General features: G+C 38.1%; 1 protein-coding gene across 7 annotated transcripts; it reads right to left on the minus strand.

Annotated features, from left to right (window-relative positions):
- Nucleotides 1-10228: 10228 nt before the first annotated feature.
- LOC123935873 (gamma-taxilin-like) lies at nucleotides 10229-51818 on the minus strand. 7 transcript variants are annotated; one of them, XM_045996715.1, is made up of 10 exons: nucleotides 51690-51818; nucleotides 51091-51221; nucleotides 36207-36298; nucleotides 23937-24107; nucleotides 22602-22796; nucleotides 19799-19918; nucleotides 18343-18417; nucleotides 15426-15518; nucleotides 13204-13299; nucleotides 10229-12249 (listed from the first exon to the last, which is right to left on the minus strand). In XM_045996715.1, the coding sequence occupies exons 3-10, from the start codon at nucleotides 36276-36278 to the stop codon at nucleotides 11947-11949; spliced, it is 1125 nt and encodes a 374-aa protein (XP_045852671.1). In that variant the 5' UTR covers nucleotides 36279-36298; nucleotides 51091-51221; nucleotides 51690-51818; the 3' UTR covers nucleotides 10229-11946. The 7 variants fall into 7 exon arrangements, 6 of the variants coding, with proteins under 6 accessions (XP_045852671.1, XP_045852666.1, XP_045852665.1 ...); XM_045996710.1 differs by lacking the exon at nucleotides 51091-51221 and adding an exon at nucleotides 40562-40865 and having other exon boundaries at nucleotides 22602-22781; nucleotides 51690-51812; XM_045996709.1 differs by lacking the exon at nucleotides 51091-51221 and adding an exon at nucleotides 40562-40865 and having other exon boundaries at nucleotides 51690-51812.
- Between the last annotated feature and the right edge of the window lie 20271 nt (nucleotides 51819-72089).

Genomic DNA, 72089 nt, shown 5'->3' on the forward strand with positions numbered 1-72089 from the left:
CATCTCAAAAGTTTTGGAACATTGCATTTTCATTTTTGTTAGTTTCCAAACTAATAAAATTGGTGCTCCCATCTAGGGTTCATAAGTATTTATAATCATTACATATTTGCTGGATTATTCCTTTTATGATTATGTAGTATTCTTAATTTTCTCTCATTATCGGCTTTGTGCTATAACCTATTTTGTTGGGTGCATTTGTGGCTCATTTACTTAAGCTTCTGCCTTCAGCTCAGGTCATGATCCCAGAGTCCTGAGATCAAGTCTAGCATCTGACTCCCGGCTCAGTGGGGAGTCTGCTTCTCCCTCTAACCTCTCAACCCCACCTGTGATCTCTCTCTCTCTCTCTCTGCTCTCTCTTTCAAATAAATAAGTTAAATCTTTTAAAAAATGTGTTTTGTTTTGAATTTTGTTTTAAATTTATTCTGTTTATATAGGTATTGCTACCCTGGAGTTCTTTTCACTTCCATTTGCATCGTAAATGTTTCTGCACCCCCTCACTTTCAATCTGCAGATGACGTTAGGTCTCAGATGAGTATCTTCAGAGCAGCATTATAGGTGGGTCTTGTTTCTTTATCCATTCTACCACTCTCTGTAAGTTGAGTGTAACGTGGGAACTAAAGGCAGAAGAAAAATTATTAAATTTCCTTACCACCTACAGCCCACTGGCATGTCCTTGAAACAGGCAGAGTGATACTCCTCTAGGGACTTAACTGCCTTCATGTTGACCCTTTGCTAAGGGCAAAAGACAATCCTACCAGACCACCTCCCTTCCTTGCCAGGATTCTCTAAGTCTACTTTAACATATAAAAATTGCTTTGAAAACTTTCCTTTATCTCTAACCCCTTGCCCAAGGTAGGTGTTGGCAATCATCCCTAGCATATGGCCCACCAATATATATCTGAAGGGTCTCATGACTCAGGTCTTATTAGGTGGTAATAAATGACTTTCTCCAACAATAGATAGCCCCCTCAAGGACCTGGAAACCTTGCCTCCAAAATTCCTTAGAGATTTATGTTATCCCTAGCTCCCTCCCACCTTGAAAGTATAAAATGGGCCCCTCCTCATGACCCCAGGGCAGCTCTTTCTGCCCATGGCTCCTGTCCCCGTGCTTTAATAGAATCACCTTTGTGCACCAAAGACAACTTGAGAATTCTTGGCCATTGGCTTCAAAACTTAATGTCTTAGACCAGTGGAACAGAGTGGAGAGCCCAGATATGGACCCTCAACTCTATGGTGAAATAATCTTCGACAAAACAGTAAAAAATATTCAATGGAAAAAAGACAGTCTCTTCAATAAATGGTGCTGGGAAAACTGGACAGCGATATGTAGAAGAATGAAACTCGACCCTTCTCTTACACCGTACACAAAGATAAACTCAAAATGGATAAAAGACCTCAACGTGAGACAGGAATCCATCAGAATCCTAGAGGAGAACATAGGCAGTAACCTCTTCGATATCAGCCACAGCAACTTCTTTCAAGATAAGTCTCCAAAGGCCAAGGAAACAAAAGCAAAAATGAACTTTTGGGACTTCATCAAGATCAAAAGCTTCTGCACAGCAAAGGAAACAGTCAATAAAACAAAAAGGCAACCCACGGAATGGGAGAAGATATTTGCAAATGACAGTACAGACAAAAGGTTGATATCCAGGATCTATAGAGAACTCCTAAGACTCAACACACACAAAACAGATAATCATATCAAAAAATGGGCAGAAGATATGAACAGACACTTCTCCAACGAAGACATACAAATGGCTATCAGGCACATGAAAAAATGTTCATCGTCACTAGCCATCAGGGAAATTCAAATTAAAACCACATTGAGATACCACCTGACACCAGTTAGAATGGCCAAAATTAGCAAGACAGGAAACAACGTGTGTTGGAGAGGATGTGGAGAAAGGGGAACCCTCTTCCACTGTTGGTGGGAATGCAAGTTAGTGCAGCCACTTTGGAGAACAGTGTGGAGATTCCTGAAGAAATTCAGAATAGAGCTTCCCTATGACCCTGCAATTGCACAGCTGGGTATTTACCCCAAAGATACAGATGTAGTGAAAAGAAGGGCCATCTGTACCCCAATTTTTATTGCAGCAATGGCTACAGTCGCCAAACTGTGGAAAGAACCAAGATGCCCTTCAACGGATGAATGGATAAGGAAGATGTGGTCCATATACACAATGGAGTATTATGCCTCCATCAGAAAGGATGAATACCCAACATTTGTAGCAACATGGACCGGACTGGAAGAGATTATGCTGAGTGAAATAAGTCAAGCAGAGAGAGTCAAGTATCATATGGTCTCACTTATTTGTGGAGCATAACAAAGAACATGGAGGACATGGGGAGATGGAGAGGAGAGGGAGTTGAGGGAAATTGGAAGGGGAGATGAATCATGAGAGACTATGGACTCTGAAAAACAACCAGAGGGTTTTGAAGGGGCGGGGAGGGGTGGGAGGTTGAGGAACCAGGTGGTGGGTCATAGGGAGGGCACGCACTGCATGGAGCACTGGGTGTGATGTCAAAACAATGAACACTGTTATGGTGCAAATAAACAAACAAAAAACTTAATGTCTTTCCCACATCAATTGAAGTGTTTAATTTATTTAGCTGCAAATTAATTATTGGTAGGTATGTACTTCCATTTTGTTACTTGCTTTATGGTTGTTTTTGTAGTTCTTTGTTTCTTTCTTCTCTACTTCTCTCATAGTTTGCAGGCTTTCTCTAATGATATACTTGGATTACTTTTCTTTCTTTTTTTCTTCTTTTTTTGGCATTCTATTATTGGTGCTTGATTTGTGGTTATCATTACACTTACATATAATATTTTGCCTATAGTGGTCTGTATTAAGTTGATGGCAACTTAAATTTGAACCCATTCTAAAATCCTTAAGTTTTACTCCTTTCTCCCAACAATTTAGGTGCATGAAGTCATACTTTACATTCTCTTATTGTGTGAATCCCTTGTGTACACTTGTGGATGTACTTAATTTTACAGCGTTTGTGCTTCCTACTTCCTTATTCCTACTTTTCTGCTCTTTCCTATCCACACAAAGAGTCCTTATTATATTTGTTGTAAAGCTGGGTGATGGTGATGGACTCCTTTAACTTTTATCTATCTCTCCTTCTATTCTGAATGATGACCATGCTGGATAAAGTATTCTTGGCTTCTGGGTTTTTTGCTTTCAGCATTTGAAGATATCATGTCACTCCTCCCTTTCTCACCTCTCTCTTTTTCCTTAAAATTTTTAAGTGTTCCAAGATTCATTATTTATCTATTGTATCTATGTATTATTACATATCTATCTATATATGTATTATGTATCTATGTATTATGTTTATGTACCACACCCAGATCTCCAGGAAATATGTGTCCTCCTTAATAACCACCTCCAGGCTCACCCATCCCCCAATCCTCTCACCTCTAAAACCCTCATTTTATTTCTCAGAATCCACAGTCTCTCATGGTCTGTTTCCCCCTCCAATTTTCCCCAATTCACTTTTCTTTTCCTTCTCCTAATGTCCTCCATCTCATTCCTTATATTCCACAAGTAAGTGAAACCACATGATAATTGGCTTTCTCTGCTTGATTTATTTCACCCAGCATAATCTCCCACAGTCCCGTCTGCATTGATACAAAAGTTGGGTATTCATCTATTCTGATGGCTGGGTAATATTCCATTGTATACTTGGACTACATCTTCTTTATCCATTCAAATATCCATTTGAGATGCTGAGGGCATCTCAGCTCTTTGGCGATTGTGGACATTGCTGCTATGTACATTGGGATACATATGACCTTTCTTTTCATTACACCTGTATATTGGGGATAAATACTGCATAGTGCAATCGCAAGACCATAGGATAGCTCTATTTTTAATTTTTTGACCTATCTCCATACTTTTTTCCAAACTGGCCACAGCAGCGTGCATTCCCAACAACAGTGTAAGAGGGTGTAAGAGGGTTCCCCTTTCTCTACATCGTCTCCAACATTTGTTGTTTCAGTACAGATGAAAGGCTGATATCCAAGATCTATAAAGAACTTCTCAAATTCAACACCCAAAAAACATAATCCTGTCAAAAAATGGGCAGAAGATATGAACAGACAGTTCTCCAAAGAAGACATACAAATGGTTAGCAGACACATGCAAAAATGTTCATCATCATTAGCCATCAGGGAAACTCAAATCATAACCACATTGAGCTAGCATCTTACACCAGTTAGAATGGAAATATGTCACTCCTTTTTTGGCCTACCATGCTACTGATGAAAAATTGGCTCAAAACCTTTAGAAGTTCTCCTTGAACATAAATCTTCTATCTTGTTGCCTTAAAGTTTTTCTTTTCTCGTTATCACTAATTGCCATCTTAATTACTATGTGTCTTGGTGTAACTGGCCTTGGGTTGATTTTGATGGGAGTTTTCTGTCCCTTCTGGATCTGGATGTTTGTTTTTCCTTCTTCAGGTTTGGGATGTTTTCAGCTATTATTTCTTCAAATAAATTTTCTTCTCACCTTTATCTTTCTTCTCCTCTGGGACTCTTAAAATGTGAATATTAGTACACTTAACATTGTGACTGAGTTCCTTAACATATTCTCATTTTATTTAAATATATAAATAGAAAATAAAGATTTTATTTATTTATTTGTTAGAGGGAGGGAGAGAGAGAGGGAGGGACGGGGGAGAGAGAGAGAGAGAGAGAGAGAGAGAGAGAGAAAGCATAGGCAGGGGAGCAGCAGGCAGAGGGAGAAACAGGCTCCCCACCGAGCAGGGAGCCCAGTGTGGGACTCGATACCAGGACCCTGGGATTATGACTTGAGCCATAAAGGCAGGCACTTAACTGACTGAGCCACCCAGGCATCCCTTTATTCTCATTTTTTAAAGCTGTCTTTTTTTTTTTTTTTTGTAATGTTGGGGGTGGGGAGGGAGAGTGAGAGAAGCGTACACCCGCTGAGCAGAACCCTGAGATCATGACGAGCCAAAACCAAGAGTCGACACTCAACTCAGTGAACCGCCCAGGCACCCCAAAGCCATTCTCAATTTTTATTATCCTGTTTTTCTTTCTCCTGTTCAGCTTCGTTGCTTTCCATTACTTGGCCTTGCAATTAGCTCACTGATTCATTCTTCCACTTCCTCTGGTGTGCTCTTTATTCCCTCTAGTGTATTTTTATTTTGTTATTGAGTTATTCACCCGAGATTTTTTTCTTTTTGATGTTTTCTGTCCCTTTGTTGAAGGTCTCACTGAGATCCAGGCCAGTTATCCAGTGATCTTGACCTTTACTTCAAATTTTCTGTCAAGCATATTACTTATGTGTCGAATATCTGTTTCCCTTAGCTCTCTTACTGTGATTTTTGCCTCATTCCTTCCTTTGGGATATATTCCTCTATATCTGCATTTTCCTGTCTGTGCATGTTTCTGTGGGCTAGGAAAGTCAACTTCACCTCCTGCTCTTTAAAATAGTTACCTTATGGAGATGAGGTTGTGTAGTGCCCTGCGAGTGATGTGCCCTGTTCACCAGAACCTGGGACTTCTGGGGTGTGTCCTATGTGTCTTGTGTTCCTCCTACTATTATGGTTGAGTTGTATCTGCCTTCTTTACTCCAGTCATTTGCAATGGCTCTCTTGGCTGTTGTGGGCAGGCTGTCGTCATGGTGTTGGTAGTGGGCCAGTCTGGGGCTGCCTTGGGCTTGAGCTAGGTCAGGCCAGGGTGTTCCCAGTGTTACAGTCACACTGAACTGTAAGGCACTCTCTCTGTGATGTCCCCTGACAAACTTCCCATGGGTGGTGGCATGTCCAGTGTGGTGGGGGCACAATGCCCCAGCCCACTGTTAGGATTGTGGTCTGACAGATGTGTGTAATTAATTATCTTTTTCTGAGGCAGGGGTTCACACCAGAGTGGTGCTGGCCCCTATAGGGGCTGTTGACATGATGCCACACTTGTGGCACATCTTTGGAGTAGGATTCTGGCCAAGGGAGCAAGTCTGCAGGAGAATGCAGGGCTGCAGTGCATGGTGTTAGCAAGGTGTGCACAGGAAACCTGTGGGAGGCAACCTATAGCTGCTTTGGGGAGAACTGCCCAGAGAAGGTTTGAGGGTACTGGTAGGCAGGAGAGTGTGGGGGCAGGGTGTGCTGTTAGCAAGCTAGGTGCTGACTGATTGTGCTGTGCATGATGTCTGAGTGTCCAGGGAAAGAGACTGAAATGATGCCCTCCAGCTCTTTTCTTCTTTTCTTCTTGGAGGAGTCCCCAAAAGATCCTTGTCCCTCCAGCGTATGCTCCGAGATTAGGAAATCAGTATATCGCATGTGCTTTTCAAAATGCTGCCTCTATGCCGTATCTTAGTTGTGCTGCTTGTTGGATTGGCTTTTTAATGTCAGGGGCACAGTTTCCTCACCTCCCCAGAGCTGAGCCCACTGATGTTTAAAGTTCCGGATGTTAAGCTGCGCTGGTTGTGGTTTTCAAAGCAAAACTTTATGGGTATTTGTCTCCACAGTTAGGATCCCCCATGTCTGGGGGTGTGGGAGCATGGTCCTCTTCCCTCTTCAATCCCAAGGTGTCCCTCCCACCCATGGAAGGTCCTGTGAGCCCTCTTCTGGGTTATTTACCTGATGTGGACGTTATTTGGTTGTAGCTGTGTGATGAGGTAGGGTTACGAATCCTCCTATTCCACCAACTTCCCAGAAGTCCTTCCTTTTGTCTTTGACTTTTGTGACTCTGTGTAACCCTATTTGGGCCTCATGCACCTGGATGTCCATTTCTCCCACCAGGCTCAGGAAGTTTGCAGTCATTACCACTTTAAATATACTGTCTGAGAAACAAACTGAGGGTTTTGGAGGGGAGGGGGTGGGAGGTTGGGTGAGCCTGGTGGTGGGTATTATGGAGGGCATTTATTGCAATGGAGCACTGGGTGTGGTGCATAAACAATGAATTCTGGAACATTGAAAATAAATTTTAAAAATTAATTAAAAAAATAAATATACTCTGTCTCGTTGTTTTTCTTCTTGAATTCTCATAAGGCAAATACTGTTTCTTTTCATTGTGTCCTACAAGTCCCACAGTGTTTTACTCTTTCTCATGTTTTCTTCTCTTTTTCACTCCCCTTCCTGGGGAGCATTTTAAATGTCTATTTTTCCAGGTCACTGACTCTTTCTTCTGCATGTGAGTCTGATTTTGGAAGTCTATTGAATCCTTCGGTTGGGCAATTGTATTTTTCAATGCCAGGATTTCTATTGGCTTTTTTGGTGGTTACTATTTCCTTCACAAAGTTTTCATTTTGTTCCTGCACTTTTTCCTGATTTCATTTAGTTGCCTTTTTCTTTTAGTTCTCTAACCTTCCTTAAGAGGATTTTTCTGAATTCTTTGAGAGTTCACTGATCTCCATTTCTTTAAGGTCAGTTATTATAGCTGTATTATTTTCCTTTGAAACGTACTGATACCATGTTTACTGATTTCTTGTGAAATTTGATTCCTTACCATTGGTATCTGTGCATTTGAATAATGTGGGTCCTTTTCCAGATGTTACGGGTTTGTGTTGCCAGCTATGGTTAGTCACATCAGCTCAGTTTGGGTTTCTGGATATGTCTGCTGGTGGGAGAAGTCTTTGGGCAGGTGGGGCCAACTCTCAGAGCGTATTTTTTGGGATAGACATGGGGACTGGAATGTGGTGTGTGTCCAATTGACAACAGTTGGATAGGACTAGAGGCTTGGTTCCATACACAAGTGAGGTTGTAGCACAGGCTGGATTCTGTGGTCATGCTTCTATGGCCAAGACTGGACAACATACCCAGTGGGACGATGCATTAGTTGCCCTGACATGGCAGGGCAGCTGGAGGGGACCCAGGTCCTGTACAGCTCTTTGTTAAGAGTCCAAATGAGGCCTAAGTATGCACTAAATTTCCTGGGAAGGAGAGGCCACCAGGTTTGCTCTGTATTTGGGGGAGACCACAGGCTGTGCTCTTTTTTCAAGTGCTACCGTGAAGATGCCTGTTGAAGGGGATACATAGCTTCCCATGCACTGTCATTAGGTTTCCTCGTGGGACAGACTGAATGAAGTCTGTATTCACCAATGAGTGACACTACAAATTAGCTTCCCTCCACAGGCACTGGGGGCGGGGGGGAAGCAGTTCTAAAACCAATAGATCTCTTCATTTATCGTCTTAACTCAAGCCAACTGGCATCCCAATTTCCCTGGCTGATGTGGGTCACTGACTTTGTTCTGCAAATTATCAGTTCTGTCAGCTTTGAGTTCAAGTGCCACTAGGCCACACAGCTCCCAGGAAGTGTCAGCAGCCCTGCAGCTCAGATGGGGCTGGAAAGCAGTCTCCACAGTGGGTGGGGTGGTGATTCATCAACCTTACTGCACAGGGCCAACCAGGCTTTATGGCTGGCAAAACTCATTTGGGGACCCATGTCACACAGACCTGCCCCTGCCCGGTCCCTGATCAGAGTACACTCCCACTTTGGCTCTGTGGATGAGCAAAGCCACCAGCTGGGAATATTACTTGGGCCACTGAAGGTATGCATTCAGTCTGCCAAGATCCCTGTGAGTCCCTACCCCTTTTCTATCGACTCAAGATTCCCAGTGGCTGGGCCCTGCAGATGCCCCTGCAGTCTCCATGGTGTGAGATCAAAGTAGTGGCTACAATAAAGTGATCCACAACATGGGCAGGAGGGAGAGAGAAGGGGCTGGTTGTCCACCCTGCGTCTTCTCTTCCCACTGGAGGAACCATAGGTTCAGGGAGACCTCTCCTCAAGGTGCTGCATTGGCCTGGGGGAGGGACAATGAGATCAGCATGTAGCCTTTCCTCTCTGGCTCTTCTAAAGCAGTCTGTCACAGTCCCTGTGGTGCAAGGAGGTTCCCAGCCTCACTTGCATATTCTAGCAATTCTGTCAGAAAGCATCTTGTCCATTGGTGGTTCCTGTTGAACCTGAGAAGACCTATGTTGCCATCCTGGCATGTCACTCACTCCGTTTGAGGAGGAGCGAAACTCCTGCACAGCATGTGCACTATTTTACATTCCCCTAAGTAATGCACAAGAGTTCCAATTTCTCCACATTCTCTCCTTATTTTTCCTACTGTTTACTAGTATTATTTGGTCTACCGAATATGAAGTGGTGTCTCATGATACTGGTTCACATGTCACTAAATGTTGAGCTTCATTTCATATGGTTGACTAATGATTACTGGGGTCTTAAAAAGGGGAATTCTATCCAAGTCCTTCTACCTAGTTTTTAATTGTCTTTTTTGTTGTTGTCTTTTTATCTCCTGAATAGTATACCCTGATCAGATATATGATCTATTTTATACATTATCTTTGCACTTATTAGATAACCTTTGACATAAAGTTTTAAAATCTGGTTGCTTCACAGTGTAGGGCCAGACTCCTGGCATTTTGCATGATGTTACTCTCAACTTTATTTTTTAACTTGTACCTTAGCATGGTACTCAAATATTAGTTTTCTCCCAGGTTATTCAACTAAAAAAGACTTACTCGCTTGTACATGATTAGATCAACTGCACTTTGTATAGTTAACAGTTAAACAAAAAGACAAAAAACATTCTATATGCAACTGTCCCTTGGTAAGGCCTGCTAGGACCAGAGAAATTCATGGGTACACCACAGACATTATTTACCATCCCCTACTTTATGTGGGTGAGGGGGAGTCCTTACAGTGCTCTGATGGAATAAAATTGTTTTTTACCAACTTCAGAAGGTAATCTCCACCAGTCTTTGTTTATTTAACTGTGCAATAATTAACTAGCTGTGTTATAAGACCTGAAAAACCAGGTATTTAGAACAATTATCTTTGAGCTTAAATGTCACAAGTGAAGTTACAATCAGTATAAAGAATACACAGACACTGTTAAATTAGTCATCACATATTTATTCAACCTTAACAGAGTAGATAAAATAAGATTCACATTAGCAAAAAATCTCTACAAAATGTTTTTGAAAAGCAAAATATGGCTGTTTCATCAATTCTCTATCTTCATGAAAGATATTAGCGAAAAAATAGAGCAGTTTCTTTAGTACTGCATCCTTTTTGGGGGGTATTTTCAGTTACAGTTTGAAAGAGGTAGATGTTTCTGTTAACACCTGAGAGATAAACCGTGATAACCAGGTGTGGAAAAGACAGTTAATATATAATTTTAAAAATACTGGTCTCACAACCACAAAATGTATTTTCTACACACATGAAAATGAAATGGCCTATTTTTGTACAGCCATGTTTCTACACCTTGGAGTCCACTGACACTACTGATTTTGCAACTCGAGAGGGTTCCACAAAATGGTACAACAAACATAATTTAACTGATTCCAACATTTAAACTATTCCTGGGCCAGCTACAAGGTTTTTAAACAGGCTGACAAAGGCCAGTTAATGAATATTTAAGACTTGCTCAACTCAAGAGTTGTAGTATGAAAGCAGCCCTAGTCACTACAGAGATGGTTTGACAACTCCTATTCCAGAATATAATACATACTGCACATACTACAAAGCTACTTGGAAGGGAATCCTTGTCATAAGCTACCTTTTTTTCTTGCTAACCAGAGAAAGAAATTCTGAGAGGAAACCAAATGCTTCCCAAACAGAATCCAGATCTTGTCAATGTCTTCTATTATTTTACACAATATCTAACATAAACCTACTAAACACAAAATGATAGAGCACATGCTCTGATCCACATTGCTTTTGGCCCAAGATTTAACCTCCACACAAAACAAGTACCACCAAGAAGTGCAGGAGGCACTTAACTACCTTGGTAAGATGATAAGACCTTACATGCATCAGGGTTCTGGTGTGATATGATCATTAGTATTATTTTTAAGGTAAATTATATTTGTGACACATAACCTTCATTTCCCCTCAAAGTAGTGGGTCTTTGGACCCTGATGGAGGGGCTTTTAAAAAGTTGTGGGAGGGTGGTGTTTGGTTTTACCTCATCCTGGAAGACTAACAGTGTCAAATGTCATGTGAATTTCTTTTCTCTCCCTCTCTATTCCTTAATGATCATGGTCAGTGGTGAACATTTACAAGTACCTCACTTCCAGCCTGTTTTACCTATTAGGTAATTTTCACTTTTCAACCCATTTGAGGTCATAAATATGACAGGAACACATACATAAGACTAGCTTTTGAACACTGAAATAAAAAAGTAAGGAGAAAAATTACAAATTCCAGAAATTTTGCCATGGTAAACTCAGGGAACTAGATACTTTTTTTCCCCCTTTCAACATGTGTTCTAAGCTGAAACCAAAGCAGTAGAACTATCTTTAGTGACTCAAGCATGAAACCTGTTCGTCCAATCACTTGCTTATGCTATTTTCTTTACAAATGACATCTTCATATACATATTGTACCACAATCTTGCATTCATCTCAATTTGCAAGTGACCAAAATATTATTAAATAACCAAATCTATATTAAATTTGCTTTGCTTAGGTCTTATCCCACACTTGAGCCTTTTTTTCAGATGGCATTTAAATGAGCTACTAGACAAAACTAATCTTTTTTCCTTCCTTCCTTCGTTCCTCCCTTCCTTCCTTCTTGTATCAGTGGGCTATAGAGTTTAAATCAGTATTAGTTTTCAAATTGGGAAACCATTCTTGGAACAACTTTCAATTATGGTACTCACACAAGGGGCAGGATTAAGGCAAATGAATACAGAAAGTGAAAGGATTAGGCAATGAACACATGTATTCCAGGGAAGGGGAAGGTAAGGCAGGTGTGCAATACAGCTGTGGAACGTGTATACATTACAATGCAAAACTGCTTAGCAGCCTCCTGTATAACACAGTCCAATAGTTCTTGAAACATACAGATATAATAGAAAAAGTTAAGAGCATTCACCACAAAGCCAACAGTAGCTAACACTGAAAAGTTATACACAAAATACCGCTCAATACAGTGATCACACTTCATGTTAGTGAACTGAATCAAAGAGATCATGTAGAGAGGGTTTTGGAGCTGTGTTTTGTTTCATTTACTCCCTCAAGCTCAGCACCCAGGTAGACTCCTGGAGCTTTACTAGAGGAACTCTTCAACTCATCCTGAGAAACAAGAGCAGTGCAGGACCGTATCAGAGGTGCAGCTAAATCTACATTCACTGCATTTACATTGACCTGCTCTTTCAGGACTTCCACCTGCTCACTGAGCTCATTTCTTTCCATTTGGAGAGCTCTACACAGCTTCTCCAACCGTTCCAGTTTTATCTGAAAGGCCTTGTACTCTTTATCACGGACAGCTTTCTGAGATGGGGGAAAAAAAAAACAATTCATGCAACCATTCTGCATGTAAATAGAAACTTTATTATTGCATACAAAAGAAAACTAAATTAAGAAATCTGGGCTATACTGTAAACTAACTTTGGTGATCTGTTGAACCTCCCTCTGTTTTGATATTTAAAATACTTAAAATTATTCTGTGGCAATGCAAAAGGGTAAGTACACTTTTTTCATTCTTCTTTGGAGTAATCAAAACCCACTTCTTGATTTCAAGTATCTATATCAGCTTAAGTATTAACAACATTCAGGATTTTAATTTATAATGCTTACTTCTTCAATTTTTCTTCCTTTCCACCATTTTTTAACCCTAATATTTTCTCTCATGAGATGTTATAAGTTTATCCTATCCAATTTATGAAAGTCAGAAATTTACTTATTTTAAGTGGAATATACTTCAGCTTGCTTTACAGCAAACCTTACAAAAAGAACTTTGCTGCCTTTGGAAATAAGTAAGTCAAGATGCAAAATCAACTGGGTTAAAAGATTGTGCTTTGTCCACAGGAAATCTGAATAAGGTTGTCTTCCTGAAAAAGCTAGGATTCTCAAGTTGTGGACTTCTGAACCAGCAATAGGAACATATGCTGGATGCTTGTTAGAAATACAAAATTTTAGGATACACGTCCGATCTAATGAATCCCATAAGCTATTGGCGGGGAGGGGGTGGTACATCCAGTTTAACAAGTGCTAAGTCTGTATAAGTTAGGTTTGCTGTAGAGGAAAGCAAAATCTAGTTACTTTATAGGTATCTATAACACAACCCTGAGCTAAGAGGTTGGGGAAAGAATTTTGAACTTTCACTTAAGACAACCTAACTTACTGAAGGCAAGAGACCATATACGGAAACCTCTAGAAGTTCCAGCCTGACTTACTACTGAAATAAGTGAGTGTTCACTGTTCATTCAGGCAAAGACTTCTCACCTCTTCAGCCATTTGTAGAAGTACTTTATTATTATTTTCCCATTTGGTACGCCATATTACCATTTCTTTTTCCAGTTTTTTAATTTTCTTTGTCATCTGTGAATCAACACAATTGCAAATTTAAATTCTATGTGCATTCCTTGAACCACCTCTAAAGTATTTACATTGTTCTTCCCCTCCCACATCAGTGCACTTGCTTCATTCAGCTGATAGCTGTGCATGTCTTGCTGAAAGTAGCAATGCTTGATTATAGCAGAACTAATATAGCAGAAGCCCTTACCGTGGCAGCAGCAGGAACCAAGACAGGAGGAGTTTCATATTACCAGAACAACAACAAACTTGACTTCAATTTCAGAGGAAGCAGCACATGGGAACTTCAGATGCCACCATACTCTGAACTCTTTCAGTTAAAACTGGAGTGCCATTTATTCCAGCTAGAGGGAGCGAAAGATAGGACCAGCTTCTCCCTAAACTGTATCAAAAAGTGTCCCTGATCTCAAGTTTTCTGTAGTGATAGTACACTAACCTATTCATCAGATTCTTGGAAAGACAGATATTCTGAGTCTACAAAGAGTTTAAGAATCTAAAACCCTATCAGTATCAGAAGTAAAAGTCAGATAATTCAGGCAAGTGATAAGGAAAATGATACTGAAATTATTATATCCTTAGCTTTAACCATCTTCACAATTCACAAGACTATTCTATTTCAAGATTGTATTAAAGATAAAGTGGAGGTAAAATAAGAGAGTTTCTCAAATTAATGTTACAGGACCTGAATTCTCCAAAATTCAAAATTAGGTTCAACTTTGCCCATCAATTATCCATCTTTCCAATATTGCTTTATTATTGGTCTGCACATCAGCTCTATTCCAGGAGAGATACTGTATCAAGCACTGTTAAAGGAAACTAGGATAAGGCAGAGCCAATGCCCTGGGCCATAGGTAATTACTCAGAAAAGTCCCACGAGGCAGAGTAGGACAAGGGCTGTGGGAGGGGCTCCTCTAAGATCTCAGTTCAGTGCTGCCAACAGGGATCTTTACAGGCACTAGCAACTAGCACAGAGGAATGCAATGTGTTCCAATCCAGCAAGTCTGCCAGAATAGCAGCAAACTAAGGAGTCCCTGTCCTAAGCTGCTCTGCATCAATGAGCTGGAGTCCAGCTAACACTTTCTTCCTGCAGAGTTTCCCTCCCATTGGAGCACTTCCCTGAAAGGACTGACAGGTATAACCAATCTTCTGCTTGCTGAATCCAACACAATACTAGGTGTTAAAATATCTGAAATACTCTACTTAACATGGCTAAGCAGTGATTGAGGTACAGTAGATACTTTTGTAATTCCCATTCTTAACAATGAAGGAACAGAGAAGTTTAAAACAACTTGTCCAAGGTCTACCATAAGTGATGACCAAAATTATTAATCCAAGAAATCTGACTAATGAGCATGTACCCCCCACCACCTAGTAACAGTCATGCCTGATATGTATTGGATGGCTACAAAATGCCAGCCTTACTGTTACATATCCTCTCTTGACCACCATTTCTTTTTAAATCCCAATTTGAAAGGGGGACATGCCAAGTTAAATCATTTGCCCCACGGAAGTTCCACAATGCAAATAACAGAACTTAGTTCCAAAGTCCACACTCCAAACCAAGGTGGCTATTCATTTATTTTGGAGGAGGAAGAGATAGGTAACTATACCCTAAAATTGCCACTTAGCCCCCATTTTGAACTGGAATGACCACAACCAATTTTCTACACTGAATTTTAACAACATTTGTAAGCTTCATAAAGACGTCTGCCCCTGTATATTATATGAAATAAAGATCACATTTAAGAGTAAAAATATACTCAGCTTACCTAGATTCTCAGATATAATCTATTTTAACCAAAATATACCATAACTTCTCTTGAGCTTGATTTTTATTTACTTAAAGCTTTACTGAGGAACCTGGTGGAGATCATCTGAAGTGTTTTTTAAGAACATAATCTACTTTTAATAAGTTGCCTTTAAAAAAAGAATTATTATTAGTGATGTTAGAATTTTGACAGCATCAAGATCATGAGCAACATGGGGTAATTTCAGGACAAATGCCAGATAAAGATCAGAAAAGATGACGTTAAGATCATATCAGTTCAATATAAACTCATCCAAATACTAATTACGCTTAAAATGACCTCATATAAATTTAGTGGTACTTTCTACTAAAATCATGTAAATACCTTTTCCATTTCCTGCCTGAAGGTTGTAAAGAGTTCATTGCTTTTTGCCATGGTAGTCTGGAATTCTTCAAACTTATCCATATAAAGAGAAAGCTACAGAAAAAAAGTATCAAATATTCTGAGTTCCAGATAAGCACTTCAGAATCCCAAAGACTTGCAAAAGAACATAATATGGTGAAACATTAGTTACTTGTTGTAAGTGCTACAATGAAGAAGAAATGCTCTTAAACTTTGGAAATGATGTTGACTTAACCTAACTATAATGTTTGAAATGTTCAACCCTTTAGTAGCTGTATTATGTCAATTATAATGAAAACTAAAAATTTCCTGTAACTATAAATTCCCTATAACTACAATGCTTTATGCACTAACCCACCATACACACATCTGAAAAACTTCTTGGAAAAAAAATCTTTCTTTTATATTAGTAGCCTGCATAGTTCTTCGCTTGATGCCAAGATTAAATTTTTCCTTAATGTAGGCAGGAAAACAAAACAAGCTGAAGAATAGTCTGGTTGGAGGACAAACAATTTAGTGAGAGAATAGTTGAGAAAAAGAAAAGTTAAATTAAGGTAGAGATGTCCATTTTTCTTTTAATGCCCACTGTCAAGAAATTTTTAAATTATAGCTGGGAAGATAAGGCTAACTGAGCAACCCAAAGAGAATGCAGCATGCTGCGTCACTTTTTTTTTCCCTTTAGAAAAGGAGTTGCAGCAAAGGGGAGGAACATGCATTTTAGTGGCTTGAACATAAAGCTTACAGAGGGGAGTGTTGAGCTAGGCCTCAGGATGGGCTGAATAGTTTTATGTAGACCAGGGGGGAACCCTTTGGAGACTATCTCCAAATATGAACATAATTAATTTAATGTAAATGTTACATAATTATTATATATGTTACATGTTATACATAACTATATGATTATATTATGTTCAGGATGAGGAAAGAGGACCAGAGAAATATAGTTTTTTGCCCAAGAAAAGTTTAGAAAAAAATAAAACACAACCAGAGGCCTGGAAATAATACAAGTGGTATCTTTTCATTTTCATCAGTGCTTAATGAGAACTAATAAACAAAACCACATTAACATGGTGGGGAAGGGACAGGGTGTGATATGATGGAACTGGTCTACCCAGATATCATACGGAATGAGTCATATGGGAAACAGCAACTTAAAAGCAAGTTCTGTCACACATGGGAAGGAGAAACAGACTAAAAGGACTGTTACCAGTAACAGGGTAGACAAGATGACTGTAAGATAACCAAATCACTCCCATAGAAAGAGGAAGGTAAGGAGGGCCAGACTGAATAGAAACAGGAGCAAAGTGGAAAATACCATGGAGGCCTTATGTGCAGTCTGTAGAGGGACCCACAGTGACAGGGTTTCGGAGTGTGCTGGCCTGCAGTCAGAGCACTGGTGTTGCTCAGGGAAGCAAAGGGAGCAGTTTAGATACTTGGAGATTAGAAGTTATGGCAGTCTGGGCATGGTCTGCATGTACTGAAAATGGAACACCCAGATAGACTGTCCCATCTGAAAGCTCAATGCTGGCCACACTGGGTAGTTAGGAAGTGGCAACTACCATCATACCTGGACTTACATGCCAGCATTATGGTCAACACACACCATTGTGACTCTATTCTCAACAAATGCTGGAAACTGACATGTGAGACTGAGACTTGGAAAGAACAGCCATATTTAGGGACTTGGACACAAGGAGGTGACAGCAAAGGATACAAAGTAATGACCAGATAACATGTTGACCCATGGTGACACACATGTACAGACAATAGAAGTTGCAATGAGAACAGCCCAATGGAATCAGAGCTGCCTGGAAGCTTGGTCAAAGGCCCTTTGCTGACTGATACTGAATTAACTGTCAATAGTTTAAAGAACATCTTTATTGAAGATTAAAGAACATCTTCCAAAGCTCTATAAACATGTACATCTTCTCCACATCAATCCTCTTTCCCTTTTATATGGACTTCTGAGTGTGCAGGGCTAAAAGCAAAGGTTTAAAGTTTCTAGAAACATGCTAAGCAGAGTCATAACTTATGCTTCATAACAGGAAAAGACTTCTCATATCTGTTTCCTCTTCAATTTTCACAGTAAGTGAGGCTACTAGTTTCATCACTAATATCACATTAAAAACTGTTCCCAAAGTGATAAAAAGCATTCACAAAAAGGCTGCTCATCAGTGTCTGTGCCAGTCTTAATACAGGAGTATATTTTAGAATGAAGAGAGTCCTTATGTTAAATGCCATTTAATAAAGTTTTAAAATATGTGATAATTTTTCAACAAACCATAATTTGGTTAACTAAAAAAATAGGTTATATGGATATATACCTAATTGTTACTGTCTATAAACAGTAGGTAGATATTAGTAAACTTTTAGAGATGGAAGCATGATCTCTCCTGGATCTTTTCCTGAAGTGAGGATGCCACATCTGCTTCCTTTATCGCACACTAAGCAACACTTAAGAAGGTTGAACTGTAAGCAATCTCAATTCCTGCTTTAAAAAGTACACACACATACACACACTCACCTGCAAGTGAATTTGATGAGCATATGCAGGTTTTTAAAACTACACATACAACAAGATATGTATTTTCTGCCTGTTTTATTTTCCTCATAGAACAAAATTCAAAAGTCCCTGGAGAAAATAATCTAGGACAGTAGAAAAAGGACACTGAAAACAGGTTCACCAGCTATTCGTATCGGCTTGGGATTAAGGGATTCCTTGAGACACAGGACTCACAATGCTAATTTAAGAAAAGCTCTAGTCAACTTATGATGACTTAGTTACCGTAAATGAAGAAGAACGTTCCAAGAGATCAAGAGGTCTATTTTTCAGTTTTAGCTGGCATTGGCTGGGAACAACAAGACTCACAAATTCTACTATCCTGTGTTGACAAGTTACCTGCTGTTTTAATTGTACTTCTTGCTGTTTCATTTCTTCATATTTGTGCCTCGATTCTGTTGCTTCTTTTAATAACTAGAAAACAGAAACATTCTGGCAAAATAGTAACAGCAGTTATACATGTGGCTAAAATGTCAAATGACTGGATACTTAGGTTTCCTGTTCCCTCTCATTATTTTAGCAAGAATCATAGGCCAAGAATCCTATTATAGCAATTGCCATGTTATTTCTATCTTTGGTCTGCACCACTTGTTAATACTGTGAAATGTGGGAAATATCTTTAAACCGCCTAAGGAGAAAAAGTACTTTGGAAGCACAATAAGGTTTATAAAACTCAGAGTTAAATAATCATGCTTAGGTGAACAAATCAGGCATTTACATTTAGAAGCCTAAAACAGTGCTGCACAAAACACAAAATCTTGTGTAAAGCAAAGCACAAAACACAAAATCTTGATGTTATCTAAGTGGTTTAGAAACCCTTTTACTCCATGAGAAAGGCAAAATGAGGCAGGCAGAAAGGTACACAGAGCAAAATAGTGAAAAAAGACATCAGATTTCTGATTATATTTTTAAAGGCAGGAAAGAGGAGCATCTAGTTTTGTACCTGGGTTTTTATGAAAATTATATAGTAAAGTTGTATGGTAGACAGTTGTGAAATTCAGTCTTTGAATTTCTGAAGTAATATGTCACATATACTACAAATAAGTCTTAAAGGTTTGTAATCCAACCAGAAAGTAAGTACACATGTAATGTATGTATGTGCATCTTTAGATACACATATATATATATACATGCGTGAGCATGCACGTGCGCGCACACGCACCCACACACGCTTTATATTCCAGGTTGGAAATGGTAACAGTTCCTTCAGTTGTACACCAGGTATCACTGCTGCATTGTATTGAAGGTGTCCATACTTTGAAAAATCCATCTCTCTAAACTCAGATTTACTATGGGGTTGTCCACATCCTGAGAAGACTCAGGAACTGAGCATTCCATCTTATAATTACTTCCGCAACTGCGTTACTTGAATGAAATGTGAAATGCTAGATCAAATAGTCTACAGTTCATTTAAACTAAACTAAACATATATAGTTTGATTTGCATATGTTAAACATGAGATTTCACTATGTTCACAATTACTGACACACAAAATAATATGATTACATCCTTGGGGGAAAAATGCTGCATGATTAAAAACCAAGATAACTTTCTACACATGAACAAACTCACCATCTACAGGTATTTCCACTAACTTGGTCTAATATTTCCAAGTCTATTTTTGTAAGAAAATTTCATCGGAAATGAAAAGCAGAATGGATTCCAACGTTTCTCAATCTTTACAGTCAAAAATCAAATTGCATCCCCAGGTCTATATAAAATATTGAATGAAGTTACGTATCTTAAATTATTTGTTTACAATTGTGCAGTAATGTTTTTAGGAAACAGTACTTACAAATTCTTTCTCCCTTTGGTGTTTTTCATCAGCTTCCTCTATGAGCTGTGTTGTTTGCTGAAGCCTGGCATCCACAAGCTGTTGCTGCAGTTCCTTATGTTTGAACACTTTATCAATATGCTACAGAAAATAAAGAATTTATTCCGTCACTCAATAAAAAAATGTATACATTGGTGAGGGAATACAACACAAGTTAACAATAATTCCCTTTCCTGTTCTTCCTGCTCATACTACCATAAGTAATAACACTGGATCTTTCTACCCTTGTATTTGCAGAAGCAACTATTGCCAACTTGCAAACCACTCTGCAACTGCAGAAATGACTTCTTCTGACTACCAACCTGAGACCACCTTTGTTGTTGGGGTTTAATCCAATCAACCGCTTTGTTATTTCCTGTTTTCTGCTCAACATTGAAAATCGGGTTCAAACAATTAAAACAACCAAGTAACAACAACCAAAAAATAACAAGAACCAAAAAAATGCAGTCAATTAAGATGATCAAACCACTGAAGCCATTCATCACACACATTATTCCTACACTTTTCTCACTAAATTTTCCCAAATTTCTTAGTATCGTTAATACCATGATAAATGGTAGGAATGGCCTGAGGATGAATCTTGGCTCAATGGATGGCTTTGGACAAATCCTGTTCCTTGATGAATCTCAGTTCCCTTATCTTTGAGAGACAACCACACATGTACTTTCCAAAGTTATTGTAAAAATCAATATTTAATGTGCTTGGTGCCTGACCACATAAAACACTTAGTAAACTGAGAATAGGTCAGCATTATATCCAAGCTAGGTTGTGAAGTAGTATTTCTAAATAATAAAATCATCAGAACATCCTTTTCAGATGCAGAAACATTAAGACTTTTTGTTTCAATATTCTATTTAAGAAAGGAAGAAATATGAGTTACCAATGAATTATTTAATTAAGTTTTAAGGAGTGCACTAGATTTGTTTTTGACTACAAAGTTTATTTAAATTATTAAATTATATTCTGACCCCATCTCCAAAAAAGGGGTAGATGAGAGAAAATTCCATAATACCTAAAACAAGACTTATATGTAATATGATTTGAACATGCACTTTCAAAATATGCCACTGTGATAACAAAGTAGACTGTCATTTGTTACAACAAAAAAAATGAAAGGAAATTAGGACTTTATAAATCTACTGAAAAGATCATCCACTCTGTAGGTCTGAAAAGGAGTTTCTTCAATAAATAAACTGCACAGAGAAAACACAGAGATGGAAACCTGTATTTCAAAAAAGACTTGAGACATAACCAATGAAATGTATAAACCTTGTCTGGATCTGATTCAAGCAATCTTAGGGGGCTGGGGAACAGAAAAATGTGGGTAGTGACAAGGTAGTTGATTAAGTTAATATGACTAAATATTTTTAAGATTTTATTTTTTTATTTATTTGACAGAGAGAGAGATCACAAGTAGGCAGAGAGGCAGGCAGAGAGAGAAAGAGGGAAGCAGGCTCCCTGCTGAGCAGAGAGCCCAATGCAGGACTCGATCCCAGGACCCTGAGATCATGACCTGAGCCGAAGGCAGTGGCTTAATCCACTGAGCCACCCAGACGCCCCATGACTAAATATTTTGATGTGAAAATAGTATTGTGTTTCTACTTCAAGAGAGTCTTTCCATTTCAAGATATGCATTCAAATAGTGCTGAATGAAGTAATATGACACCTTGGATATGCTTAAACACAGATCTGCTGTCAAAAGATGAATGAGAATGGTTCGGAAAATGCTCAAAATCCTAAATATGTTTCCAAAGGCTGTAAGTAACACTATAAGTTAAAACAATCTAAAATTTGAAGTCAAATTGGATAAATGCCATAGAAATTGTTTTTAGGTTTGTTTTGGGGCTGTTTTGGAGAATAAAATACACCACTTTAAAATTTACCATTTTAAACTGGTCAGAACATTTTTAAATTAGTAATTTTAAGCTGCTTTGTACGGAGTTCAACACACATAATGCCTCATTTTACTACCCCCTTTTTTCCAAATATTAGACTCACTTTTTAAAAATTACTGTCAGTCACCATACATTTTACTACCTTTAAAGCACAATAAAGGCAGAGAAATGTACCCTTTAGAAAACCCAAAGGCTCTCACCCTGTAAGTTTGAACTCTAAAAGTAACAAAATTTAATGAGTATGTTATCACCAATTTCCTCTTAAGTTAGATATCACAGAACTTCCAGACTAGTTTGCAAAGTAACTGCAACTGTGCACCTATTAATCACTCCTGTAAATTAACTGTGTGTGATAACCAAGAAGACTGGGTATTCTGTTAAAAGATTCTTTTTTACTCCCCAAAAGTATGGAAGGTAGAATGCAATGGTACTATACATTTTAGTATCACAGCTTTATGATGGATTACCATGGAAGTTTGAGATACTGGATACTGGGGGCCATATATTTATTTACCCTCACGTTGGATATGGGAAAAACAATTTATATGCTACAATTACAATATTCAAGTAACATATGGAAAACAAGTACCACTCAACATGTCTTGCAGAAGATACCACACATATCCAAATCCAAAGACCCTGGGTCATCAGTGATAATCCCCAATTAGTCCTTCAGTTCACAGTGTGCCTAATAATTTCCTAATGAATTATCTAATGAATCCCTGACTACCACTAATGAATGCTTGACTACCACTACCATATGTACACAAGTTTTAAAATATTGTCCTGTGACCATAGTCTTTAGTAATAAATGGTGGAAAGTTTTTCCTAATAACAAGACACTATCTAAAAACACAAAACATGTTTACCTCCTCTCTTAGTGCATACTGTTCAACAAGTCTCTTCACTTTCTCTCCCAGTTCGGTGTTTTCCTGGCGGAGTTTGGCATTGTGTATGTCATGTTGTTCCAGCTGTGCTTGGATTTCATTTAAAGTCAACTGGAAACGTGCAGTTGCTTCTTTACGATTCTCTTCCTCTTCTTGTGCCTGCTGCATATTTTCTTCCTTATTATTCAAAATAATTTCTGTTACTGGTATAGTATAAACTTATACATAAACAGCTCATGTTACTGCTATGTCATTTCATGTAACCCTGTCCCAAGTGTTGCTTCTCATCTACAAGTCCTTCACCTTACCTATGATGAGAAAACTCCCATTTAAAAGCAAACATATTTCCTAAGTAGATAATCAGAGAGAAACAACCGCCCTGCTACTAAATAAGTATTTGCTGACTATGCACACCTTACTACCCAAAGCACAAGTAAAGACCTTCTCCACAGTCTTAATCTTCTTCATTATTTTCCCAATATTCTCCTTACTGGTTTGAAAGACAGAATGACTGATAACATTCTGTATCAGTCTGAAGAGAGATGTCCCATCTAGCAGCCTACTTTCTGAGTCACACCTTCCAATTCCTTAAGAGTCCCTACTTATATGATTACTTATTTATATGTAAGACTATATCTATATGTATACATACACATACACACATACTTTTTAACATGCACGCACATATGTATTTAAACAACCGAATAGCTCAAGATTGGCAGAGAAAACTCAGGCACACTAGCCACTCAGCATCCACAGTACAGCTCTATACAACCTGTTTTTCCTTCTTAAACTCATTTTGATTTAAGTCTATACCTATCAGTCTCTTCATTTCAGCTAAGCATCTCATTTCTTATCTAAGAATGTGGTAATCAACTACATTAATGATCAGCATACCTTGAACTTCCTTAATAAGCAGGAAAGCTATGGCCATAAACATCAATAGCACCTAGATTCCCTGTGATTAAGTATAAGGTACACATACTATAAACTACAGAGCTCCTCCTCGAAACCACCATCTGGATAGACAGAGTGAGTGTTAGATTTATAATGGACAAACCATTATAATGGACAAACCCAGGCAAAAATGAATAAACAAGTAAGCAAGGTAGTATGTCCCTGAGGACCCCATAATGTCCTCTGCTCAGGAACCTAATCTATCAGACCAGTTGTACCTAGGATTATGGAACAAGCAACCATTATTAAAATAATGCTCCACTACAGCAAATAAAGCAAAGATTTGCGTCAAAAATATACACAGGGATTATAAAATCACCCTAACAATCTCCTGAAAAACAAAAAAATGAAGAAACTAACCTTTAATGTCCGATTGTGACGCTGAAGTTCCCTGCAAAGAGACTCTAGTTTGCTCCTTGCCAAGACAGCCTTGCTGTGTTCATTCTGCAACTGAACTTTTTCTTTCACGATCTGGGCTTGTTTCTTCTGCAGAATCTTCATTTGCTTCTGAACATTCCTGCTCTCCTCCAGCTAAAATTAACAAGAACTTTATACATTTACAAAGAACCCCTGACTTACAGTTGATAGAACTGGACTCTTTCCAGTACTCTCTTAATCAGCTGAGACATAAAAAAGTATGCAAATAATTTAGGGACTGAAGAAAATCAACCTCAATGTCCATTTTTTTTTTTAATTAAAAAGAAAAACATCTTTTAGGAAAACTTCTTTTGAATGCACATCATGTGGTTTTGCTTTTCTACAAAACATACAAAAACTACTTTATTGAAAAAATAAGCAGCTCTTTGTGAGTGAGAAGAGGGCAATTCTAGACTTTGAGCAAATTATGTGAGTCTTGTTGACATTTCAATGACACTTTCATGAAGAAAAAAGATGTTGACAAATGTTGATTTATTGAACATTCCTAGAGGTGGGGCACCTGCGTGGCTCAGTCAGTTAAGCCTCCTACTGGGTTTAGGCTCAGGTCTAATCTCATGGGTCATAGGATCCAGCCTTGTCCTGCTCAGTGCTCAGCAGGGAATCTGCTTGAGATTCTCTCTCCCTCTGCCCCTTCCCCCACATGCTCAGGTAACTCATTCACGCATGTGTTCTTACTCTCTCTTTTTCTCTCTCTCTCAAATAAACAAATCTTAAGCAAACAAACACTCCTCGAGGCAATATGTTTACAGCTACTAAATACTTTTGATTTCATTAAAATTCCTGCTAGAAAAGAGTAATTTTGCTTTTGAGTCATACTATGGTCTGTAAGTACAGCACATTTAAACTGGTAATTCATTAACTGCCAGTATACAATTAACAAAACAGTAGTAAGTACAGGGAAAACAATTACTTTAAATGTAACCAGACTAAATTTGCTAATCAAAAGACACAGAGTGGCTGAATAGATTTAAAAAAAACAAGACATAACTAGTTATTCACTGCCTACAAGAGCCTCACTTCAACAATAAGAATGCATGGGACTGGAAATGAGATAGAAAATATAGTACATGAAAATGGAAACCAAGAAAAACTGGGGTAACTATACTTATTTCAAATAAAATGGACTTTAGAGCAAACTCCATTGAGACAAGAAGATCATCCAAACAGATTATCAATCTGTGGATTTAAAAAGGTTAGAATAGCATAACACAATAAAAAAAAAAAGAACAAACAAACAAAAAATTATAACAGACAGATACTAGGAGAGATATCCCACCAAAAAGCAGAATGCACCTTCTTCTCAAGTGCACATGCAACATTCTCCAGGATAGGTCTTATGATAGGCTCCATACAAAGAGAAGACTGAAATCATATCAAGAATCATTTTCAAACAATATGGTAGGAAACAAGAAATCAGTAACAAGGGGAAAAAAAACAGGGAAATTCACAAATCTGTTGAGATTAAACATCGCATACTGAAAAACCAATGGCTCAATGAAGAAATCAAAAGAAATAAAAAAAAAAATCTTCTGACAAATTCAAGTGTATAAACTAAATACCAAAATGGGATGCAGCAAAAACATTTCCAACAGCGAAGTTCTTAGTAATAAATGCCTACATCAAGATACAGAGCCCAAATGAACCACCTAACTTTATACCTCAAGGAACTGCAAAAAAGGGAAGAAATAAAGCCCCAAATTAGTAGGAAGAAGGAAATAGCACAGGTCAGAGTGAAATAAAAAGACTACAGACTTAAAAGGCAATAGAAAACACCAGTGACTAAGAGCTGATTGAAAAAAATAATTTAAAAATTGACAAACCTTTAGCTACAGTTAAGAAGCCAGTAGCACTCAAAATCAGAAATGAGGGAGTAGACATAACAACAAATACCACAGAAATATAAAGGATCATAAGAGCCTATCACACACAACTACAGAACAACAAACTGGATGACCTAGAACAAATGGATGAATTCCTGGAAATAGATAACCTATGAGCAGAATTAAGAAAATACAGAAAATACGAACACTCAAATTGCAAGTAAGGAGATTAACTTAGTAATCAACAACTTCCTCACAAACTAAGGTTTAGGAACCAAGGGCTTTAGTAGTGAAGTCTACCAAACTTAAAGAATTAACACCACCCCTCAGTCTCTTCCAAGAAAAACTGAAGAGGCGGGAACACTTCTGATCTCATTTTCATGAGGCCAACATTACCGTGCCAGCAAAAACCAGACAAGGACATGACAGGAATGTAAATTACAGAACAATATCCCTAAGCAGCACAGATGCAAAAGTCTTCAAGAATATATTAGCAAATCAAATTCAACAATACAATAAAATGATCAGACACCATGATCAAGTGCGATTTAGTCAGGGATACAAAGATGGTTCCACATTCACAAATTAATCAATATGATACGCTACAACAACAGCAAAAAATAAAGGATAAAAATCACAGGATCATCATAGTACATGCAGAAAAATCAATATCCATTTATGATAAAAACTTCTGATAAAGTAGATTTCAATCTACTCATCACAATAAAGCCATATGTGGTAAGTCCACATTTAACATCACAGTACATGGGAAAAAACTGAGGGGGTGCCTGTGTAGCTCAGTAAAAGCATCCAACTCTTGATTTTGGCTTGGGTCATGATCTCAGGGTCCTGAGATGGAACCCTGTGATGGGCTCTGCACACAACATGGAGTATACTGGAGGTCCTTTCTCTCCATCTCCCTCTGTTCCTCTCCCTGTTGATACTCCTTGTCCCTCTAAATGAATAAAATTAAAAAAATAATAATAATAATCAGACCTAAGATCAGGAAAAAGACAAAGATATCCACTTTAATTCAACATAGTATCAGAAATCTAAATGAATTCTAAATGAATAAATTCTAAATGAATAAAATTAAAAAAATAATAATAATAATCAGACCTAAGATCAGGAAAAAGACAAAGATATCCACTTTAATTCAACATAGTATCAGAAATCTTAGCCATGGAGTGCCTCAGTGGCTCAGTCAGTTAAGGGCCTGCCTTCCCGCTCTCAGGTCATGATCCAGAGATCCTGGGATCAAGTCCTGTGTTGGAAAGGGACTCTACCTCTCCATCTACCTCTGCTATTTCCCCACTCATGCTCTCTTGCTCTGTCAAATAAATAAATAAAATAAATAAAATAAATAAATAAAATCTTAAAAAGATCTTAAAATAAATAAAATCTTAAAAAGAAAGAAAAGATCCTAGCCAAGCAATTCAACAAGAAAAAAATATTAATAAAATAATCCAAACTGGAAAGGAAAAAAGTAACTAGAGATGACGTGGTATTATATATATCTAGAAAACCCTTACAACTCAACCAAGAAGTTGCTAGTATGGATACAAGACTCAGTAAAGTTAAAGATTATAAAATTAATATGCAGAAATCAACTGTGTTTTTTTTTTTAATATAGCAACAATGGGAATATCAGAAAGAGAAATTAGGAGAATAATCCCTTTTACAATTACACAAATAATAAAATAAATCAAAATAAATTTAACCAAGAAGATGAAAGACCTATATTGAAAACTATATGACACTGATGGAAAAAAATGAATAAGATACAAATAAATGTAAAGCAATTCCATGCTCATGGGTTGGAAGAATTAACATTTTAAGATGTTCATACTACCCAAGGCAATCTACCAACTGATGCAATCTCCATCCAAATTCTAATGGCATTTTGCACAAAAAAAGAATAATCCTACAAGAGGCACAGAACCACAGAACCACTATGGTTGATTAAGATGGAAGTTTCTCAGAAAATTAAAAACAGAATTCCCACATGAGCTGGTAATTCAATGACTCGGTATTTACCCAAAGAAAATGAAACATAAATTCTGAAAATTACGTGTCCCAAAGTTTATTGCAGCATTCCTTATATCAGCCAGGACTAGAAACAACCTAAGAAGAGTAGGTTAGAAAAATATTATAATGCACAATGGAATATTATGCAGCTATAGAAACGGATGAGATCATGTCATCTGCACCAACACAATTGAACCTAGAGGGTGCAATGCTAATTGAAATGAGTAGACTGAGAAAGACAAATACCACATGATTCCACTCATAAGTAGAATCTAAGCGGAAAAAAATCTAAGGAAAAAAATGAATACACAAAAAGCAGAACTAGACCTATTAGCACAGAAAACAAACTGATGGTTGCCAGAGGGGTGTGAGGATGAGCAAAATGGGTGAAGGGGAGTGGGAGGTAACAGGGTTCCAATTATGGAATAAGTTAAGTTTCAAGAAAAAAAGGTACAGTCCAAGATACTGGGTGTTTTTTTTTTTCATTTTTTTTTTCACTTTTTTAAAAATTTCTTTGTAGCGTAACAGTGTTCACTGTTTTTGCACCACACCCAGTGCTCCATGCAATATATGTGCCCTCCCTATTACCCACCACCTGGTTCCCCAACCTCCCACCCCCCGCCCCTTCAAAACCCTCAGGTTGTTTTTCAGAGTCCATAGTCTCTCATGGTTCATCTCCTCTTCCAATTTCCCTCAACTCCCTTCTCCTCTCCATCTCCCCATGTCCACCGTGTTCTTTGTTATGCTCCACAAATAAGTGAAACCATATGATACTTGACTCTCTCTGCTTGACTTATTTCACTCAGCATGATCTCTTCCAGTCCCGTCCATGTTCCTACAAAAGTTGGGTATTCATCCTTTCTGATGGAGGCATATACTCCATTGTGTATATGGACCACATCTTCCTTATCCATTAGTCCGTTGAAGGGAATCTTGGTTCTTTCCACAGTTTGGCGACCGTGGCCATTGCTACTATAAATATTGGGGTACAGATGGCCCTTCTTTTCACTACATCTGTGTCTTTGGGGTAAATACCCAGTAGTGCAATTGCAGGGTTATAGGGAAGCTCTATTCTTAATTTCTTGAGAAATCTCCACACTGTTCTCCAAAGTCAGTCCATGATATTGTAATAGGGATTTAAAGGGACAGATGGTGACTATACTTGTAGTGAGCACAGTATAATGTTTAAACTTGTCTAATCACCATGTTGTACATCTGAAACTAATGTAACAACTGTACCCCCCAAAAAAGAAAACTTTAGAAACAAAAACAAAATAAAGACTGTATCCCAAGTTCAGGGTGGCTCAGTGGATTAAGCCACTGCCTTCGGCTCAGGTCATAATCTCAGGGTCCTGGGATCGAGCCCCACATCGGGCTCTCTGCTCAGCAGGGAGCCTGCTTCCCTCTCTCTCACTCTGCCTGTCTCTCTGCCTACTTGTGATCTCTCTCTGTCAAATAAATAAATAAAATCTTTTAAAAAAAAAAAAAAAAGACTGTATCCCAAATGTCTCCTACAAAGAAAAAATAATAGATCAAAGACATACTGTGAGACATAAAACTGTAAAACTCTTAACAGAAAACTTGGAGTAAAGTTCATGACACTGCATCTGACAGTGATTCCTGGACCTGATACCAAAGACATAGGCAAGAAAAGAAAAAACAAACAAACAAACAAACAAAAAGAACAACTTCACTCCATCAAAATTAAAAACTGTTGTACATCAGAGGCACTATCAAGGAAGTGAAAAGACAACACACAGAACAGAAAAAAATGTCATGTGTAAGTTCCATATCACAAGAGATTAATATTCATAGGTCATGAACATAAATCAAACTTAACAACAAAATAACACAGTTATAAAATGGGCAGAAGACTTAGCCATTTCTCTGAAGAAGACATACACATTGCCAGTAAGCACATAAAAGATACACAGTATTACTAATCATTACAGAAGTGCACATGAACTGCAGTGAGATACCATTTCACACCCATTAGGAAAGCTTTCAACAGAAACAGAAAACAACAAATATTGGCAAAGATGTGGAGAAAGGGGAATCACTGACCACTGCCAGCTGGCTACAGCCACTGAGGTATACACAGAATTACTATATAATCCATAAATTCAACTTCTGGGTATGCACATGATATAACAGAAAGTAGGTATATGAACAGATTATTTGTACACCCATATTCATACAGGCATAATTCAAAACAGCCAAAAGATATAAAAAAATGTCTGAAGGATGAATAAATGTGTTATGAACAAAATGTGTTATGCACATTTGTATACATGCAATGCATTATTATTCTGCTACAAAGGAATGAAGTTCTGATACATGCTACATGAACTGAGATATGCAACATGATATAAAACAGGTGCAAAAGTATTTATGCATGCACGCTACCACTTAAATGAGGCACCCAGAGTAGTCAAAAATCACAGAGATGGTAAGCAGAATGTGGTTACTAGAGGCTGAGGGAAAGAAGAAGGAGTTACTGTTTAGTAAGCATAGAGGCTTGATTTGTTTCTAGATGTGGATAGGGGTGATGGTTCACAACAACATGAATGTATTTAATACCACTGAAATGCACTACTTAACAGTTGTTAATATGGTACATTTAATGATAGGTATATTTTACCACAATGAATTAAAAAACAGAATAAAACAAAATACAGAAACACAAGGCCAGGGCTGGAGTTTCATATGGGCCATCTACAATAAGGAACCACCAAGACTGAGAGCAGAAATCAGTGGACAACTGTGGGGCAGTGCAAGTCTTCAGTAAGTTAAAGAGTTGGGTGACCAGAAAAGCTGATTCATGACAAGAGAAAGAGAAACAAGAGAAAAAAAGCATGAAAGCTACATTTGTCTCAAACCTTTGGAAACACAGGTTTTAAAAAGAAGACAGAGGAACAAAAAGAAATGAGAAGGGTACACCTCCTAGCCTCAAGATATTTGGGCACTGAGAGAGGAAAAACAGCTTTCAGCAATGTAAGTTGAGGCACGGATTTTAGATACGGCTATAAATCCTGGAGTTTGCATTTCATTTGGTACAGAGTTAGAATCAAACAAAACCATGTTGTTTGGTGGGGATCAGAAGGAAGAAGGAAAGACATTATTCATCTCTCAAGACCTAATTTCCCTAGTCCTAGGCACTATGGCTTTCACTTATGGTCAGGAGGCAGGATTATTCTGGTAGTATGGCTCGAAGATTAGGACCTAGGAATTGGTTTCTCACAGAAAACCGGAATCTGCAGCTTTAGTTAACTGTATTTTTGTGCTATCTCTTGCAAAGTCTCCTCTGTTATTTTATTTATTGAAGCCCTCTCTATTTTTTTCTTGCTAAGTGTTGCTGAAAATTTGTCAGTTTTTTTAATCTTTGCAAAGAACCAGCTTAGTTTTACTGATCTTTTCTACTGCTTTTTGGTCTTTCTCATTTGTTTCAATTCTGATCTTTATTATTATCTTTATGTATTCCTTCCTACTATTAACTTGAGGCTTTGGTCTTTTTCTAGTACACTGAAATGTAAATTTAGGTTATTTGAGATTTCACGTTTCCTGAGGAAGGCACAAATTGCTATGCACCTCCCTCTGAGAAATGCTCTTGCAACGGACAGGTATGATGTATTCCCATCATCATTTGTCTCAACATTTTTTACAAATGTCCTTTAATTAATTAAATTTAATTCTTTTATTGATCGACACTTCAGCACATTATTTAACCTCCACACATCTGTGAAATTCCCACTTTCTTCTCAACTTGAAGAAGTCCCTTTAACATTTCACATAAAGCTAGTTTAGTCATGATAAACTCCTTTAAGCTTTTGCCTATCTGGAGGATTCTTTACCTTTCCTTCAATTCTGAATAACATCTTTAGCCTGGTATGTGTTCTTGGTTAGTTAGAAGTTTTGTTTTTGTTTGTTTGTTTTCCTTTCAGAACTTTGACTAATATATCATGTTACTCCCTTCTGGCTTGCAAAGTTTCTTCTAAAATCTGCTGATGGTCTAATAGGGTACCTATGTACGTAAGGTTTTTGTTTTTTTTGTTTGTTTTCTCTTGCTGCTTTTAATAATTCCTGTCTTTAGCTTTTAACATTTTAAGTACAATGTGTCTTGGTGTGGATATCTTTGGTTGCATCTTCTTTGGAACTGTGCTTCCTGGATCTTAAGGTCTTTTCCTTCTCCAGCTTAGGAAGATTTCACCTATTCTTTTCTCAATAAATTTTCTTCCTCCTTCTTTGTTCTCCAACTCAGAGCCTTGTAACGCAAATGTTAATCCCCTTCATGTTGTCCCCTAAGACCCCTCAGCTATCTTCACCTTTTTTAAAATTTTTTTTTATTTTTCTTTTTGCTGCTCTGATTGTGTGAGATCATTGTTCTTACTGCAGAGTTCACTGACTCTTCTATTTCATCTAGTCTGCTGTTAAACCCCTGTAGTGTATTTTTCAGTTCAGTTATTGTATTCTTTTTCTCTTTGGCTCTTTCTTATATTTTCTATCTCTTTGTTAAAGTTCTCACTGTTTTCAACCATTCATTTTCCAGGTTCAGTGAGCATCTTCCTGACAATCATCACTTTGAACTCTTTATCAGATAAACTGCTTATTCTTTCATTATGGTTTCTTATCTTGCTCTTTCCTTTGGAACATATTCTTCCGTTTCATTTTTCTTGACTCTCTGTCATAGTGTCTATGCAGTAGATGAAGTGGCCACCCCTCCCAGTCTTGAAGGAATGTTTTGTGTAGCATGAACAGCAGAATTCAGCAATGCCCTACATCTTGGTTGTCTGTCAAACCTTCCTGATTGTCCAATGGCCTACTTATCCCTTCATAAACTCATAGTTGTTCTGTGTACCAAGACCTGCCAGAGTCCCAAAGTACACAGATCTCAGAGATCACTAAGGTTTGTGCTGACTGGAAGCCAGGCCCAATAACACATCTTAAAATATGCAAATATATGGAGTTCTGTAGGATCAGAAGCATAAGGCAGGCTGTCTGCCAGAACAGGAGATCTGGAGGTGCTCCTGGGTGAAAGTCATTAAAAATCAAGACTCCAGATGAGCGAACAAGCTCCTTTCTGAGAGATATGGTGAGCTACAGTGAGGCAGTGGAAGAGAACAATGATGGCATACTCTGGCCTCTCTTCTAAGAGAGAAATTACATAGGGGCCTAGAAACCTGAAGCCTGTCCCTTGAGCCAATGTTTCAGGACAAGCAAATGGACATTTTTTACAAGACTTGCTGCTGTGTTTCAGTTCTAGCCAAGGACTCTCTCTCTGATGGTTAACAGCCCTATGGGATCCAGGAACACAAGACTCTCTGGCCACTGGACAAGGCATTCAAGTGATGTCCTGTAGGCAACAGACACATGTAAGAGCTACTCTCTGAGAGAGACTGGTGCTCTGGAGTAGAAGAAGAAGAGCTCAAAAACAAGACATATCTTTCAAGGTCTCTAGAAATGTTTACAGTCTGTCTACTTGGGTATGTCTATTAGAAGACTCACCCTCAGATTGCAGCTGTGATGATAAAGGTTCTCAGAAAGACTGAGGATATGTTTTAGTCTGCCCTGGGGATGGCAGTCAGTGAAGATTTGTCTCTGCTTGTTACAGCTCTGTGGGATCCAGCAGATGAATTTCCTCAGCCTGAAGAGCCAGACTACAAAGGGTGGTCCCTTGGGAGGCAACCACAAAAACTGGGGCACCAGACTTGTGTAAAAGCTTCCCCCTGGGAATTGTGGAACATGGCAGAGGGATAGGTCAAAGATGCTACCCACCAAGGAAAAAGAAATAAAAGAATGGTTTCCACTGATTGTAGCAGCACACACGGAGAGTGCAAAGATGGCATCCACTAAAGGGGAAACAAAAAGTCCAGAGTTAAGTGAAAAAAGGCACTCATGGGCTTTAGGGATAGGAGAAGGATACAAAAATGGTACCCGCTATCACCGTAGTCCCTGTAGAGCATTCCAACATGCCCCTGTCCCTCAGGTCCAGTGAGTGTCTTTCACAATGAGTGAAATAATAATAATCCAATGAGTGTCTTTCACATTAAGTCCAGGTGCTTTTCAAACAGTGGCTTCTGTGTTGGGTCTTAGGTCAAGAGAATGTAGGCACAAGCCCTTACACAGCAGTATTTCAGTTTATACTGCCCTTTGAGTCTTGCCAGTAGAAATCCTACCAGTATTCAAAGCCAGATTATTGTGGGGGTCTGTCTCTCACTAGCAGATCTTAAAAGCTGGGATGTGTGATATGAACTACGAACGCTTTGTTCATCACAGAGAAGGTCTGGATTTGTGAGTTCCCTCAAGATTGTTGACAGCCATGTCGGGGACAGGATTTGTGTCTTAGTCTCTCCTATCCACTATGATGTGGCCCTTAGCTTTTTTGATAATGACATTATACTCTCAAAGTGATCTCACTATTATATATCCTAAGTCAACTACCCTACTTTTTTAGGAAATTAGTTTTTCAAGAAACAAAGTATTAGAACTCTTTTTTTCAAAACAAAATATACCTGTTTTATTACTCATAAGAACTACTGATCTGAATGGGATGAAAGAGAGGTTACTCACTAGCAAAGTCTCTAATGTGTCACTTGCTAAAACAAATGCTGTAATTTTTACTTATGTCCTCCTCCTAAATAAAAGCCCACTTAATTTCAGTTTCTCTAAGTCTAGTCCCTGGGCCAACAGCTTTGGTCATTACCTAGGAACTTGATAAAATATGGTACTTTAGCCATGCCCCCCATCCCTGCCTCAGATCCACTATAAAGTGAATTTTACATCTACTGAATCAGAATCTGAATCTACAGTCAAAATTCTCTGGTGATTTATATGAGTTTGAGGATTGCCCTAGACCATGATGCTAGTCAATTTGCTCTTTCCTGCCTAATCCTTTCATGCTGCCTGCTGATGTCATAACACCAGGCTAACTACCCAACCTGCCATCATTCTGTCACTTTTCTACGTGAATTTCACTCCTTTCTCCTTCTTTTTATGTTTTTAACCACTTCTTATTTGATTTTCATCATGTGAGTGTGTCATTACAGACTGACTTCCCTACCCAGTGGAAGCAGACTTTTCCTTTCCTGAGGCCAGCAATCCAACACTCTGATTACTGCCATCTTGACCAATTTCTAGGCCTTTTCATTGATGCTCAGTGGTTCAAACCTCTCACAATTTTAGAAGATGCCAGTGGGGTATATGTATACTACCTGAAGGAACAGTAACTATAATTGTTTCAGTTCTATACTTAAGAGTCCATTATTCAGGAACCATAGTATGTTTTGATACTATGAAGTATCTATGATATAGAGTATGATGCAGAGTAGTTGCTTTAATAACACATGTGAATGCATAAAATTCACTAAAAATAATTTACATAAATATTTCACAAAACACAAGAATTTTGGCATTTACATTAGAACCAACAATTCTAAAAAAAAAAAAAAAACCCACTATTCTTCAAAAGATCTTATGACTTTCCTACTCTTCACTTTTAAAATTATGGCAGGGTTTCCATGTTGAAGAGTGCTTCTAAAAAAAATCCCACTATTCTTCAAAAGATCTTATGACTTTCCTATTCTTCACTTTTAAAATTACGGCAGGGTTTCCATGTTGAAGAGTGCTTCCACATACCCCAAAAAAGTATTAATGTTACTTGAAATAACATAGGCCATTCTCAGAACAAATTCTTTTCTGAGTCAATTCTTTGGAAGATGAGGGAAAAAATACGATGCCTGCCACACTGTTGGTGCTAAGGAAATATTTTCCTAAGAAACTACTAGAGTACTTCATGTAATTCACAACATCAGTCAAATTCCTTAAAGCTTTCAAATTTAATACTGCTTTCATGTCTAAATCCCTCAATTTACATATGAAATTATTCCCTCACAATGTCAGGCATGTAAACATACAATGAAAATGCAAACTTAGAAATGCTAAAACGAGGGCTCCTGGGTGGCTCAGTCAGATAAGCATCTGCCCAGGGTCCTGGGATCCAGCCTCTCTGGAGTCTACCTCTCCCTTACTTCTGTCCTCACCCCTATGCTCGCTTGCTCTCTCTCTCTCTCTCAAATAAATAAATAAGATCTTTAAAAACAAATGCTGAAACTGAGTCTTACAAAATCTATTCTAGAACTCAGAAAGCAATAAAATGTTGTATATGTCATACCATTAAATGGACCCATACAATCAACCTAAGCCTCAAGAAATTAGACTCTTCCCTTCAATTTTGTACTGAAATATAACTTTACTTTTAAAGCCATACCAAAATTCTATTTTAAAAATTTATCAAGCACATATACACATTTTGCTATATTTTACATACGTTTGCACCCTTAATACTCACAAGATCAGCGTATTTCTTACAGAGAGCTGCCAGCTTCTCCTCTGGAGTTGAAAGAGTGTTTAAGGCGTGCATCAGTAATAACACTTCTTTTCCTGATGGCCAATAAAAGAAAAAAAAAAGTACCAGAAGGAGAAAATTAACCCAATCTATAAATTCTACATAAATTTTATGTTCAAACATCCATATTATGATGTAAGGGTGTAAGTCAGACAAAGATTCACCAATAAATCAGGGAAACTATTAGAAGGAATCTCCCTGCCCCCATCAAATTTATTCAGTTTACTAATATTATTAGCAATTTACTATTGGGCACTTGGACAGTAAGCACACCACTTCCTGAAAGCTGAAAAACTCTTACTTAACTGCTGATTCCAAGGTAAAAAATTTTACAAAGGGTAGGAATGTGTTCAAAACCTTTCCACGGGCCAAATACATATATTGAGAGAAGTTTAAGACTGCTCATCTGGCACACTCTATCTAAAATGCACATAATCCACTGTGACTAACAACTTCTCTAACGACCAGTTTGAGCTATGATTGTTTTCTAGAGTCTTACACCATACCAAATGATAAACTCAAAAGGGATGGAAGACCTCAGTGTGAGACAGGAATCCATCAAAATCCTAGAGGAAAACACAGGCAGCCACCTTGTGTGACCTCAGCCACAGCAACTTCTTGCTAGACATGCTCCAAAGGCAAGGGAAACAAAAGCGAAAATGACTTTGGGACTTAATATAAAAAGCACGTGAGGAAAACACTCAACAAAACTAAGAGGCAACACATGGAATGGGAGAAGATACTTGCAAAAAACATTTCAGATAAAAGACTGGTATCTAACATCCATAAAGAACTCATCAAACTCAACACCCAAAACAATCAACCGAGTCAAGAAATGGGCAGAAGATGCAAACAAGCATTTCCCAAAGACTTACAAATGGACAACAGACACAGGCGAAAATGCTCCACATCACTGGGCTAATCAAACAATGAGATACCACCTCCATGGTCAGAATGGCTCAAATGAACAATCCAGGAAACAACAGATGGTGGTGAGGACACAGTGAAAGGGGAACCCTCTTATGCTGTTGGTGGGAATGCAAAGTGGTGCAGCCACTTTAGAAAACAGTGTGGAGATTTCTGAAGAAATTAAAAATAGAGCTACCCTATGAGCTAGCAACTGAACTACTAATTATTTACCCAAAGAATACAAACACAGTGATCCAAAGAGGCACCTGTACCCCAATGTTTATAGCAGGAATGTCTACAATAGCCCAACTATGGAAAGAAACCAGATGTCCATCAACAGATGAATGGGTAAAGATGATGTGGAGTGTGTGTGTGTGTATACATATGTGTGTGTGTGTGTGTGTATATATACACACACACATATATTTATAAAGTAGTGGAATATTACTCTGCCATCAAAAAGAATGAAATCTTACCATTTCCAAGGACATGGATGGAACTGGAGGGTATTATGCTAAGTGAAATAAGTCAGAGAGACAGCGATATGTAGAAGAATGAAACTCGACCATTCTCTTACACCATACACAAAGATAAACTCAAAATGGATAAAAGACCTCAACGTGAGACAGCAATCCATCAGAATCCTAGAGGAGAACATCGGCAGTAACCTCTTCGATATCAGCCACAGCAACTTCTTTCAAGATATGTCTCCAAAGGCCAAGGAAACAAAAGCAAAAATGAACTTTTGGGACTTCATCAAGATCAAAAGTTTCTGCACAGCAAAGAAAACAGTCCACAAAACAGAGGCAACCCACGGAATGGGAGAAGATATTTGCAAATGACAGTACAGACAAAAGGTTGATATCCAGGATCTATAAAGAACTTCTCAAACTCAACACACACAAAACAGATAATCATATCAAAAAATGGGCAGAAGATATGAACAGACAGTTCTCCAATGAAGACATACAAATGGCTATCAGACACATGAAAAAATGTTCATCATCACTAGCCATCAGGGAGATTCAAATTAAAACTACATTGAAATACCACCTGACACCAGTTAGAATGGCCAAAATTAGCAAGACAGGAAACAACGTGTGTTGGAGAGGATGTGGAGAAAGGGGAACCCTCTTACACTGTTGGTGGGAATGCAAGTTAGTGCAGCCACTTTGGAGAACAGTGTGGAGATTCCTGAAGAAATTAAGAATAGAGCTTCCCTATGACCCTGCAATTGCACTGCTGGGTATTTACCCCAAAGATACAGATGGAGTGAAAAGAAGAGCCATCTGTACCCCAATGTTTATTGCAGCAATGGCCACGGTCGTCAAACTGTGGAAGGAGCCAAGATACCCTTCAACGGACGAATGGATAAGGAAGATGTGGTCCATATACACGATGGAGTATTATGCCTCCATCAGAAAGGATGAATACCCAACTTTTGTAGCAACATGGATGGGACTGGAAGAGATTATGCTGAGCGAAATAAGTCAAGCAGAGAGTCAAGTATCATATGGTCTCACTTATTTGTGGAGCATAACAAAGAACACGGTGGACATGGGGAGATGGAGAGGAGAGGGAGTTGAGGGAAACTGGAAGGGGAGATGAACCATGAGAGACTATGGACTCTGAGAAACAACCTGAGGGTTTTGAAGGGGCGGGGGGGGGGGGGGGGTGGGAGGTTGAGGAATCAGGTGGTGGGTAACAGGGAGGGCACGTACTGCATGGAGCACTGGGTGTGGTGCAAAAACAATGAACACTGTTACTCTGAAAATAAATTAAAAAAAAAAATCTTCAAAAAAAAAAAAAAGACTCTACCAGTCAGAGAAAGAGAACTGTCATGTGATTTCACTCATATGTGGAATTTAAATAATAAAATAGAGGATCAAAGGGAATCACAACTAGGCAGAGAGGCAGGCAGAGAGAGAGGAGGAAGCAGGCTCCCTGCTGAGCAGAGAGCCCAATGTGGGGCTCAATCCCAGGACCCTGAGATCATGACCTGAGCCCAAGGCAGAGGCTTTAACCCACTGAGCCACCCAGGCGCCCCTGTTTCAAGGAATTTTAAATATTACTCACATTCCTATAAATTTTAAAGTCATAAAGGATGGCAGAAAAGAGATTTAAAAAACTCCAAGTTAGTGTCAGGTACTGAAGTCACTCAATTCAAACAAGGTAAATGCTAGTTCTAACAGTCATTTTTTTAAATGAGAAGCAACTCCTAAGGCAAAGTCACGGTTTTAAATTTTATTTATGAAACTTAACATACCACATTCTTAGCCCTAAACTGTCAAACTAACATATCAGAAGGGAGAAAACACACCCTGAAATTCAGGGTCATTAGCCTGTTTTCTAAGCCAGGGATAACATATCATGCCAAAGTTTAGTAAATACTCTTTAAATAAACTGAGCAAAAACAATCCTCATAGTATTGGTTAGATTAAAGAACCAAACAACAGGCAAAACAAAAGTGCTTCTGCCATATGACTACAGACTTTTTCACAAAAAGAAAACAAAAACAGAAACAAAAAACATAAAAACAATTCTTGATTAAAGAAATTAAAAATAGAGCTTCCCTATGACCCTGCAATTGCACTGCTGGGTATTTACCCCAAAGATACAGATGGAGTGAAAAGAAGAGCCATCTGTACCCCAATGCTTATAGCAACAATGGCCATGGATGCCAAACTGTGGAAAGAACCAAGATGCCCTTCAACGGAGGAATTGATAAGGAAGATGTGGTCCATATACACGATGGAGTATTATGCCTCCATCAGAAAGGATGAATACCCAACTTTTGTAGCAACATGGATGGGACTGGAAGAGATTATGCTGAGTGAAATAAGTCAAGCAGAGACAGTCAAGTATCATATGGTTTCATTTATTTGTGGAGCATAACAAATAACATGGAGGACATGGGGAGATGGAGAGGAGAAGGGAGTTGAGGGAAACTTGAAGGGGAGATGAACCATGAGAGACTATGGACTCTGAAAAACAACCAGAGGGTTTTGAAGGGGCAGGGGGTGGGAGGTTGGGGAACTAGGTAGTGGGTAATAGGGAGGGCACGTATTGCAAGGAGCACTGGGGGTGGTGCAAAAACAATGAATACTGTTACGCTGAAAATAAATTAAAAAACAAAACAAAACCAAAAACAATTCTTGATTATTTAGGCAGAAATAACTTGGACCCAATAACTAAGGTCCCTATCTTGCCACTTTTCCCTCCTGTGTACAACTGACTGACCTGTTCAAAGATAAGAGGTTTTGTTTTCTTTTAACCAAAACCAAAACTACCTGAAAACTGGACAGGTTCTATAGTTACCTGTGCCACAGAAAAGCTAGATAAAATAAGCAGCACGTAAAAATGTCCAACTACTGAGCAGAGAATATTACCTAAGGTTTTTTCTTTGTTCCTGTTGCACTCCAAATCTTCTTGACTACCAGAAGGATCCTTGCCAGCATCTGGTCCAGGAGGATCCATTCTTGACTCTTGCATGCAGTACACTGGGTTCACCAAATTCCTGTTCTTTGTTATAAAGTTACTGCCTTCATCCTCTTGCAAGGAATTCTTATTACTTGTGCCAGCACAATTTGAGTCTTGGTGTTGAGGAATATCATTTGATTGAGAGTTACACAATATATCTGCTTTTACTCCTAGCCTGCAAGTTCTAGATTCTTCCATTATGACAATCACACGCTAGAAAGAATGAGGAGAAAAAAAGATCATGGAAGGGAGGCTATATAATCAAAGGAAGGAAATAATACAGTACGTAAAAATACAGTTTTCCATCCTACACTGCTGATGTCTAAATGTACTTTTTACTTTTTGTATGTGGTACAATCAATAGGCACATCATTATCATTGATAGTTTTTCGTCCTTTCATGGTTTTTTACAAAATAATAGTGCAATTTTAAATGAAAGGAGACAAAGAGTTAAAAAGAACTACCATAATGGTAGAATAGGAAGCTCCAAGGCTCTGTTCTTCCAATAAGTAATATGCTGCCAGAATCCATCAGAAACAACTTTTGCAGAAACAACTTTTTATCAAATTTTCTAAAAAGAAAAAAAATTTCTAAAATTTTTAAATTTAAAACTTCAACCCAAATGGAAGACTTTAGTGATAGAAAAGCAGCTGTTTTGTAGTAGGAAAGCACCTGGGATTTTAAACTTCCCATCTACCGTTCCTCACACTCTAGTGGCCAGAAAGATGGGAGCCCATACTCTTAGTGCCAGAGAGAAAAATATGGACATTATTTAAAGAATCATTCAACCTTTCTGGCAGCTCCCTGAGAAACCTGTATATGAGTATTCCTTTGTCTTACTCTTGGGAGAGCTGTCCCAAGGCTGGGACTTCCCAGGAAGTTTCCAGGAAGTTCCCAGGAAGTTCTGGATAAGAACATTGTAGGCACAAATACTGACTTCAGCAGCCTGGGGTAAAGGACAAAATCAGGAAAAAGCAAGCAACAGAGAGAAAACTGGAAACTGGAGAAACTGGAAAAGATGATAATATGCTTTTAGAAGCTCTCACATTAAACTTATCTTTTATCTCTTCCTGGCCATCAGTCTGGCCTTTAAACAGAAGCGAAGGCTAACATTTGAAAGCAAAATTATAAAGACCCTGGTTATGCTGTTCAGAAGCAAGAAGAAATACTTCTTGCATATGTTTCTTTTTACGTATGATGTGGACCTACTTTCTCCTTCTTTATTTCCTCTAATTTCTTCCTGTGCACCTTGACTTTAGCCACCTTAAGGAGAAAGATGGTTAGGGTTAAGACCAAGGATACTCCATCCCCAAATGGAACCAAAGTCCACACACAAGCATCCTAGTGTGCTTGCATACTGTGAGGAATAGACAGAGTCAAATTTTTAGGTTTCTGCTTAACAACCGCTATCTAAGTCACTGCCCCACCTGATTTTGTTTCACTAATGGCATCTGGGGCACACATCACAGCAGACCTAGAAAGTTAGACCAACCTGTTTTGGCCTTATACAATGTACTGTTAGTGCTGCCCCCAAATCTGAATGTATAGTACAAATTACTATGCAAATACATACATATGTATTAGATATGAAGTGTAATGAAGTATATGAAGTGTATGAAATGCTGCCAGTAGGGATTCCCTCATTTAGCAAACCCACAAGTTTGGTGGGTTTGGGGGTACTTTGGGGGTCCACAAACTCTAAAGACTCCTTTATGTTACAAGTCTCTACGATAAGGCAAGCAAAAAACAGCCTCCCTCACACACCAGGCATATCCTTTTTGAAAAGCACCAATTATCTTACCTCGAGGCTCTTGCAAACAGTGAACATCTAGTGAATGAAATTCTCCTGAGTCTCTGGCCTAATATTCTTCTTTTGGGGTGGGTGAGCTCAGTGTATCAGACTTACCATGTGGGAAAGACCCAACAAACTTTATTTCTTAAATTTAAATGGTAGTGTCAAGAATTTAGCCAGCAAAGTCTCATCTCAGTATTACACAAAGAAGTGGAGGGCACTGTTTTGGAGATTCATTGCCTAAAGCAAAGACACTGACCCAGTGGGATTCACAGAGGCTCTCCAAATGCATGGTCCCCATTTACTATGGGATTCAGTTACAATGAAACTGAATAGTGTGCAGCTGGATGTGGTGGCCGTTCTATTACAAATTATGAAGGACCAAGAATGGATATGTCCACTCTGTTGGTGGAGAGAATTCAAGGTAACTCTCATTGCTTTGACCTATATTCCCTGAAAAGCCTTACTACAGTCTCACTATTTGGTCTTCAGCTTAGAAAACTACAGAGTGGCAGATGAACACATTGGTAGATGAAAATCAATCACAACTACTAAATAAATCATCTGGGCTATTCATACAAATGCCCAAGGCAACTAAAATGAAACCATTGATCAAGCCTGCACCACTCAGATCGCCACCATTGCTAGCTGAATTATAGTCACTGCACTGATCATGGCAACGTGAACACCATTAAATGAAATTCAAAGAATCCTGACCTTTCATAAGACAATGCTTCTTTCATTCCCCCAACACCAAAACCAAATCAATCCATGTGGTATATTCTTCAGGTACAAAATGGGGCCTAGAGGAATCAACTTTGGCTCAGCTACCAGGATACTTCTGTGGGACTGACATGGTCCTGTATTGCAAGGATAATGACCAGTTGTCTACAACCCATGGAGTGTCCCTAAGATGACCCACACAGGTCAAAGAAGTCAGAACAGATCTCTGCAGTTTGTAAAACTTTCCCCATCCCTCAAGTACCTAACCTTTCTGGACAAAAGGACTTCTACAAGAAGGGGATGACTGGACAAAAGGTGAAGCTGAATCTACTAGAAACACCCACTTTGTGGCAGTTACAAAATTGAGGCACTGAGTAACAGATTAGACTGAGGAGCCTGAGGAGGGAAAGTAATTAACTATCCTGTGTCTTTCAAAACTGTTCCTGGAGACATCCTCATTAAAAATATACTCTGGTGTGGCCTTCTCAAACTGTTATAATCTCCTTGGATCTGACACACTGATGAAAGTAACTTCCAACCAGATAACGCAGATGGTAAGCTTACAACCTTTTAAAAGGAAGCAGCAACGGATGCCCCAGCTCCTACATCCCCCAAATAAAACACTTATGTTGGTAAGTGACTGATTATCTTTCTTGCCCTCATTTCTCTAGTCATCACCAAGTTATTCCAGGGTTCCAACCAGGGTTCCAGGTTATTCCACTCCAACAAGTGGAATCCAGCTGAGATAACTTACAGGGCAAATTGGACAGTTTGGTCTCAGGCAGGCCTTTCAAAAAGGCAAAGAGGATATAATTCAATTACTTAAACTATAAGATTTACAAGTTTCTCTAGGGAGCTAGTCTGTAAAGCACTCTAAAATTGTGCCCACTTGGGAACACTGATTTAAGTACTACTTTGGAAGCCCCCAAATCATAAACACTTTCTTTACAGAGGTACAAGATGTGCCTCTTCTTTCACAGAAGTTGTGCATTAACTTGCAACCCTCAAAAAATTGTGTCTTCTACCTTAGGGGTCGTCATAAAAACAATCAGTTCTTTAAGGAAACACAATCAGTACTTGCAGACCATTCATGAGTCACACTCCACACCAGTGGAAAGGTCAACACTGAGCCTCATGGAAGAAAGCCATCTAGCTTTCTGTGGTAGATCTGATGATGGATTATAAGACTTGTTCAGCCTGTTACATCTGGATTTCAGGGTAGGACTGAAGTTAATCCTGCCACTTGGGCTCTTTCTGATGCTTGGAGTCCTGTTGATAGTATCCAATCAGATAAAATGAAAAAATTTGGCCCTAGCTGATACTCATCAGATTGAATAGTGTGGCCAATGGAGTTATGTCCCCAAGGGAAAATTCACTAGAACGCATGACAGTGTTTCTGTTTCTCCTGTGGACAGAGACACTGCTGTCTTTGTTTCAGGCTATCCTTATGAGGATCTCAATACAACAAACAGCCTTGGGTGAAAAAACAGAAATGGTGTCCACCTCTAAAGCAGGAGACATATTTGTCTATTGGCATGTTTCTAATTGCTGCTATAATAAATTGCCATGTGACTTATTTATTATTTTACATCAAGAGTCTACAGGATAATCCATTTCCTTGCCTTTAATGGAGGCCAGCTCCTGGCCCTTCTTTCCATCTTCAAAGCCAGTAACAGCAAACCAAGTCTTATACACAATGCCCTCCCTCTCACTCTGACTCCTGTCATCCTCCCTCTGTTATAAAGATGCTTGCAATTTCACTGGGCCCATCCTGATAATCCCTCAAAATCCTCATCTATGTAAACACATCTACACCAAGTCCTTTTGGCCAATAAGATAAATTACAGGTCCCTGTTTAAGACATGGGCATCTTTGAGCAGTCACCATTCTGCCACATTATAAAAGTCAGGTTTCCTAAGCTTAGGATTCCTCTTATGAAATCCAAACATCATCTGGTTCTCTTTACATCACCCTGTAGGAACTGAGGCTCAGGAAACAGGTGTGAATGTGTACTCTTGGTATGTGTTATGCTAAAAAAACTGTCTTTTGTCTCGAGACTTCTCCCAGTATTCATAAATTATGGCAAAAAAATTAGTTTGTAAGTGAAATAATTTATCTGACCCTACATAGTTTCTAGTTACTGTGATTATTCAAATTTGGGTATTTGCCAGGCACTTTGTAGAAAATGAATTAAACAAGCTCACAAGAATAAATAGACAGTATCTGTTCCAATGGGAAAATTCAAATGAAAATTAGAATTTTGGAAAATTTCATTCAGCCACCATGACTGGCAGACTCCAGGTACATAAAGACTTTACTGATCAGACTGATCATAGTATCAACAACTATGATAGTCTAAGACTGTAGAACAACATGTGAAAGAGCTATACAACTCAGTGATTCAATATTTTCCACAAGACAATGCATTACAAAACAACCCAAAGGAACAGGATGAATCGAAAGCATAAAACAGAGCACTGGATTTTAAAATAGCACATTAGAAAAAGTTCTGATAGGGCTTAAGATTCTATATGGAAGTCATCAATGCTTTTTAAGCTATTTTAAAAGTAAAATTAAGTAACAGTTAAGTTACTTCTTAGGCCAAAAAATTAGAGAACTGTTGCCCTTGGGTGTAAATAAGAATACAGATAAGATAGTAGAAATAAAGACATGGTCTAAGAAGGATCCATACCTTATATATTATCAGGCAAACCCAACTTTAGGGAACATTCCTGGGTAGGAAAACAGCGAGAGGAGTTCCAACCACTTCCTTTTTGATCAACCATAACTTATAAATAAGGTCTCCATTTGTGATTGGTGTTATTAAGCCAGGATAATCCAAATAGTAGATGAAATAAAGCATTTTCCCTTGTATCTTCATTGCTCTGACTTAAACCATCTGCAACATGATTAAGAGCTATGCCACCTAAGAAAGTTTTGTTGTGTTTTTTCTGTTTTGTTATCTGGATGTGTTATCCAGATACCAGTACTTTACAAAATTAAGGTTACACTAGAGAAAAACACATGACTAAAAACAATGAAGTATGGCTTCTAAAAACCCATTCCTATACTAAGCTATGATTAAGCTCCCATAAAAATCCAAATTTAATTTTCTGAAACTCTGAAATATAATAAAAACTACAAGCACCACAGAAAGGCTAAATGAAGAAAGAAGCTACTGCTACTACATTTTAGTAAAGGGTCACTGAGGCTTTCTAATTATCTGCCTAACATCCCCTAACCACAGCTTGGAGGTAGCTAGCCTTCCGGTGTGACTAGGTGGTTGGCAGAGTGGGTAACAGAAACCTTGTTCTTAAGCTCTCTAATGATGGATTTTTGACCTACAAGGCAGCTCCCAAGGAGCCTTTGTTTTCCCAGCCTTAGAACTCTCTCAGACTAGTATAAAATTTGAAGAACAGCTGCAACTCCTATTCTGGGCTAAAAAGAAGACTTAAGGCAAACAGCATGGGAATGAGAAATTTGAAAAAGAAGATACATGGAACAGAGCTTTGAAAAGCCTCCAGGTATACCAGGGAGTCTAGAAGACCAGACATGAAAAGGAAGGATACACGGCTCAGAAAAGACTTCAAAGACCCTACACTTTTACATCTTGCTATTTTCAAGGTGGAAGTACAAGCTAAGGCAAGTTTTAAATATCCTGGGTAAGTGTTGAGGAGTTCCCCAAACAGAGCCCATTTGCAAAGACTGGGTTTGTTTTTAGTTGTTCCCCATTTTCAAGGAAATCTGTTTCAAATCATTGGCTGACCTCTAGCTAAAGCCAAACAAAGCATTTATTATTTTTACAAAATAGCTCTTACCATCCAAAGCATAAAAAGTTACTAAACAACTACAACCCCTCATAAGCAGCAACAAGGAAGCTGAAGAGCAGAAGAATCTGGCTTCCAGAGTTCAATGTTCACTGCAGCACATTTCTTACTCATTGCCCTCTCTTGGCCAAACTTTAGACAAGCTTCTCTCCTTCCTCATGCCCCTGAATTTGGACTTACTCCTGAGTAAGAACGAAAATATAGATTACGCCCCCTTAATTAGGTCATCCCACGGAAGAGCTGTGACACATTTCTCATCATGCTGTCTGCTCATTCTTTCCTTGCGCAGTTTCCCCTTGAAAAGTTTCTACTAAGCCTGCTTATCCCTTCCAATCAAAGAAAAATCATTCCCTGCTTCTGAAATACTTTCAGATTTCTAAAATCAGTATGTTCTCCATATTGCAGTAAAGTCTTTGAATAAGGTATCTTGTCAAATCACAATTTGTTTTTGTTTCACAATAACATAATATTTACAACATTTACTTGTCAACAGAAAAATTACAAATTATGCAAAGAAAAATGGAATGACGGGCAAATCACAGGAGTAGTAAGATAAATGAACAGAAAAGGTCCTTGAGGAAACCGTGGCATTACATATATTTTGAACAAAGCTTTGTAACTATGCTCAAAAAGTTAAACTAAAAAAATGAAACTTACACGAAGTGCTAAATCAGGAAAATGATATATGAACAAAATAAAAGCATCAGTAAAGAGGGATTTTTAAAGAACCAAATAGAAATTCCAGAGCGAAAAGTACAATAATGAAAGGAAAATCCATTAAAGAGAGAGGTTCAATAGCAGAATTCAGCAGGCAGCAGAATCAGCAAATCAGAAGTTAGGTCAACTGAAATAGTCTGATAAAAAGAAAGAAGAATAAACACAATTAGTAGTGCTTAAGAGACTTGTAACATACCATGAAGCAAACCAACATACACAGAATGAGAATTAAAGGGGAAGTGAAAGAGAAAGAGCCCCCCGCCAAAATTACCTTTTTTTGTTTTGAAGAAATAATAGCCCCAAGATTTCTCACATTTGATGAAAACTATTAATGTACACATTCAATGAGCTAAATAAAATTTAGGTATGATAAACGCAAAATCTAGCCTTCAAAATAAAAAGGGCATTAAAACATCTCCAGATAACCAAAAGCTGAAGATGGTGACAAATGGTAACCAGGTTAAGAATGTTGATCATTTAATAACATATTAAAATGTTGAACTATGTTGTACACCTGAAAACAATATAATATAGTATGTCAACCACAGTTCAATAAAAAAATAAATAAAATAACAAATTTAAAGCAAAAGAGCAGATCCCCCACTACAAAAGATGAAAATGGTGATCCTGAGACTAAAGTGAAAAGATATCACTCAACAATTCAAAGCCTTACAAAGAAATAAACAATAGTGAGGTAGCTATGTAAGAAAGCCAATATTATTACATTTTGGCTTTTATCTTTTTTTCCGTCCATGGTTAAAAGACAAATTACAAATATTAATACAACTATTTCTTCTATAAAGATATACACTAAGACTCTGTAATGAAAGAAAGGAAGAGGACAGAACTATATAGAAGCAGACTTTCCATATACCACTCAAAATAAATTGATGTTAATTCAGATTCATTTATTATTAACTGAAGCTATCAATTATAATCCCTAGAAAATAAGAAAACTAAACAATATACAGAAAAAAGAAATGAGAATTAAAATGTTGCACTATAAAAAAACACAAACACAAAAGAAGGCAGCAATAGAGGGAAAAAAGACCTATAAAAACAAATTAACATAAGTGAATTTGTCTATGTTAGTAATTATTTTTAATGTAAATGGAGTAAACTTTCCAATTAATAAAGCAAAGTATACAGGATGCCTGAGTGGCTCAGTCAGTTACTTAGGCCCAGGTAATGATCCCGGGGTTCTGGAATCAGACAGAGTTCAGCACAGGGATCTTTGCTCAGTGGGAAGCCTGCTTCTCCCTCTGCCTCTGCTCCTCCCCCTGCTTTTGTGTGCTCACTCTCTCTCTCTCTGACAAATAAATAAAAGCTTTAAATAAATTAATTAATTAAAGTAAGCAAGCATGACACCTGGATTTAAAAATGAACAATCCAGGGTCCCTTGGTGGTTCAGTAGATTAAGCATCTGCCTTGGCTTTGGTCATATTCCAGGGATCCTGGGATTGAGCCCTGCACTAACCTCCCTGTCTGCTTCTCTTTCTCCATCTGCCCTTCACCTCTGGACTCCCACTCATGCTCTCTTTTGCTCTCTCTGAAATAAAGTATTAGAAAGAAAATGAATAATCCAAATACATGCCTTCTAGGAGAGACCTCAGATACAAGAACACAAACTGTAGGACTATTAAAAGATGGAACAAGATATTCCATTAAAAAAAAAAGGGAAAAATACAGTAGCAATCTAAAACTAGACAAAAAGATGTTCTGGCAAAAACTGTTATAAGAGACAAATGTGTTATATATTGACTAAAATGTCAATCCAGGAAAATTAATAATTGCAAATTTACATACATCTAAAAGAACCCCAAAGGATATAAGCAATAACAAACTAAGTGAAAGGAAAAATAGGTATTTCTAAAATAAGAACCCAATAAAGTCCATCTTCTTGGGTAAAGAGGAACAAGAGTTGCTTGTTTTTTTAATTTCCCCAATATTAAAAAAATTAATAATTATACATTATTTTGGGTTCCTAAGAAAGAACAGAGTAACACTTAACCCAGTGTTAAGTATTTTTTCAAGTCAGTGAGAAAATTTAAAAATTAAAGAGCTATAAAATACCTATGTAAAAGTGATATATACAGATAGCAGATATTCAATTTTAAAATAAAAACTGAAAAACTAACACTTCATCATGTTATTCCAATCCCATATTGTTAGATGAGGAAAGATAACAAAACTAAAAAAATACTCAGAAAAGGTTTGGCAGAGAAGGACTGTAATTTGGTAGATGAAAGTGAGACAGTTTAGGCACTATTAGGTTCAGATTATTCATATCCAACTATTAACACAAAGGGTCATTACCCTGACCTTTTTTGGTTTAAAATGCTAATTGAGGGGCACCTGGGTGGCTCAGTGGGGTAAAGCCTCTGCCTTCCACTCAGGTCTTGGTCCCAGGGTCCTGGAATAGAGCCTGCATGGGGCTTCCTGCTCATCTGGGAGCCTGCTTCCTCCTCTCTCTCTGCCTGCTTCTCTGACTACTTGTGATCTCCGTCTCTCAAACAAATAGATAAAATCTTAAAAAAAAAAAAAATGCTAATTGAATAAAACTAATTCAATCCATTTCTACCCTCATCCCAAGGAGCATAAACCAGAACTTATGTCCTTAACAGCAATTTGTTTCTGTGTTTAAATCAGAGCTGTCCCTGAGGGAAAGACCCTCAACATCATTGTCACCATAAGTGACAATTCTGAATCCCTGGAGTATGTTGAATCCATGGCTTCCCTTTCAATTCTGCAGGTATCTACTGGACCTTTCTTTCAAACGCATGAAGAGTAATAAGGGGGGAAAAGACAACTGAGAAGTTAGTAACATCTTGTAGTGACACAGGAAAATACCTAACATTTGAAACAGACCCTCAAAAGCTAATTCTTGACACTCTGATCAAACATAAACTTGACTTTTTAAGTTCATTAAACTTGTTAGAAGATTATTATTCCGTAATTTCACATAGGAGTGAATGTCTCAATACGTCCAAGTGAAAGGAAAAAGAAACGGGGTTTTCATCTTCCCAGGACCTTCCCAGCAATTCTCCATTCCAGGGCTATGAAAACAAGGATATTGCAGGCCAGTCCATCCATTGTGCGAACTTTTCCGAATTCTACACACTGAGCCCAGAACAAGTCGAATTTTCCCAATCTTAAGGAGGTCCCCATCTTTCTGGATTCAGAGAGACAATGAAAACTCCCTGAAGTAAATAAAATAAGGGAATATTTTTAGGATGTATCACAGATTGAGAGACCAAAGTCCATATGAAAGGCATTAAAAGGACAGGAACAATAAAGGTAAGAAAAAACATCAATTAGAAAGAAGTTTCTACACGAGAACGTTTGCCAACTTCACTGGACTGAGGTCCTCTGGCACCACCTCAGCATCGCTGCCCCAAGTGTCGCCAAATCGGTGACGCCAAGACCCAAGGTCTCAGGAACCACGCGGCCATAACCAGGTACTTCACAGCAGCCCACAACCCTGCGCCGGCGGAAAGTAAAGGAAAAGACCTGGAAAGGAAAAATGCAGCGTAGCGATAGCTTCCTCGCCATTATGAAACTACGCAAGAGCTCTAGCAAGGAGCATCCCGCGCAATTCCTCGTGCACCCGCCAAAGCCTGAGGGCTAGCAGTTGAGCTCAATTAGTCTCCCGACGGTGGTGCCTAGCGCGGGGAGCACGGGGACGGCGGGGGCTGGGAGAGAGGACACCAGGCTCCCGGGGCCCCGCGGCGCCGTCCGCACGTGGCTGTCACACCTGGCTCACCCCAGCTTCGCATATCATTTGTGCATTTCCTTCTCTCTCAGGCGCAAGTCCCTAAACCCTAGCAGTTTCTTCCTCCCCATTTAATCGGACACAAGGATTAAAAACACATACTCCAACAATGATCCCCCTGTCGGAAAGAAGGCCGATAGTCGTCCCACGGGTAAAGCAAACAAGAGTTAAAAGCCAACTTGGAAAAAAAACGTATTCTCCCTCACCCTCTACCCCGGCAGCCAGTGGAGATCAGGGACTCTATCCGACAGAACTGCTAGGAACAGCAGTTGCCTCCTCCCGCACGGCCTTCTTGACCTGAGTCGCTGAGGGTTGACGGAAGCAGCCAAATCCGCAATTTAACCCGCAGCACGGAAGCTTGTAAAACCTACCTCCTCGCTTCTGTATCCCCGGGACCAATCACACACACCAGGCCTTTCACGTGACCGGAAGAGGTTGCCCCCCAAAAAGGGGTTGGGGATGGGGGTGGGGAATATTAGGCGCTCAGCTGAACTTATCAGCCTCTGTGCGAGTAGTGGCGGCGCGAGTTTGCAAATTCCCGGATGAATACTTTGGGAAAAACTGGCACCCCTTGCAAGCGGCGTGGTCCCATTTCACCGAGCGTAGTTAGTGTCTACAGCGTAATTTAGGGTTTGAGAAAGGGAAAGTACCTGCTCAGCTGCACGCACAGCCTACTGGGATTTGTAGTTTTCAAGGGATGATGTTCAGGATGTGGAAAGTACTCGAAAAAGTATAAGTATTCAGTGTTTGGGAAGTTAATTCATCATGCTCGGGTAGAGGAATTACATACTTTTGTTTTGTCCCTGTTGCATTAAGCTATACGGCGGCCTCACACTTAGGAAAAGTGTATTGGCTTTTATTATTTGCCTCTCAGACATCTGCCCAAAGCGCTCCCCAACCGCCAAGCCATCATAACCTTGGTTGTCCTTCAGCAGTTTCAGATTACTGTGGGATGACAATCCTGTTTTGTTGAGTGCTAGCTGCCCCTCTCGGGCTTCAAAAACATAGCTCCACAAACAGTTGGCGTTTAATACTTGTTGAATGGATTCTACTGTGTGAGCCACTGTTTTGTTATGAGGTTTGTAATACACTTGGTTTGCTCTTCTATTTTGGTCATTGTTGGTGTTAATATGAAACGCTCTGAGGGTTGCTCTGAGGATTCCTGAATATTCTGTTTCCAGTTGATAAAATCAAGACTTAAGACTTTTTTAAAAGGTATAATTCACTCCATACAATTCTCCTGTTTGAAGTATATAATTGAATAATTTTTACAATATCTATAAAAATTTTCAGTCACTGCTATATAAGTCCAGAATATTTTCATCTAACCACAAAAAAACTATACTAACGATCACTTCACATTTTCCCTAAGTCTAGCAATTGGTTTCTTTCACTTATAATAATGATTTCAAGATGGTCATATCAGTTCTTCAGATCATTCTAGGGCTCCATATAAACCCCGGTTTTAGCGCATTTTCTTTATCCAATCATCTGCGAATGAACATTTGTATTGTTTTCACCTTTTGACTATTATGAACACCATTATGCCATAAACATTTCTGAACAAATATTTGAGAATCTGGTTTGAGTTCTTTGGGTATTTACTTAAATCAAATTGCTAGATTATATAGTAATTCTATGCTTAATTTATTGCAAAACTGACAGTGTTTTGTACAGGAGCGGCACAATTTTCTATTCCCAGTAGCAACATATTTATCGACATTCTCAACAATGCTTCCTATTATTCATTCTTTTGATTATAGCCACCAAATAGGTGTGAATCAGATATTATAGTTTTGATTTGTACTTCCCTCTTGATTAATGATATTTAGCACCTTTTCCTGTGCTTATTGGCCATTTGTATATCTTTTTGGAGAAATGTCTAATTAGATGTTTAGCCCTTTTAAAATTTGGGTTGTCTATTATTACTAGGATGTAAGAGTTCTTCACACATTTTGGATATAAATCTGTATCACATATGATTTACAAATACTTCTTCCATTTTGTGAGATAAATTTTTACTTTCTTCATTTATCTTGCCACACAAAGTTTTTAATATTGATAAAACTCAGTTTGTTTTACATGTGTACTTTTGATGTCATATCTTAGAAGCCATTGCCTAATCCTAGAACATGATTTGTAGTTATGTTTTCTCCTAAAACTTTTATAGCTTTAATTCTTATGTTTATAAGAATTTTGAATTCCTAAATAGTCTTAAAACAATTTTGAATAGCTTTTGTACATAGTGTATTGTAGAGTCCAATTTCATTCTTTTATTTGTTGGTGACTTGTTTCCCAGCACCATTTATGCAAGAGACTCTTTTCCCCCATTAAATGATTTTGGCACTCTTTTTGCAAATCAAGTGATCATACATGTGACTATTTTCTTACTTATTTTTTATTTATTATTATGTTTATTCTAAAATAAATAAATCTAAATAAATTCTAAATATTCTAAAATAAATATTATGTTTATTCTAAAATTTCTTTCTAAATTTTTACTTCAAATTTTCTTTCTAAAAAATCTGTATGTCTATTCTCTTGCCATTGCCATACTATATTTACTTTTTAGTTCATTTTGAAACTTGGAAGTAGTCATCCTATATTCTCAAAATTGTTTTAGTTTAGTTTTCCAGGTCGCTTGTGAATTTTGGAATTAGCTTGTGCCTTTCTGTAAAAACAAAATAAGCACACACACACATGCACAAAAGCTAAGTGAGATTTTGAAAAGGATTGCATAGAAGTGGCAGATCTTTTCTGGGATTGGCTGTAGATCACTTGTCAATGAGTACTGCTAACAATTTTCAGTCTTTCAAACATGAATACAGAAGTCTTTTCACTCTTTCTTAGGTCTTTTAAAATTTCTTTCAACAATATTTTGTAGTTTCAATGTACAAGTTTTGCACACCTTTACGTGAATTTATTCCTATGTATTTTATTCTTTATGTTTCTTCTGAAAATAAAATGTTTCACTCTATTTTTTCATTCAATAGAAAAAATTCCATTTTAAATTGTTTATCTCTTTTAGTTTTTTGAATTAAATTCAATTAGCCAACATTATTAGGTTTTGATGTAGTGTTCAATGATTCATTAATTCCATATAAAACCTGGGCTTCATCAGATCTCATGCCCTCTCCTATATACCCATTGCCCTGCTTCTCATCTCCACAACCCCTACCTTTCTTCAACCCTCAATTTGTTTCCTGGAGGCCAGAGTCTCTCATGGTTTGTTATACTCTCTGATTTTTTCTCCCATGGAACTGGAGGGTATTACCCTAAGTGAAATACTTCAAGCAGAAAAAGACAATTATCATATCATTCCACCAATATATGAAATATAAGGAATAGTGCAGAAGACCATAGGGCAAGGGAGGGAAAACATAGTGGACAGTTTATTTCTAATTTACAGAAATGCAATTAGTTTTTGCATATCGATCCTGTTTACTCCAACTTTCCAGAATTTATTTCTTAGTTCCAACAGAAATGGATGTGTGCACACATGTGTGTGGGTTTTTTTGTTAATATTTTCTACACTGTGTACAAGAGCATGTTTTGCAAATACTATTACTATCTTCTTTGCAAATCTGGATGATTCCAGTTACTCTTGTTTCTGCAAAGTCGGGTCCTCAGTGTTATGGAGTTTGGGAGATGCTTTGAGTGAAATAACGGGGATCTAACTTCCCAAAATAAAAGTTATGCAATCACATTCAGCAAAGAGAAGACTTAATATTTAGCTTTTTGTTTGTAAAGAGAAATTCCAGAGCCTCTAGTCTATGGAAGGAAAAGTCTTAGAAAGTCTTTTATAGAATTCCTTTTCCGTTCCTCCCCACCCCCCGCCACACCCCGCAAAGCCTCCAAATCCAACCTAACTTCCGGTGGCCAGTTATTGGCAGATTACCTGCCAATTTCTGATCACCTGCATCCAGGACAGTGCAATCATTCCTCACCCTCTTAAAAACACTATCAGCTCTTGTGTTGACCACAGCCAAAAGCTTTCTTGTGCTGTACATGCTTGCTAGTCAGTGAAGGGGCATTTAAACGATGATTAATTTCTCTAATTTGTAAATACTTACTAATTCTACTTTTGGGTCAGATTTGACATATTCACAGGATACCTCCATAGCCCACTTCTCTGATCACCCCATCCTAGACACCAAAAATCAGATTTTTACCAGGGAAAATAGGAGAAAGTTGAGCCAGATTTGCCTGCATTGACAGACTCCTCAGTGCATTCCTCAAGATAGAAGCCATGGATTTTCTTGAAGTGCAGTCCTGAACTGGCATTGTAGTCTTCGCTACGAACTGTGTACTCTTTATTGACTTTCTCATTCAGTTGTAACTCATGGTTCCATGAAAATGGAATAAACAAAAGTGCAAAAGCAACAATACTGTTCTGTCCATGCAAACTGAACTCTCAGGACTCTGGAAATTTCAGATGCTCCCGTCTTCCTGCATTGTGCTTAGCTCAGGGTCATGGACTGAGATCCAGGAACACATACCTGGTGTCCAGCTAGTCAGGTAAAGTTTTGAAATTTACTAAGATAAGGAACACACATTGCCAAGTCACCAACATGTCAATCTTCTCCCCATTCTACATGGGAATTATATTTAATTATATTTAGTCATAAATCCCCAACCTACACCAGGACTTATCCAGCTGTCCCTCTAGGGATTAACTCCCTCAGGGTCTATACAACATCCAGTATACCCAGATGGTCTGGATGCAGGAATGCTAAAAGTTGTTCTTTTAGGTATTAACCCAGTTAACAGAAAGGTTGAAAGATATGATCCTTTCAGTTTTCAGGCTATAGAAAGAGCTGCCTAAAATGAGGGCTGTTGGGGCTGCCTCCACAGAATAGGTTGGGGACCTCAATCAGATAAATTTTAGAACAGGATACAATATTTACTAAATGAGATTGGTCTTCAGGGAAGCTAGGGGCTGGAAGAGGCAAATTTCACTTGGCTTTTAATCCAGTTCAAGGAGGAAAGCTAGCTTCCTGAAACTTATCTAGGAGTCTCCAAATCTGTAATGTGAAAAAAATAACACCATCCTGCTGGTTTCACAAGGGTTTCTGAAGACAGAAAGATAGAGTATGTTAAAGTACTTCATAAACATAACCTAACATCTGGCATTTCATTGTGATCAATTTAAGTCTCCTTTATGCTAGAGAAAGCATACATTTCCTGATTACAAAAAGTCCTCTACAAGCCTATGTAGGAACATAAGAGATAACTATCCAAAACAACCTAATATTTAAATCTCATTCTTTTATAAATCTATAATTGAGTTTCTCAAATAATGTGAGAATTTTCTAAATGTTATAAGGATATTGCAAATAAACAAAAGACTCTTGTTTTCTCAGCAGAAACTAAGTAATATTTATAGCAAAATCTTTCAATTTATCAGATTCTAGCCTTTCTTCATCTGAAACTATTTTACAACTCTGCAAACTGTAGGTTACTTCCAGCAATACAAAATAATTCTTGTTTCTAAATATAAAAATGAATTCATGTATTAGAGTGTCCATGAAATTTTCCCCACCTGTACTAGCTATAGGCCAACAAATACCAAGAATACCAGTGAAGAGCACCTCCAAAATCTAGGAAAGATTTGGAACAGAACAAAACTGAAGAACTCACATGAACTCACATTTCCCGATTTCAAAACTTATTGTAAATGTATATTAATTAAAACAGTCTGTTACTGACAGAAAAACAGACATACAGACTAATAGAATAGAATAGAGAGCCCAAAAATAAACCCTTGTATACATAATCAAATGATTCTTGATAGGAATATGAATAACAATGGGGAAAAGGACAACTGCATATCTACATGCAAAGGAATGAATTTGAATGCTTACCTACCACTATCTAGAATAATTTACTAAATATGAATCAAAGGAATAAATGTAGCACCTAGGATTGCAAACCTCTTAAGCAAATATAGGGCAAAAGCTGCATTGATTTTGACAATCATTTTGATATAATACCAAAGGTAAGGAGAACAAAATAAAAAAAATATAGACAAATTGGACTCCATGAAACTTGTAAATGCTGCACATAAAAGAAGTTGTACATCAAAAAACATCAACAGAATTAAATGGGAACCACAGAATGGAGAGGATATTTGTAAATCACATATCTGATATAGGATTATTATTCCCAATATCTAAAAAACTCTTATTGGATCATGAGGGGAAACTTTGAGAAATCAGTGATACTGTAAAGCACAATAATAGGGGTTCTGGTAGATAGGAAAGAGAAAGAAAAGAGAGAGGGACAGAGGTTTATTTGAACAAATTATAGGTAAGAACTTCCCTAATCAGAGGAAAGAACAGACATTCAAGACCAGGACGCACAGAAAGCCCACCTGAAAAGCAACAAAAATAGGGTTAACACTGTGACTTAAGAGAGGAGCTTGCAAATTTCAGAAGTAATGAGGAAATTCTTAAAGCAGCTCAGAACCAGAGGTCCTTAATTATAAGGGCCGAAATATAAGAGCTATCCACAAAGACCTGGCAGGCCAGAAAGGACTGGCATGATATATTCAAGGGAAAGATCAACCAATGGAAAAAAAAAAAAGTCTCTTCAATAAATGATGTTGGAAAAAATGGACAGCCACATGCAAAAGAATGAAACTGGATGAGTCTCTTATACCATACACAAAGATAAACTCAAAGTGGATGAAAGTCCTCAATTTCAGACAGGAACCCATCAAAATCCCAGAAGAGAACACAAGCAGTAACCTCCTCCACATCAACAACAGCAACATCTTCCATGAAACATCTCTAAAACTAAGGGAAACAAAAGCAAAAATGAACTTTTGGGACTTCATCAAGATAAAAAGCTTCTGCACAGCAAAGGAAACAGTCAACAAAACTACAAGACAACCTAAGTAAGAGGAGAAGATATTTGCCGATGACACTACAGGTAAAGGGGTGGTATCCAAGATCTATAAAGAGTTTATCAAACTCAACACTGAAAAAACAAATAATCCAGTCAGGGAATGGATGGAAGACATGAACAGACATTTCTCTAAATGGCTAAAGACACAGGAAAAAATCTTAAACATCACTAGCCATCAGGAAATAGAAACCAAAATCATGATGAGATACCACCTTACACCAGTTAGAACAGCAGAAATTAGTAGGACAAGAAACAACCAATGCTGGCAAGAATGTGGAGAAGGGGGAATGCTCTGACACTGCTGGTTGGAATGCAATATGCTACAGCCTCTTTGGAAAACATTTTTAAAAATTTTAATGTTAATTTTATTTTTTAAATTTTAATTAAATTAAATTAATTTTAAATCAAATTAAATTAAAGTTTTAATTAAATTAAAATTTAACTTTAATTTTTAAAAATTTAATTTAAGAAAAATAAAAAGAGAGCTATCCTAAGACGCAGCAATTGCACTACAAGGTATTTACCCCAAGGATACAGATGTAGTGAAGAGAAGGGAACCTGCACCCCAAGATTTACAGCAGCAATGTCCACAATAGGCAAACTATGGAAGGAGCTGAGATGCCCTTCAATAGATAAGTGGATAAAGAAGACATGGTACATATACACAATGGACTATTACTTAGCCATCAGAAAGAATAAGTACTCGCCGTATGCATCAACATGGTTTAGACCAGATAGTGGTGAGTGAAATAAGTCAATCAGAGAAAGATAATTATCCTATGGTTTCACTCATATGTGGAACATAAGGAAAAGCACAGAGGACCATTGAGGAAGGGAAGGAAAACTGAATGGGAAGAAATCAGAGAGGGAAACAAACTATGAGAGACTCTGGATGCCAGGAAATAAAGTGAGGGTTACAGAAAGGAGTGTGGTGGGGTGATGGAGTAACAGGAAGATGGATATTAAGGAGGGTACATGTGATGATGAGCACTGGGTGCTATATGCAACTAATTAATTGTTGAACACTACACCAAAACTAATGATGTACAGTATGCTGGCTAATTGAACATAAAAAAAAAACATTTAAACAGAAATAAAAGATCTCTATGGTCAATCACTATTCTTGTTGAGGTTATATAAATAATTAGGTCAAAGTTGTTAAAATTGAAGTTGTTTACAAATGAATTAGTCTTAATTTGGCTATCTCAGAAATAACAGTGATTTCAGAGAGAAAAATTATGCTTTAATAATCTACCACTGCAGATACCAAATTCTCGTTTTGATTGTCTTTGAATGTTTGCTGACGAGGTTATCTTTGGTTAAATTGCTGCAATCCCTCATGCATAGAAAATCTTCATTCTTGTTATGATTATTTGGACACCTAGAAAATGGACTGATTCTCCAAGTACTGAATAAATCAACTAGAACCTTGACAAATTCTGTGTGGTTGGAATGACAAAATTGTTCCTTACACACTAGAGCTTACCCCATTCCATGGAGTTAACTATGAACTTGTGAAGATATTGGATGGCCCCACTATCCCTGTGATTGGATTGGATGATGCACTAGGGGTTGATATTACCCCTGAGATAAGTCTTTTTCCTGTGTTAGTTATTCCTTGTAATTGGGATACTGTTAAGGCTAAATCTCAAACAAAGATGGCTTCTTGACGGTTTTATTCTTTCATCATGTTTGTCTCAGGAAGTACCTCTATTGATGTTGATATTTGATTGCAAGTAGGGGCTTTAGCATGGCATACAGGAGCCCTCCTGGTAGAAGGAGCTTCAAAACAGAAAATTCTCAGATAGTCCCTGGCTATAATGACCCTACATCAGATCCAGTGTGTCTTAGAGAACAGAAGTCACTAATGGATGATAGGAGGCCTACTTATTAAGTACAAAACTGTGTTTCTACTTGAAATAATACTTAAAATACACCTTATACCTGAAGTAATGCTCAAAACTTGTCAAACTTTAAACGCAGCTATCATTATAACTGGGTGTGACCATGAGACTCCCATGTTAAAACATGAATGCTCAGGTATTACTGACTGACATCAGTAGTTTCATGAAAAGGGGAATAAGAAAGGCTGGGTATGCTATAGTTAGTTTAACCCAGGCTGTTGAGACTAAAGCATCCTAGCACATATCTCTGCCTCCAAAGTAGAGATAAATAGTGCTCACTTTACAGTTGGGGAAGGGTCTCTATTCTGACTCCAAACATGAATCCCTAGTTATACATGCTCACAGAGCCATTTGGAAGGAAAGGAGATTATTATCAAACCATTATTTCACAATTGAATATGGGCCTGAAGTTACTATTCTTCTTGAGGCTGTACACATACCTGAGGAGATAGATGGCTGGGATTCACCTCAAAGGACCTCAAAAGAATATGACCTTAGAGTTTATAGAGATAACTTGGCAGACATTAAAGCAAAGCAGGTAGGACAAAATAAACAAATATTAAGTTTTATATCATTCTTAACTCCAATTAAGTCCATAAGGCCTGTCATTTCAGACTGAGAATTTCATACAGTCTAGGAACAAGTATATTTCAAAAATGCACATGACTGGCTTATTAATAAGGAGGGAAAAATCCTTATACCCAAAAATAACAAATAGAAGGTAATACATGGTTTATACCAGGCTCCTCATTTGGGTAAAAAGGCAACTGAGCTGACAAAAATTTTGCTAAGAGTAATTATTCCTAGATTTGACTCCCTTGGTCCTTACAAAGTGACAATAGACCATGTTTTATTGCACAAATAACTCAGCAAATAGATTGGCCTTAAAAAATTAATTCCTATTTACATTTGGCCTGATATCTACAATTCTCTGGAAGGGTAGCCCTCCAAAACCGAATAGCCCTTGATATCCTGACTGCAGTTCAAAATAGTTCAAAATAGCCCAGCAGTTTTACAAAATAGAACAACATTAGATGTTTAACTGGTGCATAAAAACAGAATTCTGTACACACATTTCAGATTACTACAAAAGCATTTCTGGGTTAACTGAAATGAATACTCAAACTGGAGCTATAGAAGATCCTGCTCTTTCCTTTAATAACTGGTTAAACTCATGGACTAGAAAGGATTTTTGTCAGCTACTAAAGGACTCTTGAGTTGGGCTTGTTTTTCTTTTTGTTACACTAATCAGTTTTGCCACATGTCTCCACCTGGTGCTGAGCCTCCTTCATTGCCATAACTTCAAGCCAACAGATGATTCTTTCCACTCGGGGACATCCACACATGTGGTCTCCCTTGGGTTCAGGTGCCTTTGTCTTTTGTAACTCTATATAAGCCCCAACTGACCAATGTTGACTCTTAGGTAGGGACATCTCTATGTCCCTATTCAGTAGGAAGAAGTTACAGAGGATGAAACCTTCCACCAACAGCAAACTTAAGGTCAAAGTTTAAGGGTCAAAGTTGATCAGGAGGGAATGATGTGGGAAAAAAGGACAAAATAAAAAATTAAATTTTCTTGCTTCCTACAGCCCATTGACAAGTCCTTGAAACTGGTACAGTGACCTTCATCTGGGAGCTTAGCTGCCTCAATTGTGACACTTTGCTAAGAGCAAAAGATAATCTTAGCCTGACCCTCAGGATCCTATAGGTCAACTTTAACATGCAAATCCTTTTGAAACCTTCATTTATCTCTGCCCTTCCTAGATATATGTTTATGATCATCCCCAAGCATATGACCCACCAATATATTTCTGAAGGGTCTCTTGACTGAGGGTTTACTGGAAAGTAATAAATTACTTTTCCCAATAATATCTAGCCCCTCAAGGTCCTCAAAACCTTGCTTACAAAATTTCTTAAAGACTTACACTATCCCTAACCTTCTCCTCACTTGAAGCTATAAAATGGGCCACTCCTGCGGCACCAATCCACTATTTTTGCCCACACGTCCTGTCCCTGTGTTTTAATAAAATCACCTTTTTACACCAAAGACATTTCAAGAATCTTTCCTGAACATCAGCTCCAAACCCAGCCACTTCCTACATCAGTAATAGAAAAAAAGGGAAGAACTGTTGATGAGGCACAGACAAAACCCTGTAGTCATTTGTTTCCAAGAATCTTTTATTTATTTTTTAATTTTTAAAGTTTTTTTATTTGATAGAGAGAGAGAGATCACAAGTAGTCAGGGAGGCACACAGAGAAGGGGGTGGTGAGCAGGCACCCTGCTGAGCAGAGAGCTCGATATGGGGCTCGATCCCAGGACCCTGAGACCATGATCTGAGCAGAAGGCAGAGGCTTAACCTACTGAGCCACCCAGGCACCCTAACTCTCCAAACAGTTTTTAAGAAAACCATCAAAGAGAAACAACTTGCCACTCTCCTAAGAAACCACACAGGTAAAGTTGATGGCTGCCTTATTCATAGACTAGCAATCTGAAATTTTATATTAAGGCATTTTTTCTTCATTTAAATTTTAGTTACTTAGCATACAGTTCAATATTGGTGTGGGGAATAGCATTCAGTAATTCATCACATATGTACAATACTCAGTGCTAATCACAAGTGCCCTCTTTAATACTCAACACTGATCTAGCCTATCCACTCCTGACCTCTCCACCAGCCTCAGTTTGTTCTCTATCATTAAGAGTCCCTTGTAGTTTGTTTCTGTCTTCTTTTCCTTTCCACATTGCTATATGTTTATGTATTTTCTTTCTTAAATTCCAAATATGATTGAGATCATATGGTTTTCTCTTTTTCTGTCTTATTTCCCTTAGCATAACACACTCTAGCTTCATCCATGTCATTGCACATAGTAAGATTTCATTTTTTATGGCTGAGTAGTGTTTTATTGTATATCTATATACCACATCTTTATCCATTCACCAGTCAATGGACATTTGGGCTCTTTCCATAGTTTGGCTATGTTGCTACTGCTGCTGCTACTGCTGTAAACATTGGGGTATGTTCTCCTTCAAATCTGAATTTGGGTAAATATCTAGTAGTGCAATTGTTGGGTCATAGAGTCATTCCATTTTTAACTTTCAGAGGAAACTCCATACTGTTTTCCACAGTGGCTGCACAAGTTTGCATTCAAACAGTGTAAGAGGATTCCCCTTTCTCCACATCCTCTCCAACACCTATTGTTCCATGTTGTTAATTTGAGCTATTCTGATATGTGTGAGGTGGAATCTAATTGTGGTTATGGTAATTCATAATGCCTGGCCGGGTATGATTTTAAAAACACATACCTCCCTAGATGAGACTAGTTAAAAAGCAAAGGAGTGTCTGGAAAACTAGGTCTCTTTTAGACTTTCTGGGCTGTAACTAGCCAGATACTTGTTGCAGCTCAGTACATTCATCTGGGAGTAAACGCTTGAATTAAGAGAAACATTTATCTTTGGAGGTCACACACTCCATGTACTCCCTGCTGCACATGCGTCACGAGCACAGCTCGTTCTATTCATGATACTCCCTATACCACTGTCTTATTACAGCTTCACATTCCTTCTTGTTTTTCTTATTCCCTTTATTGATAACATTCACAATAAAAGTGGAGGAAAAGCCAGGCTTACAACCTTTTACCATTAGAGAATCTGGTCCTTGGGTCCTCTCCCTTTTCCTTCTAAGGTGAATGGAGTAATCTTTTCATTTGTTACCTCAGGGTTTGCTGGCCAAAGCCAACAGTGGTTTTCACTTGTACTTACCTGATGATGAGTGATGCTGAGCATCTTTTCAAGTGTCTAGTAACCATCTGGATGTCTTCTTTGGAAAGGTCTATTCATGTCTTCTACACATTTCTTTTTTTTTTTTTTTTCACTTTTTTAAAATTTCTTTTCAGTGTAACAGTATTCATTGTTTTTGCACCACATCCAGTGCTCCATGCAATATGTGCCCTCCCTATTAACCACCACCAGGTTACCCATCTTCTACACATTTCTTAAGTGGATTGTTTGTTTTGGGAGTATTCAGTTTGATAACTTCCTTATAGATTTTGGGATACTAACCCTTGATCAAATATGTTTGCAAATACCTTCTCCCTTCCATGGGCTGTCTTTTAGTTTTGTTCTTTGTTTCCTTTCCTGTGCAGAAGGATTTTATCTTGTTCAAGTCCCAAATAGTTCATTTTTGCTTTTGTTTCCCTTGTCTCTGGTAATGTGTCAAGTAAGAATTTACTGTGGCCGAAGTGAAAGGGAATTCTTTTTGTTTTTCTCTAGGATTTTGATGGTTTCCTGTCTCACATCAAGGTATTTCAACCATTTTGAATTTATTTTTTGTGTGTATGGTATAAGAAAGTGGCCCAGTGTCATTCTTTTGCATGTTGCTGTCCAGTTTTTCCAAATACCATGTGTTGAAGACACTGTCCCCCCTCCCCACCCCTTACTTTGGATACTATTTCCTGTTTTGTTGAAGATTAATTGGTCATATAGTTGTGGGTGCATTTCTGGGTTCTCTATTCTATTCCATTGATCTATGTCTCTGTTTTTGAGCTACTACCATACTGATTAATGTTGACAGATTTGTAATATAGCTTGAAGTCCAGAATCACGATGCCTCAAGCTTTACTTTTTCCATAATCACTTTGGCTTTTTGGAGTGTTTTGTGGTTCCATGCAAAACTTGGAATTGTTTGTTCTAACTCTGTGAAAAATTCTGATGATATTGTAATGGTATTTGAATGTGTATGCTTTGGTTGTAATAATGTGTATTCTCCCACCCCATGAGTATGGAATGCTTTTCTATTTCCTTGTGTCCTCTTCAATTTCTGTCGTCACTGTTCTACAGGGGTTTATTTTGACAACATATTTTTATTATGTTTTACACAAATATAAAATTAGGTATGACTTCTTTTAAGTGTTAAGTAACTACAAAGTCATATTTACAAAGTACGTAAAAACAAAACTCAAAAGAAAATGAAACTCATGAATTTAAGATAATAAGTAATGTTGTTTGACAGAAACTAAATTGTTATCCCCAATATGAATGGGGAGCTGAGGGCTACAACCTAGTTACTTCAGGGTTGGATATGTTTATATTTCTGTGTGTTATGTGATGACAAATTCCCATATTACTTTTCTCTTTTAAAATTACTGGAAATGTTCATTCATACAGTGCACCACAATATATCATTTTAACTTTATGAAATGGATAATTCATCTCTTAAATCTGACTCTGTTCATTTTCATAAGCCATCTGTTAGAATATATCATTTCCAAAATGTCAAATTAAAGTATTAATTTATTTTTTAAAATTATAGGGAAATTCATACTCTATGAAAGTGTCTTTTAATTGTAAATTACAAGTATTTTTAGTAAAAAAATTTCAGTGTAACAGAGAACACAAGTTGGTACCTGTCATTGCAATGTTTTTTAAAATTTTTATTTTTTTAAATTTCCTTCCAGTGTTCCAGAATTCATTGTTTATGCACCACACCAAGTACTCCCTGCAATACATGCTTTCCATAACTCTCACCACCAGGCTGACCTAACCTCCCACACCCTACCCATCCAAAACCCTCAGATTGTTGTTCGGAGTCCACAGTCTTTCATGGTTCATCTCCCCTTCGAATTTCCCCAACTCCCTACTCTTCCCTATCTCCCCATGTCCTCCATGTTACTCCTTATGCTCCACAAATAAGTGAAACCATATGATAATTGACTCTGCTTGACTTGTTTCTCTCAGCATAATCTCTTCCAATCCCGTCCATGTAGATACAAAAGTTGGGTATTCATCCTCTCTGATGGAGGCATAATACTCCATTGTGTGTATGGACCACATCTTCCTTATCCATTCGTCCATTGAAGGGCATTTTGGTTCTTTCCATAGTTTGGTGACCATGGCCATTGCTGCTGTAAACATTGGGATACAGATGGCACTTCTTTTCACTCCATCTGTATCTTTGAAGTAAATAACCAGTAGTGCAATTGCAGGGTCATAGGGAAGATCTATTTCTTGAGGAATCTCCACACTGTTCTCCAAAGTGGCTGCACCAACTTGCATTCCCACCAACAGTGTAAGAGGGTTCCCCTTTTCCCCACATCCTCTCCAACACACGTTGTTTCCTGTCTTGCTAATTTTGGCTATTCTAACTGGTGTAAGGTGATATCTCAATGTGGTTTTTTTTTTAATATTTATTTTTATTTGTTTATTTACAGCATAACAGTGTTCATTGTTTTGGCATCACACGCAGTGCTCCATGCAGTACGTGCCCTCCCTATAACCCACCACCTGGTTCCTCAACCACCCACCCCCCCGCCCCTTCATAACGCTCTGGTTGTTCTTCAGAGTCCATAGTCTCTCATGGTTTATCTCCCCTTCCAGTTTCCTCAACTCCCTCTCCTCTCCATCTCCCCATGTCCTCCATGTTATTTGTTATGCCCCACAAATAAGTGAGACCATATGATACTTGACTCTCTCTGCTTGACTTATTTCGCTCAGCATAATCTCTTCCAGTCCCGTCCATGTTGCTACAAAAGTTGGGTATTCGTCCTTTCTGATGGAGGCATAATACTCCATTGTGTATATGGACCACATCTTCCTTATCCATTCATCCGTTGAAGGGCATCTTGGTTCTTTCCACAGTTTGGCGACCGTAGCCATTGCTGCAATAAACATTGGGGTACAAATGGCCCTTCTTTTCACTACATCTGTATCTTTGGGGTAAATACCCAGCAGTGCAATTGCAGGGTCATAGGGAAGCTCTATTTTTAATTTCTTCAGGAATCTCCACACTGTTCTCCAAAGTGGCTGCACTAACTTGCATTCCCACCAACAGTGGAAGAGGCTTCCCCTTTCTCCACATCCTCTCCAACACACGTTGTTTCCTGTCTTGCTAATTTTGGCCATTCTAACTGGTGTTAGGTGGTATCTCAATGTTGTTTTAATTTGAATCTCCCTGATGGCTAGTGATGATGAACATTTTTTCATGTGTCTGATAGCCATTTGTATGTCTTCGTTGGAGAAGTGTCTGTTCATATCTTCTGCCCATTTTTTGATATGATTATCTGTTTTGTGTGTGTTGAGTTTGAGAAGTTCTTTATAGATCCTGGATATCAACCTTTTGTCTGTACTGTCATTTGCAAATATCTTCTTCCATTCTGTGGGTTGCCTCTTTGTTTTGTTGACTGTTTCCTTTGCTGTGCAGAAGCTTTTGATCTTGATGAAGTCCCAAAAGTTCATTTTTGCTTTTGTTTCCTTGGCCTTTGGAGACATATCTTGAAAGAAGTTGCTGTGGCTGATATCGAAGAGGTTACTGCCTATGTTCTCCTCTAGGATTCTGATAGATTCCTGTCTCACGTTGAGGACTTTTATCCATTTTGAGTTTATCTTTGTGTACGGTGTAAGAGAATGGTCGAGTTTCATTCTTCTACATATCGCTGTCCAGTTTTCCCAGCACCATTTATTGAAGAGACTGTCTTTTTTCCATTGAATATTTTTCCCTGTTTTGTCGAAGATTATTTGACCATAGAGTTGAGGGTCCATATCTGGGCTCTCCACTCTGTTCCACTGGTCTATGTGTCTGTTTTTATGCCAGTACCACGCTGTCTTGGTGATCACAGCTTTGTAGTAAAGCTTGAAATTGGGTAACGTGATGCCGCCAGTTTTGTTTTTGTTTTTCAACATTTCCTTAGCAATTCCGGGTCTCTTCTGGCTCCATACAAATTTTAGGTTTATTTGCTCCAGCTCTTTGAAAAATATCGGTGGAATTTTGATCGGAACGGCATTAAAAGTGTAGATTGCTCTAGGCAGTATAGACATTTTAACAATGTTTATGCTTCCAATCCAAGAGCATGGAACAGTCTTCCATCTTTTTGTGTCTTCTTCAGTTTCTTTCATGAGTGTTCTGTAGTTCCTCGAGTACAGGTCCTTTACTTCTTTGGTTAGGTTTATGCCCAGGTATCTTATGGTTCTTGGTGCTATAGTAAATGGAATCGATTCTCTAATTTCCCTTTCTGTATTTTCATTGTTGGTGTATAAGAAAGCCACTGATTTCTGTACATTGACTTTGTATCCTGCCACGTTACTGAATTGCTGTATGAGTTCTAGTAGTTTGGGGGTGGAGTCTTTGGGGTTTTCCATAGAAAGAATCATGTCATCTGCGAAGAGAGAGAGTGTGACTTCTTCCTTGCCAATTTGGATACCTTTGATTTCTCTTTGTTGTCTGATTGCCGTTGCTAAGACTTCTAATACTATGTTGAACAAGAGTGGTGAGAGTGGGCATCCTTGTCGTGTTCCTGATCTCAACGGGAAGGCTGTGAGCTTTTTCCCATTGAGGATGATATTTGCTGTGGGTCTTTCATAGACAGATTTTATGAAGTTCAGGAATGTTCACTCTATACCTATACTTTGAAGCATTTTCATCAGGAATGGATGCTGGATTTTGTCAAATGCTTTTTCTGCATCAATTGAGAGGACCATGTGGTTCTTCTCTCTTCTCTTATTGATTTGTTCTATCACATTGATTGATTTGTGAATGTTGAACCAACCTTGCAACCCAGGGATGAATCCCACCTGGTCATGGTGGATAATCTTTTTAATGTGCTGCTGGATCCTGTTTGCTAGGATCTTGTTGAGAATCTTTGCATCCATATTCATCAGTGATATTGGTCTGAAATTCTCCTTTTCGGTAGGGTCTTTGCCTGGTTTGGGGATCAGGGTAATACTGGCTTCATAAAAAGAGTCTGGAAGTTTTTCTTCTGCTTCAATTTTTTGGAACAGCTTCAGGAGAATTGGTGTTATTTCTTCTTTGAAAGTTTGGTAGAATTCCCCAGGGAAGCCATCATGTCCTGGGCTCTTGTTTTTTGGGAGGTTTTTGCTCACTGCTTCAATCTCATTACTAGATATCGGTCTATTCAGGTTGTCAATTTCTTCCTGGTTCAATTTTGGGAGTTTGTAGCTTTCCAGGAATGCATCCATTTCATCTAGGTTGCTTAGCTTATTGGCATATAACTGTTGGTAATAATTTCTGATGATTGTTTCTATTTCCTTGGTGTTAGCTGTGATCTCTCCCTTTTCATTCATAATTTTATTAATTTGGGCTTTCTCTCTTTTCTTTTGGATTAGTGTGGCCAATGGTTTATCGATCTTATTGATTCTTTCAAAAAACCAGCTTCTAGTTTCATTGATACGTTCTACTGTATCTCTCATTTCTACCTCATTGATCTCTGCTCTAATCTTGATTATTTCCCTTCTTGCATGTGGAGTTGGTTTGATTTGTTGTTGATTCTCCAGTTCTTTAAGGTGTAGAGACAGCTGGTGTATTCTGGATTTTTCAATGTTTTTGAGGGAGGCTTGGATGGCTATGTATTTCCCCCTTAGAACGGCCTTTGCTGTATCCCATAGGTTTTGGACCGAGGTGTCTTCATTCTCATTGGTTTCCATGAATTGTTTAAGTTCCTCTTTGATCTCCTGGTTGATCCAAGCATTCTTAAGCAAGGTGGTCTTTAGCTTCCAGGTGTTTGAGTTCCTTCTGAACTTTTCCTTTTGATTGAGCTCCAGTTTCAAAGCATTGTGATCGGAGAATATGCAGGGAATAATGTCAGTCTTTTGGTATCGGTTGAGTCCTGCTTTGTGACCCAGTATGTGGTCTATTCTGGAGAAGGTTCCCTGTGCACTTGAGAACAATGAATATTCTGTTGTTTTAGGGTGGAATGTTCTGTATACGTCTATGAGGTCCATCTGGTCCAATGTTTCATTCAATGCTCTTATTTCTTTATTAATTTTCTGCTTCGATGATCTGTCTATTTCTGAGAGAGGCGTATTAAGATCTCCTATTATTGTATTCGTATCAATATGACTCTTTATCTTGATTAATAGTTTTCTTATGTAATTGGGTGCTCCCATATTGGGGGCATAGATATTCACAATTGTTAGATCGTCTTGGCGGATAGTCCCTTTAAGAATTATGTAGTGTCCTTCTGTATCTCTGACTACAGTCTTTAGTTTAAAATCTAATTTATCTGATATGACAATCACTACCCCGGCCTTCTTTTAAGGGCCATTGGAATGAAAGATGCTTCTCCATCCCTTCACTTTCAGTCTGGGTGTATCCTTAGTTTCAAAATGGGTCTCTTGTAGACAACATATGGAAGGGTCCTGTCGTTTTATCCAATCTGCAACCCTGTGTCGTTTTATGGGCACATTTAGGCCATTCACATTGAGAGTGATTATTGAGAGATAGGTTTTTATTGACATCGTGTTGCCTTTGAAATTTTTCTGTCTATAGATTGTTTCTATATTTCTGTTCAATGATATTCTTAGGATTTTTTCTCTCTTATAGGACCCCCCTTAATATTTCCTGCAGTGTCGGCTTGGTGGTTGCATAGTCTTTTAAGCCTTGCTGGTCTTGGAAACTCTTTATCTCTCCATCCATTTTAAATGTCAGTCTTGCTGGATAGAGTATTCTTGGTTGCATGTTCTTCTCATTTAGTACTCTGAATATATTTTGCCAGCCCTTCCTGGCTTTCCAGGTCTCTGTGGAAAGGTCTGACATTATTCTAACGGGCTTTCCTCTGTATGTAAGAAGCTTCTTTGTCCTAGCTGCTTTTAAGAGGGTCTCTCTTGAAACAAAATTCCCCATTCTAACGTTAAGGTGCCGTGAGGTCTTTCGAGAATCTAAAATCTTCAGAGGAAATCTTTCTGCCCCTAGTACATGAACGTTGTTTCCATTCGTGAGATTGGGAAAATTTTCATAAACAACTTCTTCCACTATATCTTCTAGACTTCTTTCTTTTTCTTCCCCTTCAGGGATTCCCATAATTCTGACGTTGGAACGTTTCATGGCATCGTTTATTTCCCTGATTCTGTTTTCGTGGCTTCTGAACTGTTTGTTCCAGGCTTCCTCCTGATCCTTTCTCTTTATCTGTTTGTCCTCCAGATCACTAATTCTATCTTCTGTTTCAGTTACCCTAGCTTTTAGAGAATTTAGATTGGATTGGAACTCATTGAGAGCATTTTGAACAGCATCCCTGGTGGCTTTCCGTTCTGCCCTAACATTGTGAACATCATCCCTGGTGGCTTTCAGTTCTGCCCTAATCAATTCTGTTTGGTCATCCATGGCTTTCTCCAACCTAGCTATTGCCTGGATAATTGTTAGTCTGAATTCCTTTTCTGACATATTGTCTATGTCGATAGCCATTAGCTCTGTTGCAGAAGGCCCATCCTCTGTATTTTTCTTCTGTTGGGTATTCCTCCTCCTAGTCATTTTGGTAAGAGATGACTAAACTGATTCAGCTGGACTTATCGATTGTGGTGCAGTCAAGGTGCACCCTGGAACGCTTCTGTGCAATCAGGATTCCCCACCCAAATGAGAGAAAAACAAAAAGAAAAAGAAATAGAGAAGAAGAAAGAAAAAAAAGGGGGAAAGAAAAAAGGAAAAAGAAAAAAAGGGAAGATAAAAGAGAAGGCTCAGCCCAAATGGGCCACAAGGTAAGATTTGTGGATTATACAAACAAAAACAGACAGACAAAAAGAGTGATAAAAGTATATGACAAGAGAAAAAAATATGTATATATAAGCAAAAAAAAAAAAAAGGGAAGAACCTCATCAGAAAGAATCCCAAGTATAAGGTTTATATATTATCAGGACAAACACAAATTCACAGAAACACTGACAGAAGGAAAAATTGGGAGAATGGTTATAGATTCTCTGTGTGGGTGAGGAAGGTTATTTTGATTCTTCCTGAAGGTATCTTGATGTTTTTGTTAAGGGACTCAACTTTCCTAAGTTACAGGGGGATTAGA

This window comes from Meles meles, chromosome Y (assembly GCF_922984935.1).
Source record: "Meles meles chromosome Y, mMelMel3.1 paternal haplotype, whole genome shotgun sequence".
NCBI lineage: Eukaryota > Metazoa > Chordata > Mammalia > Carnivora > Mustelidae > Meles > Meles meles.

Excerpts from the sequence above, each read along its gene's own strand:
- LOC123935873 (XM_045996709.1), bottom strand. The coding sequence starts at position 40,850 with ATGGAAGAATCTAGAACTTGCAGGCTAGGAGTAAAAGCAGATATATTG. Across the intron at positions 24,108-36,206 it reads GTAAGAAATACGCTGATCTT|CTGGAGGAGAGCAGGAATGT; the intron begins GTGAGTATTAAG and ends TGTTAATTTTAG. Across the intron at positions 19,919-22,601 it reads AGTATGCACTAAGAGAGGAG|CATATTGATAAAGTGTTCAA; the intron begins GTAAACATGTTT and ends TATTTTCTGTAG.